Source organism: Pseudorasbora parva, chromosome 18 (assembly GCF_024679245.1).
Source record: "Pseudorasbora parva isolate DD20220531a chromosome 18, ASM2467924v1, whole genome shotgun sequence".
NCBI lineage: Eukaryota > Metazoa > Chordata > Actinopteri > Cypriniformes > Gobionidae > Pseudorasbora > Pseudorasbora parva.
Genome location: NC_090189.1, coordinates 33,153,162 through 33,225,250, shown reverse-complemented (window position 1 = coordinate 33,225,250; position 72,089 = coordinate 33,153,162). Strand labels below are relative to the sequence as shown.

General features: G+C 38.4%; 2 protein-coding genes across 2 annotated transcripts; one reads left to right on the top strand and one right to left on the bottom strand.

Moving 5' to 3' along the window:
- The first annotated feature begins 10,456 nt into the window (after positions 1 to 10,456).
- rbmx2 (RNA binding motif protein X-linked 2) lies at positions 10,457 to 14,397 on the top strand. The gene is made up of 6 exons (XM_067423210.1): positions 10,457 to 10,528; positions 11,032 to 11,147; positions 11,798 to 11,849; positions 11,970 to 12,099; positions 13,111 to 13,297; positions 13,429 to 14,397. Exons 1-6 carry the CDS (start codon positions 10,524 to 10,526, stop codon positions 13,911 to 13,913), a joined length of 975 nt encoding a protein of 324 aa, XP_067279311.1. The 5' UTR covers positions 10,457 to 10,523; the 3' UTR covers positions 13,914 to 14,397.
- An 11,885-nt stretch (positions 14,398 to 26,282) lies between these two features.
- siah2l (seven in absentia homolog 2 (Drosophila)-like) lies at positions 26,283 to 71,845 on the bottom strand. The gene is made up of 2 exons (XM_067422856.1): positions 71,253 to 71,845; positions 26,283 to 28,885 (listed from the first exon to the last, which is right to left on the bottom strand). The coding sequence occupies exons 1-2, from the start codon at positions 71,697 to 71,699 to the stop codon at positions 28,334 to 28,336; spliced, it is 999 nt and encodes a 332-aa protein (XP_067278957.1). The 5' UTR covers positions 71,700 to 71,845; the 3' UTR covers positions 26,283 to 28,333.
- Positions 71,846 to 72,089: the final 244 nt, after the last annotated feature.

Sequence of the window (72,089 nt, the reverse complement as noted above, 5' to 3'; positions counted from 1 at the left end):
CACCAGCCGAGAGGCTCTTCCTCGCGGTGCTATGCGATGGTGCTGGACGCCCGGTGGACGGCCCGATCCTCCTCCGCCCCCTGGCGGCCGGCGGTGGCTCCTCCTATTGAGGGCAGTCGGCAGCGAGCTCCGCGTTCCCTGCTCCTCCCCGTTCCGGCGGATGGCAGCAGGCTCCGGCCCACGGCGAACGCCGGCAACTCCTCCGCTCCCTCCAGGACGGCCGCCACCCCACCTCGACCCAGGGGCACGGCAGCGAGCTCTCCGTCCCACCGGTCTTCACTCGCTCCAGCACCATCGCCTCGGGCAGCCATTCGCGGTCTTTCATCATCCGCGCTGCCCGAACTCCTCAGCACCGCGATCCCCCTCAGCAGCGAGGGCTCTCCGACAGCGCGTCCCTCCTTCCTCCCGGGCTTCGGCACCAATGTAATACGGTTTGTAGATGGGAAGAAAGGAGGCGGGAACCGGCGAACGTTCAACAAACATTTATTTAAAGTAAAGAAACAAAACGAAAGTAAAACCGCGGACAGCCCCTCACGGACGACTGCCCGCAAACACACAAAATAAAACATAACAAACTCCAGGCCTGGTCCTCTCTCGTCTTCCGCTGTCCTTGCTCCTCCTTATATGCTCCCGTCACATGGCCGCGAGACGAGACCGGGGTGCCACGCAGCTGGCACTCGTGAACGTTAATCACCGGCTCGCTCTCGCGGTCCCTCGCCCCGCTGCTTGCCACACCACAATCACAATTCTGGCTTTATATCACACAATTCTGGCTTTATATATCACAATTCTGACTTTATATCACACAATTCTGACATTAAATTCACAATTCTGACTTTATATCACACAGTTCTGACTTTAAATTCTCAATTCTGACTTTATATCTCACAATTCTGACTTTATATCACACAATTCTGACTTTAAATTCACAATTCTGACTTTATATCCCACAGTTCTGACTTTATATCTCACAATTCTGACTTTATATCACACAATTCTGGCTTTATATCACACAATTCTGACTTTAAATTCACAATTCTGACTTTATATCTCACAATTTTGACTTTATATCACACAATTCTGACTTTAAATTCACAATTCTGACTTTATATCACACAATTCTGACTTTAAATTCACAATTCTGGCTTTATATCACACAATTCTGACTTTAAATTCACAATTCTGACTTTAAATTCACAATTCTGACTTTATATCACACAATTCTGACTTTATATCACACAATTCTGACTTTAAATTCACAATTCTGACTTTATATCACACAATTCTGACTTTATATCACAAAATTCTGACTTTATATCACACAATTCTTACTTTATATCACAAAATTTTGACCTTATATCTCACAATTCTGACTTTATATCTCACAATTCTGACTTTATATCTCACTATTTTGACTTTATATCCCACAATTCTGACTTTATATCCCACAATTCTGACTTTATATCTCACAATTCTGACTTTATATCTCACAATTCTGACTTTATATCCCACAATTCTGACTTTATATCACACAATTCTGACTTTATCTCAGAATTCTGACTTTATATCACAAAATTCTGGCTTTATATATCACAATACTGACTTTATATCACAAAATTCTGACCTTATATCCCACAGTTCTGACTTTATATCCCACAATTCTGACTTAAAATTCACAATTCTGACTTTATATCACACAATTCTGACTTTAAATTCACAATTCTGACTTTATATCCCACAGTTCTGACTTTAAATTCTCAATTCTGACATTATATCTCACAATTCTGACTTTACATCACACAATTCTGACTTTATATCACACAATTCTGACTTTAAATTCTCAATTCTGACTTTATATCTCACAATTCTGACTTTAAATTCACAATTCTGACTTTATATCTCACAATTTTGACTTTATATCCCACAATTCTGACTTTGTATCCCACAATTCTGACTTTATATCTCACAATTCTGACTTTATATCTCACAATTCTGACTTTATATCACAATTCTGACTTTATATCACACAATTCTGACTTTATATCACAAAATTTTGACCTTATATCTCACAATTCTGACTTTATATCACACAATTCTGACTTTATATCTCACAATTCTGACTTTATATCTCACAATTCTGACCTTATATCCCACAATTCTGACTTTATATCTCACAATTCTTACTTTATATCTCACAATTCTGACTTTATATCACAATTCTGACTTTATATCACACAATTCTGACTTTATATCACAATTCTGACTTTATATCACAATTCTGGCTTTATATATCACAATACTGACTTTATATCACAATTCTTGTTTTATATGTCACAATTCTGACTTTATATCACAATTGTGACTTTATATCACACAATTCTGACTTTATATCACAAAAATTCTGACTTTATATCACACAATTCTGACTTTATATCATAATTCTGGCTTTATATCACACAATTCTGGCTTTATATATCACAATTCTGACTTTATATCACACAATTCTGACTTTATATCACACAATTCTGACTTTATATCTCACAATTTTGACTTTATATCCCACAATTCTGACTTTATAGCTCACAATTCTGACTTTATAGCTCACAATTCTGACTTTATATCACACAATTCTGACCTTATATCTCACAATTCTGACCTTATATCTCACAATTCTGACTTTATATCCCACAATTCTGACCTTATATCACACAATTCTGACTTTATAGCTCACAATTCTGACTTTATAGCTCACAATTCTGACTTTATATCACACAATTCTGACCTTATATCTCACAATTCTGACTTTATATCACACAATTCTGACTTTATATCACAAAATTTTGACCTTATATCTCACAATTCTGACTTTATATCACACAATTCTGACTTTATATCTCACAATTCTGACTTTATATCTCACAATTCTGACCTTATATCCCACAATTCTGACTTTATATCTCACAATTCTTACTTTATATCTCACAATTCTGACTTTATATCACAATTCTGACTTTATATCACACAATTCTGACTTTATATCACAATTCTGACTTTATATCACAATTCTGGCTTTATATATCACAATACTGACTTTATATCACAATTCTTGTTTTATATGTCACAATTCTGACTTTATATCACAATTGTGACTTTATATCACACAATTCTGACTTTATATCACAAAAATTCTGACTTTATATCACACAATTCTGACTTTATATCATAATTCTGGCTTTATATCACACAATTCTGGGTTTATATATCACAATTCTGACTTTATATCACACAATTCTGACTTTATATCACACAATTCTGACTTTATATCACACAATTCTGACTTTATATCTCACAATTTTGACTTTATATCCCACAATTCTGACTTTATATCACACAATTCTGACCTTATATCTCACAATTCTGACTTTATAGCTCACAATTCTGACTTTATATCACAATTCTGACTATATCACACAATTCTGACTTTATATCACAAAATTTTGACCTTAAAACTCACAATTCTGACTTTATATCACACAATTCTGACTTTATATCTCACAATTCTGACTTTATATCTCACAATTCTGACCTTATATCCCACAGTTCTGACTTTATATCTCACAATTTTGACTTTATATCCTAAAATTCTGACTTTATATCCCACAATTCTGACTTTATATCTCACAATTCTGACTTTATATCACAATTCCGACTTTATATCACAAAATTCTGACTTTATCTCACAATTCTGACTTTATAGCACACAATTTTGACTTTATATCCTAAAATTCTGACTTTATATCCCACAATTCTGACTTTATATCTCACAATTCTGACTTTATATCACAATTCCGACTTTATATCACAAAATTCTGACTTTATCTCACAATTCTGACTTTATAGCACACAATTCTGACTTTATATCACAATTCTGGCTTTATATCACACAATTCTGGCTTTATATCCCACAATTCTGACTTTAAATTCACAATTCTGACTTTATATCACACAATTCTGACTTTAAATTCACAATTCTGACTTTATATCACACAATTCTGACTTTAAATTCACAATTCTGACTTTATATCCCACAGTTCTGACTTTAAATTCTCAATTCTGACTTTATATCTCACAATTCTGACTTTATATCACACAATTCTGGCTTTATATCACACAATTCTGACTTTAAATTCACAATTTTGACTTTATATCTCACAATTCTGACTTTATATCACACAATTCTGACTTTATATCACAGAATTCTGGCTTTATATCACACAATTCTGACTTTATATCTCACAATTCTGACCTTATATCCCACAGTTCTGACTTTATATCTCACAATTCTGACCTTATATCTCACAATTCTGACGTTATAGCTCACAATTCTGACTTTATAGCTCACAATTCTGACTTTATAGCACACAATTCTGACTTTATATCACTGTAATACGGTTTGTAGATGGGAAGGAAGGAGGCGGGAACCGGCGAACGTTCAACAAACATTTATTTAAAGTAAAGAAACAAAACGAAAGTAAAACCGCGGACAGCCCCTCACGGACGACTGCCCGCAAACACACAAAATAAAACATAAACTCCAGGCCTGGTCCTCTCTCGTCTTCCGCTGTCCTTGCTCCTCCTTATATGCTCCCGTCACATGGCCGCGAGACGAGACCGGTGTGCCACGCAGCTGGCACTCGTGAACGTTAATCACCGGCTCGCTCTCGCGGTCCCTCGCCCCGCTGCTTGCCACACCACATACCCCCATCGCCCCTCGCAGGCCGGGGGGCACTCCCGAGACGGCGCTCTACTCCCCCTCCCCCCCTCTCCCGGGGGGGGGGGCGATCACGGCGGACGAGGCACCTGGGGGTAAGGACAGAGAGGCGAGAGAAATGTAGACGGGAGCACGAGGAGCCCACGGAGCCCGCGGACGAGAGAGGGGAGAGAGGGAAAAAAAGAAAGAAAGAGAAAAAAAAATTCTGGTCCGGTTCCCCGACACACTGCCGCTCGGTCCTCACCAGCCGAGAGGCTCTTCCTCGCGGTGCTATGCGATGGTGCTGGACGCCCGGTGGACGGCCCGATCCTCCTCCGCCCCCTGGCGGCCGGCGGTGGCTCCTCCTATTGAGGGCAGTCGGCAGCGAGCTCCGCGTTCCCTGCTCCTCCCCGTTCCGGCGGATGGCAGCAGGCTCCGGCCCACGGCGAACGCCGGCAACTCCTCCGCTCCCTCCAGGACGGCCGCCACCCCACCTCGACCCAGGGGCACGGCAGCGAGCTCTCCGTCCCACCGGTCTTCACTCGCTCCAGCACCATCGCCTCGGGCAGCCATTCGCGGTCTTTCATCATCCGCGCTGCCCGAACTCCTCAGCACCGCGATCCCCCTCAGCAGCGAGGGCTCTCCGACAGCGCGTCCCTCCTTCCTCCCGGGCTTCGGCACCAATGTAATACGGTTTGTAGATGGGAAGAAAGGAGGCGGGAACCGGCGAACGTTCAACAAACATTTATTTAAAGTAAAGAAACAAAACGAAAGTAAAACCGCGGACAGCCCCTCACGGACGACTGCCCGCAAACACACAAAATAAAACATAACAAACTCCAGGCCTGGTCCTCTCTCGTCTTCCGCTGTCCTTGCTCCTCCTTATATGCTCCCGTCACATGGCCGCGAGACGAGACCGGGGTGCCACGCAGCTGGCACTCGTGAACGTTAATCACCGGCTCGCTCTCGCGGTCCCTCGCCCCGCTGCTTGCCACACCACAATCACAATTCTGGCTTTATATCACACAATTCTGGCTTTATATATCACAATTCTGACTTTATATCACACAATTCTGACATTAAATTCACAATTCTGACTTTATATCACACAGTTCTGACTTTAAATTCTCAATTCTGACTTTATATCTCACAATTCTGACTTTATATCACACAATTCTGACTTTAAATTCACAATTCTGACTTTATATCCCACAGTTCTGACTTTATATCTCACAATTCTGACTTTATATCACACAATTCTGGCTTTATATCACACAATTCTGACTTTAAATTCACAATTCTGACTTTATATCTCACAATTTTGACTTTATATCACACAATTCTGACTTTAAATTCACAATTCTGACTTTATATCACACAATTCTGACTTTAAATTCACAATTCTGGCTTTATATCACACAATTCTGACTTTAAATTCACAATTCTGACTTTAAATTCACAATTCTGACTTTATATCACACAATTCTGACTTTAAATTCACAATTCTGACTTTATATCCCACAATTCTGACTTTATATCACACAATTCTGACTTTAAATTCACAATTCTGACTTTATATCACACAATTCTGACTTTATATCACAAAATTCTGACTTTATATCACACAATTCTTACTTTATATCACAAAATTTTGACCTTATATCTCACAATTCTGACTTTATATCTCACAATTCTGACTTTATATCTCACTATTTTGACTTTATATCCCACAATTCTGACTTTATATCCCACAATTCTGACTTTATATCTCACAATTCTGACTTTATATCTCACAATTCTGACTTTATATCCCACAATTCTGACTTTATATCACACAATTCTGACTTTATCTCAGAATTCTGACTTTATATCACAAAATTCTGGCTTTATATATCACAATACTGACTTTATATCACAAAATTCTGACCTTATATCCCACAGTTCTGACTTTATATCCCACAATTCTGACTTTAAATTCACAATTCTGACTTTATATCACACAATTCTGACTTTAAATTCACAATTCTGACTTTATATCCCACAGTTCTGACTTTAAATTCTCAATTCTGACTTTATATCTCACAATTCTGACTTTACATCACACAATTCTGACTTTATATCACACAATTCTGACTTTAAATTCTCAATTCTGACTTTATATCTCACAATTCTGACTTTAAATTCACAATTCTGACTTTATATCTCACAATTCTGACTTTATATCACACAATTCTGACTTTATATCTCACAATTCTGACTTTATATCACACAATTCTGACTTTATATCTCACAATTCTGACTTTATATCTCACTATTTTGACTTTATATCCCACAATTCTGACTTTATATCCCACAATTCTGACTTTATATCTCACAATTCTGACTTTATATCTCACAATTCTGACTTTATCTCACAATTCTGACTTTATATCACACAATTCTGACTTTATATCAGAATTCTGACTTTATATCACACAATTCTGGCTTTATATATCACAAAATTCTGACTTTATATCACAAAATTCTAACCTTATATCCCACAGTTCTGACTTTATATCCCACAATTCTGACTTTAAATTCACAATTCTGACTTTAAATTCACAATTCTGACTTTATATCACACAATTCTGACTTTAAATTCACAATTCTGACTTTATATCCCACAGTTCTGACTTTAAATTCTCAATTCTGACTTTATATCTCACAATTCTGACTTTACATCACACAATTCTGACTTTATATCACACAATTCTGACTTTAAATTCTCAATTCTGACTTTATATCTCACAATTCTGACTTTACATCACACAATTCTGACTTTATATCACACAATTCTGACTTTAAATTCACAATTCTGGCTTTATATCACACAATTCTGACTTTAAATTCACAATTCTGACTTTAAATTCACAATTCTGACTTTATATCTCACAATTTTGACTTTATATCACACAATTCTGACTTTAAATTCACAATTCTGACTTTATATCACACAATTCTGACTTTAAATTCACAATTCTGGCTTTATATCACACAATTCTGACTTTAAATTCACAATTCTGACTTTAAATTCACAATTCTGACTTTATATCACACAATTCTGACTTTAAATTCACAATTCTGACTTTATATCCCACAATTCTGACTTTATATCACACAATTCTGACTTTAAATTCACAATTCTGACTTTATATCACACAATTCTGACTTTATATCACAAAATTCTGACTTTATATCACACAATTCTTACTTTATATCACAAAATTTTGACCTTATATCTCACAATTCTGACTTTATATCTCACAATTCTGACTTTATATCTCACTATTTTGACTTTATATCCCACAATTCTGACTTTATATCCCACAATTCTGACTTTATATCTCACAATTCTGACTTTATATCTCACAATTCTGACTTTATATCCCACAATTCTGACTTTATATCACACAATTCTGACTTTATCTCAGAATTCTGACTTTATATCACAAAATTCTGGCTTTATATATCACAATACTGACTTTATATCACAAAATTCTGACCTTATATCCCACAGTTCTGACTTTATATCCCACAATTCTGACTTTAAATTCACAATTCTGACTTTATATCACACAATTCTGACTTTAAATTCACAATTCTGACTTTATATCCCACAGTTCTGACTTTAAATTCTCAATTCTGACTTTATATCTCACAATTCTGACTTTACATCACACAATTCTGACTTTATATCACACAATTCTGACTTTAAATTCTCAATTCTGACTTTATATCTCACAATTCTGACTTTAAATTCACAATTCTGACTTTATATCTCACAATTCTGACTTTATATCACACAATTCTGACTTTATATCTCACAATTCTGACTTTATATCACACAATTCTGACTTTATATCTCACAATTCTGACTTTATATCTCACTATTTTGACTTTATATCCCACAATTCTGACTTTATATCCCACAATTCTGACTTTATATCTCACAATTCTGACTTTATATCTCACAATTCTGACTTTATCTCACAATTCTGACTTTATATCACACAATTCTGACTTTATATCAGAATTCTGACTTTATATCACACAATTCTGGCTTTATATATCACAAAATTCTGACTTTATATCACAAAATTCTAACCTTATATCCCACAGTTCTGACTTTATATCCCACAATTCTGACTTTAAATTCACAATTCTGACTTTAAATTCACAATTCTGACTTTATATCACACAATTCTGACTTTAAATTCACAATTCTGACTTTATATCCCACAGTTCTGACTTTAAATTCTCAATTCTGACTTTATATCTCACAATTCTGACTTTACATCACACAATTCTGACTTTATATCACACAATTCTGACTTTAAATTCTCAATTCTGACTTTATATCTCACAATTCTGACTTTACATCACACAATTCTGACTTTATATCACACAATTCTGACTTTAAATTCACAATTCTGACTTTATATCTCACAATTCTGACTTTATATCACACAATTCTGACTTTAAATTCACAATTCTGACTTTACATCACACAATTCTGACTTTATATCACACAATTCTGACTTTAAATTCACAATTCTGACTTTACATCACACAATTCTGACTTTATATCACACAATTCTGACTTTAAATTCACAATTCTGACTTTATATCTCACAATTCTGACTTTATATCACACAATTCTGACTTTAAATTCACAATTCTGACTTTATATCTTACAATTCTGACTTTATATCACACAATTCTGACTTTAAATTCACAATTCTGACTTTATATCTCACAATTCTGACTTTATATCACACAATTCTGACTTTAAATTCACAATTCTGACTTTATATCTCACAATTCTGACTTTATATCCCACAATTCTGACTTTATATCCCACAATTCTGACTTTATAACTCACAATTCAGACTTTATATTCGAGATTGACTTATTTTAGGGATCGACCTATATGGATTCTTTTGTGCCGGTGCCGATACCGATTTTTCATCATCAGCCTTAGCCAATGATCGATACGGGCTGCCGATTTTCTTGAGCCAATATTTGGAGCTGCTCTGGATGGATGCTGCTTTTACTCCCTCATTATACATCATAAAAATTACACAATGATCAATGATGATAACAATGTTACATCTCAATTTAAAAAAGGAACATTTATTGTACTAATTTATAAATATCTTAAACTTTAAAATAAATTAAATATATTTACCAGATGGTATTTTAATATTTGTTTTGGCTTTAATACAATGACAAAATTAAAGGAAATTATTTAATAATGACCAAAACACATTGTCTTTTTGATATCACACTTATTTTACAGTTATTTTACTCAGACAGTATATGGGGCTACATCTACATTCCACAAGAGGGTAATATTTGGGGGTTCTTGGCATCAAAAATTTTCAACGCCCCTGTGAAGTCTTGTTACGACAAAAGGTCAACCACAAACTGGAAGATGACTTTAAAACTCTGCAAAAAGAATTGCCAAGAAACATTCATGCAAGCTGTTAAAATATTATTTTATTACTCAAATGTTATTTCTACTTTTATTTAAATGTTATCATTACATAACAAGTTTGTACTACACGGAATTAATGCCAAAGGAGAAATCCATAGGAGAAATCTGAGTTTCGCAGTCAGTCAAATACATATCCCACAGTGCTTTTCATTAACCCGGACAAAGTAGTATCACGTGCAAAGTTCGAAACGCGACAGTGGAACTAAATCCTTCCGGAGTGAATGCAGCTTCATCACAATGAAGTAAGTGATGCGTTGACGTTTAGTTTTGAATTTCCATTACGTTTATTCTCATATTTAATTAGTCGAATACTTTTTTAGTCTAAGTACTAGACCCCTCAGTTATGGAAAAGGAAATGTCGCTAAAGGTGAAAGCTAAACAATTAGCTCCAGTTTTTGCAGCAGTTGCTAAAAGCTATATCCATCTGTTAAAACATGAAAGTAAACCACTTATTCAGTTAGTCTTTTTTAAAATAATTTATAGGACATTGATAAATAACAAGAAAACGATCACTCTTTCGGCATACAGCGTTAATTAAATGATGATGTATTACCATACATGGATATTTGCAATATAATGTTTGAATACAGTAGACATAACGTTACAGTTTGAAGAAGTAGTCCAAAGTGATTCTGATCTTAATGCAGACGCCACAACAGAATTAAACATATCATTAGAGACGATACATGTATACGATGTAAATATATGTTCATTTATCTGTCTGTAAATCTTTACTTCAATGTAGTCCGCTCACCAAAGTGAAACTCATCAATGAACTGAATGAAAAAGAGGCTGAACTGGGTGTCAAAGACAGTGTGTCCTGGCATACAGTCTATAAAGACAGCGCCTGGGTCTTCATCGGTGAGTGACTGGAAGCAAGTGTGACTGAAAGCAAGAGAACCAGTGTAAAGCTGCAAAATTTTAAAATTAAACGAATCGTAGTTTACTGAAAAGTAAAAAATAAATTTAAAAAAATTATCAAACTATCATACTACATAAATAATTTGAAAAATAAAACAATACATTGCTTTTAATAATTAAATATGAAATAAGTAACCTTTATTTTATATAACACCTATCACAGATACAATCACAATATCTAACAGTACATCTAATAGTACACTACTATAGTGAGTATAAACATTTTCTAAATAAAACAGGATGGCCATTTTGGGGTCTCCCAAAAACAGCCCGTTTTAGGGCAGTTAAAGGTTCCCTGGATAGACTAAATTTGCAGTCTTCCAGATGGTGGCAGCATTAACCTGTTTCACTAAACACTTCTGTAGACAATGGCATGAACGCAGTCTTTCTCTAGAAGACCCTGCTGGTACACTGTGTACAGTAATGCTATTTTGACCTTGTATAAAGTGATGAATATTAATTACTCAGTCTAAAGAGATCATTTTCAAGAGTTGCATTAATTATTTGTTTTATAAATTCCGTATTTATCGTTTATTTTAGGTAAATGCTGACATGTTCAGCTTTGTATGTTAATATGTTGTAATCTGCAGGTGGATTTCCATATGAGCTAACAGAAGGAGACATCATCTGTGTATTTTCTCAGTAAGTCCTCATTGCTCAAATTTAAATTTTTTATCTTCTTACAGCGCTTCTGTTTCCCCTCCCCCTCTTCTTAGTTTTTTTCTTGTTTTTTTAAGCTTAATCCTCCTCTGTGCATCTCAGGTACGGAGAGATTGCCAACATCAACTTGGTGCGAGATAAAAAGACGGGCAAATCCAAAGGATTCTGCTTCCTGTGCTATGAAGATCAAAGGAGCACCATTCTGGCCGTGGATAATTTTAATGGAATCAAGGTGAAGGGCTTTTCTAGGACTTTTTCAAGGGCTTTTGTTCAATTGTGTGTGTCCTAATGGAATACGCTATTTATTATATATATATATATATATATATATATATATATATATATATAAACATACATACATACATATTAGGGCCGGGACTTTACCCCATTAATTAATTACGGGACTTTAACGCGTTAATTAAGATTAATTACACAAAAAAATAAATAACATAATTTTAACCACACTTATTTTTGCACCGCGGAACCTTTTTTAATGAATGAGTTTCAAAGGACCGATTATACTGAAACACCATCTAGCGTTCACGAGTCACGACAACAACAAACCATAGTGAACATGAATGAAGAAGCTGATGAGACCACTTTGCTTGGCCCCGTGGATGGGAAATGTTGTTTTTAAAAAACGAAAGGATGGAAGCGTCGACAAGAGCAAGGTTGTGTGCAAGCTATACAACAAGGAATTTGCGTTTCACCGCAGCACATCGAGCCTCAAATATCACAAATATGCTTGTGCTACACTTAATGGCAAACATTGCACTGCTGGACTGAAATAAATAAACAATATTTTGTTGATTAAGCTTATGTATTCAGTCATTATTCAATGGTATACTAAAAATCCATGTGAAACATTTCTTCTCATTGTTCTCATATATATATAAAAACCACCTGAGAGCGACCCATTCTTTCACAAATGTTTGTAGAAGCGGCTGCATGCCTAGATGATTTAAAAATGTACTACATGTCATTTTTATTTACATTTGTTTTATTGCACTTCTACCCATTTTATAATTTTTTTATTATATAATTGAAAGAACTTAGACTTAAAACTAAAAGTTTTAATAAATAAAGTTATGCTTGATGTTACACACCTGTGGCCATGGAAGTGATTCAGTGGAACACCTGAATTCAATGATTCCTTATTTTCTATATTTATTCAAATACTTTGGATACTATATATATATATATATATATATATATATAATTAAATGTTTTTTCTGCTCTACAGATTAAGGGCCGAACCATACGTGTGGACCATGTTGCAAATTATCGACCACCAAAGGACACAGATGACATCGATGATATCACAAAACGTTTGCGAGAGGAGGGATGTGCTCCCAGCGTGCCCCAGCCTGTCTCCTCTGAGTCCGAGTCTGAGGAAGAGTATGCTGTACATGTGAAAAAGCCAAAAAAAGGTGAGAGGAGACTGTATGCGTTCAGCAAATGTAACTTCAGTAATTTCAAGAGGTGTGTTTTGTTGTTTCAATGGTTTTATTAATTTATTTAATAATTGATTGGCTCATTTTTTTATGTTGTTATACTTCAGATAAAAAGGAGAAAAAGAAAAAGAAGAAGGAAAAGAAAGAGAAGAAAAAATCAAAGGAAGAGAAACATGAGGCACGGACTGAGATGTTAGCGTCTTCCCCTGTCAGAGTGAAGAAGGAGAAGGAAGACACGGCATATGAGAAGTATGCTGGGAAGGGACTGGCAGGAAGCAGAAGGGACAGACCCGGACACGATTCCAGAAATACACAAGAGGTGGACAGATTCAGAGATAGGTATGGAGGCGAGCGCGACAGGGATAGAGAAGAAGACAAAAAGACAGATAGAAACAGAGAGGACAAGAGACACGAAGACACTCGACAGCGAGACAGGGAGGGGGACAGAGGAAGAGCGGGTGATCGAGAGAGAGAACGAGACAGAGAGCGTGATAGAAACAGGGAACGAGAGAGAGAGAGAGACAGAAGTAATGATCGAGGGTTTGCCAAACACAAAGATCACAATCGTGAAAGAGAAAACAGGCGCTATTGAGCAGAGATAGTCATTTCGCTGTTTTAAATACAATTTTTGTGCTTTTTTTGTGTGTGTACATTAAGAAATGTAAATACATCTTTAGAATTTTTATTAAACATCTGTCTGGAATAATTAACTGTATAATGACCATCTTGTATTACATTACACAATACACTCATTTGCAGTGTCGGGAGAAGTCTCTTAAAAGTAAAGATACAATATTGCATTAGTCCTTAAAAAAGTAAATAATTAGGTTACTTTTTATGGAAAGAAATGTGTTGTGGTACTTTTACATAACTTTTTCGTTCGGCTGGCCTGGGCTTGCTTGTTTTTAATGATGAAAAAGAAGTTCGATTTTTGGCAAATGTAAAGGCGCTTTCACACCAAAAGTGAAACAAATAAGCCTCAGGCTGAGGGAAATGAAAGTCAATTCTCGTACAGTATAAGGCGCCGCTCAAACAACTTTTTAAGCTGTGCTGCTATTCTGGATCGGAGAAGAAAGTTAAACACTCTAACTTCAGAAATGATAATACTAATAAAAAAGAAACTGCGATGATGAAATGCGATGTGATATGAAGTCATTTTTGCTTATTGGTATCGTTGGATCATCGAAGGTCAGCAGCATAAATAAATTTAATACAGCATAAATAATTTAAATACATGAAGCATAAATGTTATTTAAAATAATTATTGCTGTTTTGCATAAAATTTTGTGCCTGTGATGAGTAAATGCTCACATTAGTCTAGAACTACAATGCCCATCATGTTCACACACAGCGCACACAACGCCTCTGCATTTATTCTTGGTGTCTCTCAACATGAGGACAGGAGAGCTGTCAGTCAATACATGGGAAAGCTTTACACGTCAGTTTACATGATGTCTGAAAAAGATGTAAGTTTTTGAAAATGAGACCATTGAAAAAAAAAAATTCAAACCAATGTATCGCTGACATTTGTGGCTTAATGCTATAGAAAAGCATACAAAGCTTTTTCAGGAAGAATGTTTTCAGCTTATTTTGTCATGAATTATAGCATGGTTGCTTCAAACAATGGTATAAAGCTATTAACAACATCATTCAATGTAAATAGTGATAATCGCACGCACAATTTGAAGGGGATAATCAACAGTTATGATTTTTGTCATAATTGACAAAAAGTTAAGACGTTAAACCAAGGTCCTGACTCTGTGTGGTCATAAATCCCAGGATGTTGTTTGTAAAAAGAGTAGGGGTGTAACCCCGGCATCCCGGCCATATTTGCCCATTGTCCTCTGTCCTTCACGACTCTCTGTGGTCATTAAAAATCCCATAACACTTCTCGTAAAAGAGTAGGGGTGTAACCCTGGTGTCCTGGACAAATTCCCTTGATTGGCCCTTACCAATCATGGACTCCTAATAATCCCCATCCACTGAATTGGCTCTATCACCCTCTCTCCTCATGCCTCATTCATTCATAAATTGCTATATAAATGTAACAAATCAACTTATTTTTGTCATAATTGTGCAGCCCTAACTGAGGTATAGAAAAGCACAATTCATTCCTCAGAATTAACAGTGTTTATCAATATTAAGTGACATTACTGGGCAGGTCTGTCATGTATAATAAAGCGTTTTGGTAACACTTTACAATAACAGGACATGGATAATCATGTATTAATACATTAATTAATAGTTAATTCAACATTAACTCATGATTAGTTAAGATATGAACTTATCATGAACAAATGAGGAGCCATCCCTAATTAAGACATGAGTCATAATGATTCATGCATGAATACAGCAGCATTAATACATGTTAGTACATGTTTGCATTAATTTAAATAACATGTATGGGTAAACTAAATCAAACAGGTTCCTTAAAATAAATAAGAAGTACTCTGACTTTTAATTAAAAGTCAGGATTGTTCCTGATCGATTGCTCCTGTCTGTCTGCCTGCTGCTGCTGCCACCACAGTGTTTGTAGCTCTGTATAGCTGTGTTTGAATCTCTATTTGATATATTTTCTTTGTAAATTACACTGCTAAATATAACTTACTCATCACCATATAGTGCTTAATATAGCCTATCAATTTAAATTTGACATTACTAGCTTTTAATCTAAATCACTACCACACGTTAGCTTTTCGCTAGCCTGGTAGCTTTCCATCCCAGCATCCAGGTCTCCTGTTTTCTGAGTTCTATAGACAACTGTGGTGAGTTGGATTATTAAAAAGACTCCATCAGACAACTGTGGTAAGTTTTGGATTCATCAACAAATACGGTAAGCCATGTCTTCTTCTCCTGTCATTGTCACTTGCACTGCATGCTACATGTTTAGCATATCTATCTCCGTTGGCGAACAGGGCTTCACATGTGATAAATGTAAGGAATTAATCAGGCTGACGGAGAAGATTTCAGATTTAGAGACACGCATCCAAGCTTTATGTGAGAGTAGTGAGAATGTAACAGCTTTAGATACTGCTTTGGATGCGACTAGCTTAGTGAACACTCATTGTTTGGTTCCGGCTGAGCCCGCGCAGCAGGGCTGGGTGACGATGAGAAAGCATAGTCGTGGATCAAAAAACCACTCTTCCGTTCCGATTAGAACATCAAACAGGTTCTCCCCACTCAGTGACGCACCCACTGAGGATCCTGTTGAAAGTGCCCTAGTTATTGGCGATTCTATTACACGGAATGTGAAAATAGAGACACCAGCCACCATAGTCACATGTTTACCGGGAGCCAGAGCGCCTGACATCAAAGCAAATTTAAAAGTGCTGGCTAAAGCTAATCGTAAATTCTCTAAGATTATTATTCACGTTGGCACTAATGATGTTCGACTTCGCCAGTCGGAGATCACCAAAATTAACATTAAAGAGGTGTGTAAACTCGCAAGTACGATGTCAAAAGCCGTATATTTCTCTGGTCCTCTCCCCGCGAAAAGGAGTGGTGAAATAGTTAGCAGATTATCATCACTCAATGGCTGGTTGTCTAAGTGGTGTCTGCAAAATAACATAGGGTTCATAGACAATTGGAAAAGTTTTTGGGGCAGACCTGACCTGTTGAAGATGGACGGCATTCATCCCTCCTGGGCTGGTGCTGCTCTTCTCTCTAGTAATTTGGCACATAGTCTTAGAGCTAAACCTTGACTCACTGGGGCCCAGGTCAGGAAGCAGACAAACTGGCTAAACCAACCGTCTGCTAGCTGTCTCACGTCACCAAAGTCAGCTAAATCCCAGCACATAGAGACTCTTTCACCTAGATATTATCACATAGAGACTGTGTCTGTTCCCCGAATTAGTAAATACAAAAAACCATCAAAACCATTCAACAGTAAAAATTTAATTGATGTCCAACAAATAAACAACAGATATAATACGGACGAACAATTGATAAAGCTTGGGTTGCTGAATATTCGATCCCTTTCGCCAAAAACGCTTGTTGTCAATGATATGATTATAGATCATAACTTAGATGTGCTGTGTTTGACAGAAACCTGGCTAAAACCTGATGATTACATTACTTTAAATGAGTGCACCCCCCGAGATTATTGTTACAAACATGAGCCACGTCTGAAAGGTAAAGGGGGAGGTGTGGCTGTAATTTATAATAATATTTTCAGTATTACTCAGAAGTCTAGTTTCAAATATAATTCCTTTGAAGTTTTGGTGCTTTATGTAACACTGTGTAGTGTAAATGATAAATCCCTTCTGACATTTGTGTTGGCTACTGTATACAGGCCACCAGGGCACAATCCAGACTTTATCAAAGAATTTGCTGGTTTTGTATCGGAGTTAGTATTAGCTGTAGATAAAGTACTAATTGTTGGGGATTTTAATATCCATGTAGACAATGAAAAAGACGCATTGGGATTGGCATTTAGAGACATTCTAAACTCTATTGGAGTTAGACAACACGTATCAGGACCCACTCATCGCCTTAATCATACTTTAGATCTAATAATGTCACATGGAATAAATGTTGATACTGTTAAAATTCTGCAGCAGAGCGATGACATCTCAGATCATTACCTAATATCATGTATACTTAATTTACCTAAGGCTGCAAAGCCATCCCCTCGCTTCAAATATGGCAGGACGATAACCGCTGCGACTAAAGATTGCTTTGTACATAATCTTCCTCATCAGTTCCATCTCCTCAGCATTACAGATAGCCATGATGAACTTGATGCTGCAACCGAAACTATTGACTCTCTCCTTACTAGCACTTTAGACATAGTTGCTCCCCGGCGCTTAAAGAAGATTAAAGCAAATAATCCAACGCCGTGGTACAACGAGCACACTCGGGCCCTTAAAACAGCAGCCAGAAAAATGGAGCGCAGCTGGAAGAAAACAAAACTAGAGGTTTTTCGCAATTTGTGGAAAGAGAGCATGATTGCATACAGAAAGGCCATAAAAACTGCTAGATCTGCTTATTTCTCATCTCTTTTAGAAGAAAACAAACACAACCCTAAGTATTTATTCGATACAGTGGCTAAATTATCAAAAAATAAAGCTTCAGCTTCTGATGTTTGTAAACAACACAGCAGTAATGACTTTATGAACTTCTTTACTAGTAAGATTGATAATATTAGGAATAAAATTATAACCATGCAGCCGTCTATTACAGTATCACTTCAGACAGAGCACTGCAGGGTCACTGAGGAAAAATTACACTCATTCACTGCTATAGGAGGAGAAGAACTGGCTAAACTTGTAAAATCATCAAAATCAACAACATGTATGCTTGACCCTATACCGACTAGGCTATTAAAAGAGATACTTCCAGAGGTCATAGATCCTCTGCTTAATATCATTAATTCATCTTTGACATTAGGATATGTACCGAAAACTTTTAAGTTGGCTATAATTAAACCACTTATTAAAAAAACGCAACTTGATCCTAAAGAATTAGTCAATTACAGGCCAATCTCGAATCTACCGTTTCTATCAAAAATACTAGAAAAGGCCGTGTCTTCACAATTATGTTCTTTTTTAGAAAGAAATGGTATATGTGAGGATTTCCAGTCAGGATTTAGACCGTATCATAGCACTGAGACTGCTCTAATTAGAGTTACAAATGATTTACTCTTATCATCTGATCGTGGTTGTATCTTTCTATTAGTGTTACTCGATCTTAGCGCTGCATTTGATACTATCGATCACAATATTCTTCTGAATAGAATCGAAAATTATGTTGGCGTTAGTGGAACTGCTTTGGCATGGTTTAAATCGTACTTATCTGACCGTTATCAGTTTGTAGCAGTAAATGAAGAGATGTCACACCGATCACAAGTTCAGTATGGGGTACCGCAAGGCTCAGTGTTAGGACCGTTGCTTTTCACCCTGTATATGCTACCACTGGGAGATATCATTAGGAAACATGGCGTTAGTTTTCATTGTTATGCTGACGATACTCAGCTCTATATTTCCTCACGCCCGGATGAAACCTACCAATTCACAAGATTAACAGAATGCATAGCTGATATAAAAAATTGGATGAATAGTAATTTTCTGCAACTTAATTCAGATAAAACTGAATTTTTAATTATTGGACAGAAAAGCTCCACAAGTAGTAACCGAGAATACTGTCTAACACTTGATGACTGCTCTGTCAAGCCCTCGTCGTCAGTGAGGAACCTGGGTGTGCTCTTTGATACCAATCTTTCATTTGAAAGCCACGTTTCTAGCATCTGTAAAACCGCATTCTATCATCTTAAAAATATATCTAAATTACGGCACATGCTTTCAATGCAAAATGCTGAACAGTTAGTACATGCGTTCATGAGCTCAAGGCTAGATTATTGTAATGCTCTACTGGGTGGTTGCCCTGCTCGCTTAATAAACAAACTCCAGCTAGTCCAAAATGCAGCAGCTAGAGTTCTTACTAGAACCAGGAAGTTTGATCATATTAGTCCAGTTCTGTCAACACTGCACTGGCTCCCTATTAAACATCGCATACATTTTAAAATCTTGCTTATTACTTACAAAGCACTAAATAGTTTAGCTCCCCGGTACTTAAGCGAGCTCTTAACGCATTATACCCCATCACGTCGATTGCGGTCTCAAAACTCTGGCCAGTTGATAATACCTAGAATATCTAAATCAACTGCAGGCGGTCGATCATTTTCCTATTTAGCTCCTAAATTGTGGAATAGTCTTCCTAGCATTGTTCGGGAAGCAGACACACTCTGTCAGTTTAAATCTAGACTAAAAACACATCTCTTTACTATGGCATACACATAGAACATTTTTAACTTTCATTATTCAATTCAATTGACTGATTGTTAGGCTGCATTAACTAGGTCAGCCGGAACCGGGAACACTTCCCATAACACCTGATGTACTCGTTACATCATAAAAAGAGTGACATCTACGCTAATGTTAGTCTCTCTGTTTATCCCGAGGTTTATCCCGGATCTGGGCCCTGTCCGGATCGGATGGTGGACCTGCCTGGACATGACCAACGCATCCTGGAGTGTCTGCTGAGCCGTGTCAAATGGTGTCTCCTCCGAATTTGCCTCACTGGCACGACATGCTCAAAACCCGTCTTCGGCGCAATAATTCCGATCTTTCATGTATTCATACTCTTGTGTAATTGACGCCCCATCCTAAATAAATCTGTCTCTTCCGTGATACCCTGAAAATTTTGAATAATCCGATCTAATATGATTTCCGACCTGTAAGGTTGCCAGAATAATAATCTTACACGGTGTGTTAATAGGCCAGAGGAGAACTGGCACCCCGACTGAGTCTGGTTTCTCCCAAGGTTTATTTTTCTCCATCATGCCCCGATGGAGTTTTGGTTCCTTGCCACTGTCGCCTTTGGCTTGGCTTGCTCAGTTGGGGACACTAAAAATATGATTAAAGTTATTCAGCTTATTATACAAATAAAATATATGAATTAGGTCTTATTTAATTCTATAAACTATAATACTGATCTGCCAACATTGTCGCTATATGATAAATTAAAATAAGCTGATAACATCACTGTTTTCTCCAGTACGGCTGTACAGCCAAATCTAATTTTGTCGCAATATTACCCTGTTTGACACTGTGAAGCTGCTTTGACACAATCGTGATTGTAAAAGCGCTATATAAATAAAGGTGATTGATTGATTGATTGATTAAACATGATTGATTTAATACTTTCATAATTTAAACTGTATTGAAATCGTCCATCTGCAGCTTTGTGACAAATAACATGATTATTTAGCCATCAATTTCACAGATTTGTCTAATCAAACGTGGAAAATAGACTAATAACTACCACTAATAATTTTCATTTGATATAAACCGTTTTCTGCTTTTTATAGTTCAATTACATTTAGTCATAGTTATAGTTTTCATCCCGGAACTACAGTATGTTTGGTTTGTTTCTGGTGGGACATTGATTAGTGGCGCTCTCAGTGCTCCTAGCGTGTTAGTTGTGTTCCTTCAGTAATGCTGGCATTTTATCAAATAATAATGTAGACTGCTTTGGTTAACCGAAATAATATTTTTTTAATTGTTTAAATGTATATGATTCGATTAGCATTAGCCGGTGGATGTGCTCTACTTTATATGTAAACGTGCCTTGTGTGTGTCTTTACAGTTATGCTTGGGCTTTATTTTAAGTCCATATAAGTTTAATTATATAAATAAAATAACTAGCCTACAAATACTTTGTATATTTTATTTTATTTGTCCCAGGATTAAGGACTAAGGATTCTTTGTGTATATGTTAATTCATTTTGTAATTAATGAATTGTTAGTGCATCATAGTGTCTAAACTCTTGGTTAAAGGGAGGGTGAAACACTCAGTTTCAGTCAATATCATGTCAATCTTGAGTACCTATAGAGTAGTATTACATCCTTCATATCTCCGAGAAGTCTTTAGTTTTATTATATTTATAAAAGAAATATGGGCTGTACTGAGTCTTTCCCGAAAAAAACCGAGCGCCTGGAGGCGTATCGTGTGGGCGGAGCTAAAGAATGACGAGCGCATAGCGGTGACGTTCTCAAGCGTAGAGAACCCCATGGCTATCGATCTCAGCTTATAGATACATGATCCAGAATCATTCGGAGGCTGAAATAAATTGAACAGGAGAAACAGCAACAGCAGGACGTCCGTCTCTGTGGTATGTACTGTATTTAGTGGCCTGTCAACATTTGTGTGTGTTTACTCGCAGTTTATGAGGACATGATTCGGTTTATGGACTATTGTATGCGACTAAACCTTAGCAGTAGCAAGCAAAACGGTTTTGCACGTCAGACTAGTGTAACGTTATACATAGAACAACAATGGAGTCCGTTAGCGCATTTGAATGACGAAGCACGCGATCATGACGTTTACTGATGTTTACTCACGCGACGATAGCCAACAGCATAGACATTTGAAGCAGTTTTACTCACCGGCTGCTTCCAAAGCAGGACCGAACCTTTATCGCTGGGACCGCTCCGTCAAAAACACACTTTTTTGGTATGATTTGGAAAAGTCCTGACAGCAGTGAACTGTGGAGATCCACTTTGCGACGCGACTGAAGCGATGTTGTGAAGCTGCTTCCCGTCATTTCTGCGTTCAAATCGGTTCAAATGCAGCGCTGCCTTCCCGGAATGCTGTGCTGAAGCGTTGAAGTCGCTTAATGTCACCCATAGGAATAAAGTGGAGTGCGGCGCAACCATAGGGCGTGTTCACGGATGACTGGATCTGCACCCGAGAGAGTGTTTACGGGCGTGCATTTCCTTAATTTTGTGCATTTCCTCTCTCGCTCTAGTCACGCGCGCGCACCCTACCAGGAGAAGAGCCCGTACGGCCCATACAAGGACCTTCCGTTCTATTAACGTCAAGCCGACCCATACTCGAAAAAAACTCTCCGAAACTTGTGAGAAACCGGAAGGAGTATTTTTAACACAGAAATACTCCATCAAACGTCCAACATTCGTTTTTGAAACTTTGTCTATGTTTAGGATGGGAATCCAAGTCTTTAACAGTGTAAAAAGCTCAGTATGCATGACACAGCATTTCACCCCCCCTTTAACTAACCATGCATTAACATCAACTCATGGCTTGTTAGTGTATGACTATGTCATGACTTAACTTGAGAGGGCACATCATGGTTAATTCATTATTAACTAACCATGCATTAACATCAACTCATAGCTTGTTAATGCATCACTGTGTCATGACTTCATGATTAATTCACTATTAACTACATACCAAATTCAGCTCATGATTTATCATAAACTTAGTATACAATTTACATGTAACTAGTATAACTAGTATTCAGCCCAGTTAAGAGAACGGAGGTACCGTATCATCATGGCCTATGTCTGGGTGGAGAGAGAATTGTACGGATCCCAGCAGACGTTCCATCACTTCCGGACTTAACTGCTTGTTTCCTGTTTGGTTATTTTTTGGGGACTGATTCCTCAGAAACCGTTATAAGTCACAGTATGTTTAGTTTAATGGGAAAGAGATCACAAAACAGACTGAGACCTTTTGTGATCAAATAGATTACTTTTTAAAGTAACTAGAAAAGCATTACTTTTATGGTATGTTTACATGACAACAATGTTGTACAAATGGGGAAGAAAAAAAAATGTAGATGATAATGTTATCACACCGATGGTAAACATACCATAAAAGTAATGCTTTTCTAGTTACTTTAAAAAGTAATCTGATTACATAATGCTTTACTTATAAGGTTACTACCCCCAACACAGTCATTTGACAAATAAATAAACTTTATTTGTGTTTAAATGGTACAAAAACCAAAGATGTCTGATGAACAGTGTCAACTGAATACTCCAACATCAAGATGATGCAAAGTACACCAATCATTATGGATTCAGTTGTAAAACTACTAAAAGACATTAAGTTAAAGGCATGGAGTAAAAAAAAAAAAATCTGACCAAACTGATTTGCACATTACCCACTTATACCTGTTCAACAGGAAACAGCATTTCATCGGTAATGATCACTATAGCCACATCAACATATTCAATAACCCAGCAAGAGAGGATAAACCAGAACTACACAAATATACTCTGAAAAGATAAACACATAATTTAGTAATAAAGACTGATTTGTTGTGGTGAATTTATCTGGCTTGTCTAATAATAAAAATTAGCCAAATAAATCAAACATATTTTTGTCCTATTCATGCCCCAAATAATTGCTTTTGATAGCACAGTTAGCAAAGCTTTTGTAAATTAAGTAAATCACCCTTATATGTAATATCCTTGTTACCAGATAAATTCAAGTCAAATATGAATGTCCATAATTGGCCAATCAGGAGTATTACAGATGTGACTCCATTAGTCTTGTTTGGTCAAAGACACTAAACATTCAAGTCAATACTCAAGGTTAAAGGTCAAATGTTTGTTTGCACTGAACTCCCATCACTCCCGTGAGATGTCCCTCTTTTCAGTGCTCACTCACTCACAGTTGTAGAAGTTATCAAAATAGAAAGAAAAAATAAGTGCTTAAAAAATAAACAGCTGCCGCACGTCAGGTCTTTGGATGTAGCCCTCTTGTGTAGATGTAAGTGGCCTCGTGTTTTTTTTTTTAAGCCAGTCTCACAGTATTTCCCAAACTAAATCATGTGAATTATTTCCCTTAAGAATGTTCATATTTAATTCATTACTTTATCAATGTAACATAATTGGTTTCTGCGGTGATACTATTCATTATTGTAAATTACATTTGAAAAAAAAAGTGAATTTGGTGACAGTGAGTCTAATGTATTACAGTAACAGTAATACATTACTGAAATGGTCATGGGTGTAGGCTACAGTACCGGTCAAAAGTATGGAAACATTAATATTTCCTTAAATTTCCATTAATAAGTCATTTATGATTATCATTTTATTTAAAACAAACAAACAGAAAAAACATTATTTTAATTTTATAAAAATTATTTTATTAATAAAAAAATCAACAAAAATATTATTTTAATATATTTTAAAATGTAATTTATTTCTGTGATGCAAAGCTTAATTTTCAGCATAATTACTCCAGTCTTCAGTGTCACCTTCAAAAATCACTCTAATATGATGATTTATTATCAATGTTGGAAACATTGGAAACAAATGTTCTGCTACTGAACCTGTGATACTTTTATCAGGATTTCATTGACGAATAAAAAGTAAAAAAAAAAAAAAACATTTATTCAAAATATACATATTTAATATCACTTAACTCAATTTAACATTCTTGCTTGTGTAAATACTGTTCTTTTCTAACTTTTTATTAATCAAAGAATCCACAGGTTCTAGAGAAATATTAAGAAGTACAACCGTTTCCAACATTAATAATAATTCAGAAGGATCATGTGACACTGAAGACTGGAGTAATGATGCTGAAAATTCAATAATATAAATTATATTTTAAAGTATATTTAAATGGAAAACAATTGTTTAAAAGTGAAAAATAGTAATATTGTATTTCCTAGTATAATGCATTTGAAATAATGAGATATGTAAACTCACACATGCTAGTATCTGTATCACTGGGTTGGCACAGAAAAGAGGAAAAAGCTCATAATTTCATGGCCATGCATTTGAAGTATTCTAGTGCTTGATGGGAACTTGTTTATTCACAAGTTCATTAGGATGCTCAATATTGATCATGATGGCTTGATTGCGAGGCATGGCACACAGCTCGGGAAACCACCTGGTCGCTTCATTAAAATGTATTTATTCAGTTTTGAGTTCACTTCGGTGTAGGGGAGTCTGAAATGCCGTGGGAGATAGACAGATGGCTGGTGGTCTATTTTGACATGGTATGTTTCGTTTCTGTCTTGGAGAAAGTTACAACTGGTAGGTGGCCAGAATTAAGAGAACTGAATATATCACTGAATAGATTTGGCCAAATGTGTTAAGTTTTCTTTCATTACAAATTTTTTTTTCTGCACTCAGCCAAACACCGGAGCCACCCAGACTCAGGGCTCTGAGCTTCCTTTAGGGCTTGCCATCTACATGCAGGTACACCATCCTGTTCGAAACATATTTGCTATTTTATGCAAAACTTAAAATGATATAAGTGCTACAGCCACCATCCATTTGGTTCAACAGCTTCATTTTTATAGTTCTTTATGAGGAATGATCCGTATCCTGTAAATACATTGACTAATCACTGATTTTGATCTCGGTCACCTACAAAATGTGTCAAAATAGGATTTCAGACTAATCAAGATAAATTTTTTTTTTTCAAGAATTTTCTACTAGGCATGAATGAGTTTCTCATTAGCATATTTAGTTGCCATGACAACTGCAAGTAGAGAGCACACTCATGGAGGGGGGGGGGGGTCGTCTATCCACATGTCTGAGGAGCGAAGACACTGACCACATGAGCACACTCTCCATCTCCTTCTATGCGATCTGTGTATAAATACTTCAACAAAACAGAATAAATTTGCTCTACAACAGATTTATAAAACATTTAATTTACATTTTTAAATATTTTTTTTTTCAGAGAGAATGAAATAGAGGACAGATAAAGAGCTGAAGGTGTGAAGTTGTGCATCAAACTTGGGATCTCTTCTTCACAGAACCACCTACATTCTGGGATATCAGTGTTCTTCTTGCACAGACATCTCCACAAGTCATCAGAGGTATTTGATAAGAGGCTGGGTTCCAACAGTGTAAGTGAAATGGTTACTGCAGCAGGTTTTGGGGGCAAAGTAGGACGACCTGTGAACGTGCCATGTCCTTCCCACTCGTAATGCCACTTTGTAAATTTAAGTCTTTCAAGACACTGGAGGTTTGGAGCATAGTGACCTGAACCTGACACGCTTGAGTCCTTGAAGAAAGCAGACTCTAAAAGACTTAAGTTTGTATACAAGTAAGGCATTGTGGGTTCACTGACCAAAGGGGAGAGAGGAATTGCTCAGATCTTACTGGGTTTTTAAAAGAGTCTAGACTAAACAATCATTTTAAGAGACTTAACAATAACAACAAATATCAACAAAACTAAAGTTGTTTATATATTTACAAAAGCTTTCCTTAATCTTACAGATCACCTTGACTCTAAAGAAAAAAGTACAAAGACAACAAAACCAGTCTAATGCAGACACTTAATCAACGTGAAATTAACAGATTGTTGTTTGTGCGCAGGCTTAATCTTTTACATACAGTCATTGGTGACAAGACAATGTACACAAAGGTGGAACACCCATATTAAAAAGAGTAGCTTCTGTCATCATTTTCTCATCATTTTAAATCCATATGATTTTCTTAACCTCATGAAACACAAAAGGAGTCGTTTAGCTAAATGTGCAAGCTGCTCTTTTTCATACAGTGAAAGTGAAAGGCACATCTTAGTAAACATATTAGGTTTAGTAATTCCTCACACAAAGCATATGGCTTGAGGGGACTAATGCACAAGTCGTATGGACTACATGTATGGTGCCTTTTTTGTCATTTCTGGAGCTTGACAACCCTTGGTCCACATCCACATACACTGTATTGAAAGAGAACAGCTGAGATACTCTTCTAAACTTCTGCTTTGGTGTTCCACAAAACGACATGAGGGCGAGTAAATGTTGACAGATTTATCATTGGTATGTCAACTATCCATTTCATAATCAAGCATCATGTACAAATATATCTAAGAATATTACGTGGCATTTGATCATGGGTGACAGAAAATTTGAAAAGGTTGGCTGTAGTTCTGTCATTTCATTTGGTGATGTTGAATCTGCTTTGATCACAAACCAGGACCACAAAATAACAAACTTTCAGAATTGTCCTCATCTACGTCTTGCAACATCGAAGACAGATATAGTAGAAAGAAAAGAAAGGTAAGAAAAGGGAAAAAAAACAGAGGTTAGATTTTTGCCTTACAAACATGGTGGCTCTGTAGTCATTTCTGCAAGTGAATTTTATTTCCACCATGCACTTATCTCCACCATGGGTGTTGTTTTATCAAGCCATTATACAACCATGAAATTCATACGATCAACATTTACATTGCCATGGTTCCACTTGATATCCCAAGAGGAGAACCAAAGTAGTCAGTGCAGTTTTTGTACGCAGTTTTTTTTTTCTGAGGCAAATGTCACACATTCATGCCTAGACTCTTCCCAATGTAGTATTTTGATTCACTTGTCAAGTTCCTGTGGATTTTGAGCCGGACCTCCCAGACAATAAATGTTGTCATCCACACCTGAAATTTACCGTAGGTGTAATGGAAGGTTTTGAAGGTGTTTGAATCCTTGGGGCGTACAAGAGAAAATCTCATTTGCACTTCAACTGACTGCCAACACCTGCACCTCCCTTCTTTATCTCAAGGTGAACACCTACCATACTAACCTACAAGTGAATCTGGAAAGTATGCACCGTTTTTGCAGATGACTCTTGAACAGAAATATACACAAATGTATACATCTCACAACCGTTGCCTTCAGAATCTGCAGCCTGATTAGGAGCAGAGGTTGTCCAAGGTTCGGATCACTGGAAAAAGCCTAACGCTGCCACCTCAGCACATGGAGATGGTCACGTTGATACCTAAATTGCCGTTGTCTGCAAACAGGTGAGCGATAGAGGTATCAAACACAAGACAGTCACTGTTCATGATGGCTGCCGCTACACCATCATGGATCGAGCGTGGCGTGGCCTCCCACGTGAGCCGCCTACGGTTGCCGTTCAACTCGAGGCGGTAGGCAAAGTTCTCCGCTTGCTTTCGTGTGCCGATGAGCAGCACGATTGCAAAGAACTGCTGGTGTCCCTCGTATTTCTCCTGCTTCTCTAGAACCAGCATGAAGTGGTGGCCGAAGCATGACTGCATCATGACCCAGTCCACAGCCCCGGGTAGGTTGATATCCGTGGCTAGAAAAACAATGTCCTCACCCTGTAAGGTGGTAATGGATTTGTGGGCATGCATGAGATGTGGCATGACGGCCTCCAGGGAGCCCTGCCATTTACAGGAGGCCCCCGGGCATGGGCAGGTGTAGGGGCGAAACTCGCACACTTCTTCGTGTTCTGGCTTCTCGCTGTGGTGAAGGGACAGCAGACATCCAGCCGAGGCATACTGCGGGGAACAAAAGAAAAGAAAAAGAGACATTAATAAAAGGCTGGCCTGAGCACTGTACAGAGCTGAGAGTGGAGAGAGTTTGGATCGGAAAAGTAATGGGAAAACACTGACAGAGTAACAGGAAGGGGCTGAGAAATGGTGAGAGAACAAAGAAAAAGTAGGATAAGGGGATTTCAGGAGGACAGGTGAAGGACACTGGAGATAGGGAATTATATATAGGTTGAGCAAAGGAGGAACTAGGCCATGTGTCAAGATATGTCAGCATCATTTGAAGCAAATCCATAAATTACATAGAGTGATGCGTCTGTTCATGTGTGCACTTGCCATAAAGGCGACGTTGCTACTAATCATGTGTCAAGCTGTGACAACCCTCTCTTTTTTTTATGCATGTGTCCACACAGTTTGGGAAAATGAGTGGGACGAATTGTGTTGCTTAAAGATGAATAGCACAGCAAGGCTCTCTCTTTGATTATCTCTGGAAGGGAATATCAATGAAGGTCAAATATGAATGTTCCCTCAATCTGCTCACTTTATTAGAAATGTGCACACTCTGTGACTTTCATTGCACACTCTCAAACCATTTATCTCATTGACTGGCCTACTGGATTGGACTTGAATCAACAAAAGGTGAAATCCCACAATAACCTGATGGCCTTTTCATGGAATTTCATCATCTTAGCAGAGCTCCCCTGAAGATCAAGGTATTAAACTCAAATTATAGGTTTAGAATTTGCCTAAAAATAGTCTATAGATAAAGCAAGAAAGAAAGATAATCCTTGCATAACGGGACAGGAAAAAGGAGTAAACATACTGGGTTTTCTGACAAAAACGCAAGCTCAATTAGGTCTAGAAAGTAAAGAACTAAGACCAGGTCAAAATTAGATAATTGTTTTTCTTTCTTTCAAAATAATTTTTAAAGCATTCCTTGATTCTTTCTTCTCAAAATCCATGTAAACTTGACTAATCACTTTTAAATCCTTGCACCACAGAACAATCTGTTTCTATCAAGTTAGTGCAAGGCTGGAGGTGTGGGCGTTCAGCCCACACAACGCCCCCCAAGGGTGTGCTTCAATATCTACCAAATTAATTATTAATCTGAGTGGTAAGTCACTGGCTGCCTAGCAAAAATCAATGAGTGACAGCCGTTATCCAGTGGTCCAGAAGGACCCAGAGGCCATGACTGCCTTAAAACACTGACATTTATTGTCAAAAGCCGTTAAGAAGCAACAGGGAGAATCATTATATCTCCTTCACGTTACACTGGGTTTTCCAAACTGTCTTTCATTAGGACATGGCCTGTGTCCAAATACCCTCGAATTCATTGAGTTAATCCTTCCTCATTTCCCATCCTTTCTTTTATGAATCAAACAATCTGACTTCTGGAGGTGTTGAAGGTTTACGTGTCCCATCTCTTCCCTCCCAACAGACGGTTATCCTCTTATCCACATTTTTAATGAGAGAATGACAGGATTTTGAGCAGTAATCCTAGGGCCGTACGGTGGAGATAAAGCCATTTGTGGAGCCATTTTGGAGCTGATGGCATATCCGGTAGGAAGATACTGTCAAGTGTTGTTTTTTTTTTTTTTATGGGGGGTGTTGAGTGTGTGTGGTTTATAGCATGTGTGTATTTAGGACCCCCAGTCATTAATATACCTGATTCCAGCTGTTAACTTCTCAAAAACAACCCAGTATATCACTTACCTTGCATTGATTAGTCCCTAGAGCAAAAAATTAACCATGCATGCATTTCAACAACACATCTGAACACCAAGTACCAATATGCCCACAAAAAAAAGTAGGACCAACATACAAACAAATTTGCCACAGGCTTCAAATTAAAAATGTCACCTTTCTACCTTCATTCACTTTAATTAAAACTTTGAATCTATCACCAGCGTAAATTGCTCTAGAGACCTGATCAAATAATAAACGAAGTACTCTCTTTCTGGTAAACCCTTGACACTGTGCCAATTTAGCCCTGTGGAGACGCACAGACCCTGGGCTGGGAGCTTAGCCACTGAATTATTTACACATTTCCACATTTAAGTTGCAAATTATATCTTGCCACTTTAGCTAAAATGGGAAGTCATTGGAATGAATATGTTCATTTTTATAAATTACATTGAATTGACAATCTTTCTTTTGTTTTGTTGAAAATTAATGGCAGATCAGAACACAAAATGGTCAGTGTCATACTGTATTTTTTTTTTTTTTTTTTGGTATTTTCAATTTTACCCTAGGCTAAAATGCTAATTTTTCCAAAACAATTTAAGCACATTGAGCTATAAGTACTGTTTAAGGGAAAGGCCACCCAAAGTAGTTCACTCTTTGTTCTGCCAAACACAAAATATATTTTAAAGAATGTCTATAACCAAATGATGAGCACCATTGACTTCCATGGTATTTCCATGGCTTGGTTACCTATTTTCTTCAAAATATTTTATTTTGTGTTCAGTAGAAGACAGACACTCATACAGGCTTGGGACTTGATTGTGAGTAAATGATGACAGAATTCAATTTTTTGGGTGAACTATGCCTTTAAGCTCAAGGGGACCTTTCCTTTTACCAAATAACTGATGCATCTGTCTACAATGTTGACAGATGAGAAGCGCTGGGTAGCCTCATTTCAAGAAACTATTGATGTTCCCATACACCTATTCAGAGCAAATGAATGAGAGGCAGGCTTATCTCTCCTCCATTAACAAGCCAGAGGACCTTGCGTTGCCATCACCGAAGTGTCAGTTAAAAACGATGGCGCCTCCGCATTCAGATCCCCAGAGACCGAACCCAGGACAGACAAGATGGCATCATTACTGTCTCTTTTCCCTTCTCCCTCAAGGACAGGGTGAACGCATATGATATGGCAAAAGAAAACGCTCTTGAGACCGAGAAAGGCCACCATCATCTCGGCCCCCCTCTTATAAGACACCATGTCTAAACATGACCTCATCACTGCTGGGAATCCGCCAGGCCCAGCTCATAATTAGAATCATCTCTGTGGGGGCCTTCAAATAGCCCAATCGAAAGGCCTGTGCATCAGGCACAGAGAAATCGGATTTCTCCTGATCAGCGGCAAGCCGTCGCACCCACTTTAACCACTGCAATGGAAGCCTAGACACTCGCTTTCCCACTCTAGAATCGATAGCAATTTAGTTAAAAGTTTCAAAGCTGAAATCGGCCCAGCGAAAGCCAGAGTAATTGGGTTAAAGGGGGGAGGGGACTTCTTGCTTGCAGTCTTCTCGCTCGGTTCTTCAATTACATTTAATGTTTTTACGGAGCAATTAGTGTAATGTGTCTGTATGAACACAGTATGATCGGCATTGAGATGGAAAGACATGGAACCTGAGCCTTCTGTACTTCAGGATATTTTAGTTCGATAATCAAAATGAATGCTTTGAGAATAATTTCATAAAAGGCCCTTTCCAAAAAATTCAGTTGAGGTTATGGTTTTAGTAAATTAATCATTTTACTTGTTTTTTATGTCTTTTTTCGGGCTATTTTTTGTGATGGTCAAAAAATTATGAATTATTATTTTTTCTTTTTTTTTTAAATGATACTATATTCTTAAATCATGATTTTATTCTTGTAAACGGTCTAACTATATTCCCATTAAAGGCACAACTTCTACCCCTACACACATTCCCATAACATTCATATTTTTCTGAAATTGTCCCGAAATTTGAAGTTAGAAGTAAGTGCATGGGCTTAATGCCAACTAAAACATATGAAAAAAGAAGTTAAATGGGGGAGAGAAAAAAAAAACTATATTCCTGCAGCAAAAATTAAACGAACAAGTATAATACATAAAAACGATATACTGAACTATGATCTTCACATGCAAAACTCACCTTGCTCCCTGGAAGTGGCTTGGTATGACAAACTGGTCGATTTGTGCCTGTGACACAAACACCTCGTTGTCGTGGCCAACCGAGCAGGCAACGCAACTGGGACAAATCCCTCAGGAGAGGGAAACAGGAGGCCGGGCACAACATCTCAATACAATAATACCCCAGTCAAAATGTTTTGAGACCGTTTGCTCTGTCAGACAAAATTAGGCTAGCCTAATTATAGCTTCGGTACCCAAAAATCAACCTAGAGTAATGCACAACAAACAAGAAAACTGTTCACATTCACATGAAGATAGTATAAAATCTAAAGAGTCTTACTATTAAATGCCCAAAAAATGACTTTAAAATTGTGTGGAATGAACCTACTGACCCCACTAAGAGTCACGGAGGCAAACTGAACACGCTGTACTCTCTCACTCGAGCGAAAACAACGTTCCCATGAGTGCAATTGAACGGCAGTGTGTACAGCAGCACAGAGCGATTATATTGAATGTCTCTCCGATTCTGACAAGGATGCTTGTGTGTCCTGAAGGACACAAGTCTCGCAGACCCGTTAGATCGACGCAGCCCACTCGTCTGCTGGCAAACACATGCACATAACAACAGTAAAACCAAACAAACAATCTATTGATTCAAAAGATACACCACGAACTGCATTGTCCCCTCACAGGACCGGAAAGAGACCCACGCTGTGATTCAATAGCCGTACAGAAACTGTCATTGTCAGAACACCTCAATCCCAATTTAAATTCTGTTCTCATTCGCAGACGCAAAAGACACGGTTCTCTCTTGGTTCCCAATTCTGGATTTTCGGCAAACGCAGGTCAGATCAGTGGAGGTACGTTTAGTTCTTTGAAAAAAGCTCTCAGGATAAGCCACACGAACCGCAGCGTCCTGTTCAAAACGATCGGCCTCAATAAAAAGCTTTTAAACGCAGTCAGTGATCGCAGGTAAGATGTTGAACCCCCAGGAAAGCATCAACCTCTTCTCGTATTATGCAAGATCCTACAAATATAGCTGGCCAAATGACTGATCTCTGCAAAATAATCTTTTCTCCTTCCTTCCTTCCTTTCTTTCTTCTCTCCTCTGTTGTTGCTGCGCTCCGGAGGGTGACAACTCAGCAGAGCTGCGGACGCGGAAAAACATTCTGGACTGCAGCACTGGCAGCACGCTTGCACACGACGGGAGGGGGTGGGGGAGGAGGAGGAGGAGGTGTGTGTGTGTGTGTGTGGAGGGGGGTTCTCACCTCCCCATTCCTCTGCTCGTGTTTTTTTCTTTCTCTCTCATGCCTGTAGCACAGCCATTTGGGGACTTCAAGCAGAACGTAATCTACAGGTCTTTCATGTTAGATTTGGGCTCGTTTATTCCCCTGCGGCACTTTGAAGGGCAGAAATAAAAACATGCATACACACTCAGCGAGTGAGCCATAGGGGAAAAAGATGATTATGCATGGTTTGTGATTATCAAACTGTTTTCCAAAATTTTTTTATATAGGCTATGTTACGAAGAAAAAGTCTCTTTTACTCACCCAGGCTACATTTATAATCAAAAATACTGTAAAATGTTATATTGTGAAATATTATTACAACTTATATATTTAATACTGTAATTTACTCCTGCGATGGCAAAGCTACATTTTCAGCATCATTTCAGCAGTCTTCAGGTCACACACGATCCTTGTTCATGAAAAAGCGTTTGACGGATCAAAAAACTCAAGGTTCGGATCATATTACGGTTAAGTTACTGATTGGATCATTTTTCAGATCAGAAAGAAAAGCAAAAAAAATACCGTATCTGTGCCAAATACAAGACAACCCTGCTTATGAGACTCCTTTTTAAAGATGTACCTTTTAGGAAAAGGCTCTCAGAAGAACCAACCTTGTAGCCTGATGTCGTCATACTCAATTCTAGTCAGAATATGAGTCCGATACTGCTCCATTGGGCTGTAATTATGGGGCGTGTTTCAACCGAACCAGGAAAGACATGAATTGGATAGACCTACAACCAATCAGAGCAACGGAGCAACGCATAACATTAGTTGTCAAATGTCAACAGAACTCAACTGTACTGTGTTGCCAAGTATGCGGTTTTCACGAGGGTTGTTTTCCATGTCCGTGGATTGAAGCAACCTCAATTATGTGATATATAGACCCAGGAATGTGAATTTTAGCAGGCAAACATGCCAAAATAACACACATTTTACCCCCAAACGCCATTTTTTTCTGGAGACTTTGTTTTTACACTCGTGATCTCCTAAGGCCCTGTACCAAATGGCAGTCTAAACCCTCACGGTCATCCTCAGAGTCCACACTTTCACAATGTAATGTCGCTTTGACAGCCGGGAAGAAGTACACTGCGTAACCTGCATCGAGGGTGCATATTGACCCTAAAAGGTGCGCTCGCGAGCACCCTTCTGAGACCGAAAATGACAAATGGGACACCCTGCAGACCGTGGACTTAACAGACACGCAGAAGCCATTGTAAGTCCACAAGACCGAAAGTGCACATGAAGTGAGCCATTTGGGACAGGGCATAACATTACACTCTGACCTACCGTATTTCCTGGCACACTCGTTTTACGCATATTTGCTGCAACCTATTGTTGCGGTTGTATTATTGACGTAAACGTCTAGACCCTGGATATACGACAACACAGCTTTTTTCATATGTATTTCTAAGAAATTTCTTATATTCAGAGCAGTATGATAAAATGGGTGGGAGGGATAGGATTGGGTCAGTAAAAAAAGTAAGAACAAATACACAAATTAAATGCATAGTTTACTTGCAACTTTGTATTTATCTAACTCAGATACAGAAATGTAATTAGTCCTAAATGTAAAATAACATTATAGCATAAAATATATAAATTAAACATTAAAGCTGTGTTATGTTGTTAGATTAACATTAATGACATAGAGGGCAGCAGGTATTTATAGGATGCCATCACTTTAAGATGCACGGATCCAATGATACACATTTGATTTCTTTCTCAACTGTTTACGTTCACTTAAGACATAACCAACTGGGTTTATGAGAATCCTTGCCAAGACATATAAATTGTAATATATAAATTGTATGTTAACAATTTTGCGTGTGTCCATTCAAGTGGAAGGCAATATAAAGAGGAATCAATTTGTTGTTCATGGCTGTAGTTTTTTGTGGAAACGGATGCATTTTTCTTCGCTATTCTATTTTTCACTCACTATGGAAAGTTAAAAAGTACAGCATTAATTTAAAACATTTATAAATGTCAATATAAATGTCTTTACTGTCAATTACAATTTAATTTATCTATCTGAATACAAGTATTCAGATAGATTTAAAATATTTTAAAGTAGAATTTTTTTTCTTCAAATTATAAATGGTACATGTTCCAGTCCCTAAACGAGTACAAGATTTATATTAAATTAAATATAATATAATTAATTCCTGTTATAATTCTGAAATCATTCTTAATAATGAAAAAAAAAAAACCCTACTTTTATGGTCTTTAAACTTAGCATGAAAGAAATCACCTAATTGATTGTATAAATGAAAACTATTGATTAAAAATTATTCATTGATTCATTCATGTAGTAAATACATCTTTTAATATGTATTTTCATGATTTTTAATCAAAATATGTTACAACTCTGCCATGCGGGAAAACGACAGACTTCTCTCTAATGATGTACACCAGACTTCTCTAAATCACTTCTGCTCCTTTTTTACAATCGACTTCAAGCTCGCGTTCAGACCTCCTTCCATACAATCCACAACCGATGTAAAAAAAGGTTTATGAAATATACTGCAAATCAATGTACAATTCCTGTATATTCCATGCATTGGATTTTCTTTACTTAATCACAGCTGGCTTGCTGAGTATGATGACTTCTCACTGCTCCAGCATTTCATATTTTTTCACCATAGCCCATTTCCCTTTACATCATTCTCTTCCCTTCACGGCTCTTCGTTGACCTCCTTCAGTAGTGTTTCAGATGAACATCTGTGTGCCTGGATGTCTGTGGATCTAGCCGTCACTACCACAGGTTTTATTTACATTCATGCACAAGGAAAGAGACAATCTGTCTGACTATATTTGACTCATCTTTACCCCATTTCACTTTTTGGGTGAGCGCCCTCACACACGCACACTCGCACAAACACAAGGCTCATACCGCTTCTGGCCACCTATTTTTAGCCTGACGATGACTGGCAGCACAATCAGGAGGTTACAATTAGAAGGCTACACGAGACGGAGGCTGACACTCGCATTCGTATTTCATTACAATGACATGCATGAGTGGGACAACATCACAGTTAGAGTCATTTCATTTCACAGTAACTGTATCATGATGCAGTTTTGCTAGAAATTTACACTAAAATGTGTTTTACACACACACACACAAATATATAAACATGCACAAATATTGTGTTTTGGATCATTTTAATTAACTCACCTAAAAGATTAGGAACACCAATACTGTGTTGGACCCCCTTTCATCTTCAGAACTGCCTTAATTCTACGTGGCATTGATTCAACAAGGTGTTGAAAGCATTCTTTAGAAATGTTGGCCCATATTGATAGGATAGCATATTGCAGTTAATGGAGATTTATGGGATGCACATCCAGCACACGAAGCTCCCATTCCACCACATCCCAAAGATGCTCTATTGGGTTGAGATCTGGTGACTGTGGGGGTCATTTTAGTTCAGTGAACTCATTGTCTTGTTCAAGAAACCAATTTAAAATGATTCGAGCTTTGTGACATGGTGCATTATCCTGCTGGAAGTAGCCATTAGAGGATGGATACATGGTTGTCATAAAGGGATGAACATGGTCAGAAACAATGCTCAGGTAAGCAGTGGGATTTAAACAATGACCAATTGATACTAAGGGGCCTAAAGTGTGCCAAGAAAACATCCCCCACACCATTACACCACCACAAGCAGCCAGCACAGTGGTAACAAGGCATGATGGATCCATTTTCTCATTCTGTTTACACCAAATTTAACAAAAATCGAGACTCATCAGACCAGGCAACATTTTTCCAGTCTTCAACTGTCCAATTTTGGCGTGTTGTGGCTTCACAAATGCTTTGCTGCATACCTCGGTTGCAACGTGTGGTTATTTCAGTAAAACTTGCTCATCTATCAGCTTGAATCAGTCGGCCCATGCTCCTCTGACCTCTAGCATCAACAAGGTATTTTATATTGTGAAGAGAAAGTTGAGAGACGCAAGACCCAACACTCTGGATGAGCTTAAGGCCGCTATCGAAGCATCCTGGGCCTCCATAACACCTCAGCAGTGCCACAGGCTGATCGCCTCCATGCCACGCCGCATTGAAGCAGTCATTTCTGCAAAAGGATTCCCGACCAAGTATTGAGTGCATAACTGAACATAACTATTTGAAGGTTGACTTTTTTTGTATTAAAAACACTTCTCTTTTATTGGTCGGATGAAATATGCTAATTTTTTGAGATCGTAATTTTGGGTTTTCATGAGCTGTATGCCAAAATCATCAGTATTAAAACAATAAAAGACCTGAAATATTTCAGTTGGTGTGCAATGAATCTAAAAATATATGAAAGTTTAATTTTTATCATTACATTATGGAAAATAATGAACTTTATCACAATATGCTAATTTTTTGAGAAGGACCTGTATGTATGTATGTATGTATGTATGTATGTATGTATGTATGTATGTATGTATGTATGTATGTATGTATGTATATATATATATATATATATATATATATACACACACACACACACACACACACACACACACACACACACACACACACACACACACACACACACACCTAAAATAAATAAATAAATAAAATGGTCTCTTAATTTTCTCATCATCTCAATCAACATTTTGAGAAACAGCATAGAATTTTTTGCTCTGTGGTGTCAGATTTTTAAAAATCATGCCGAGGAGTGAGGATATAATGACAGACAGCAGGATTGGATATTTGTTGATATTTCTACTGATGCACGTTATACACAGTCACACCACATAATGATGGGTAGCATAGCACAGCATATGGGTATAAAAAAAAAACATATGGGCCACTAGATTTTCTATCCTGGTGGGGACTTCAACCTGAATGCACACAAACTCATGGGGGCTTGTGTCGCTGTGGGGACCTAAATTTACTTCCCCATGAGGAAACTAGCTTATAAATCATACAAAATATAAAAATGCACAACGTTTTGTGTGATGAGTAGGTTAAGGGGTATAGAGTTTGTGTAGGAGGAGAGAAGACACAGTTTGTGCAGTATAAAAAACATTACATCTATGAAGAGTCCACACAAAGGAGCGTGCTTGTGGTGTGTGTTTGTGTTGGACAAGGTGAACATCTCCAGCTAAAAACTGGTGTGTTTCCATTTGGACCCCATGATGAGAGATAAAGGATACAGAGAGATCTAGACTTGCCCTGGGTTCTCAAAACCAGGCAATTCAATTAACCGATGGTGCTCATGGATTTATGGGGCATGAGAGATTGACCCGTGATTGCAGTTTAAATTTAATGTCTGCTGAGCAGGGACAGAGACAGATCGTATTGATACTGGTTCAGCACAACAACATAAGGCTTTTCATTTCACATGAGTCAGTAATGTGTTTTCACAGTAAGGCAATGTCATGTGTAATTCCAGGAACTGTTCTTCAGGTAATCTCATCTATTCAAAGTAGCTTGAATACAAATATCTCTCTTAAACACCTTTTTAACAACACCAGTGATATGAAATAAATATTGAGGTTGTACTAAATTTTAGCACTCGTATGACTGCCCCTTAAGTTCACGATCTAAGGGTGTGTTCACACTAGCATGTTTGGTTCGATTAAAATTATTGCATGTGGTTCATTTGAATAAGTGTGAACTCTGCCATCTTAACCCTGGTGGGCAACAAAACAAGCAGAAAAGATGGGTCTCGGTCCACTTCCAAACAAACTCTGGTGCGGTTCGAATTAAATATGAACTTAACATGGACAAAAGACATGTAAACAAACCAAAAACTCCCCAAAAAGGACAGAATACTGAAGCATGCATGTTTTATATGTCGTCATAGGAGCTACGTTGTCCATTACGGTTCGATACAGGTGTCAAAAACTCCATCTCTGTGCAGCAGATCTTCATTTGTGTGTGCAACAGAGAAATTCCTGCCGAGGTTACTTTTGACCCCTTTATACATTTGATAAGGTCCTCACGAGTTCCCAGCTGGTCAAAATACCATCATATGTAGACGAGAGCATTTATCCAAAACCCCAGCATTGTATTTGACTGTTCATTACTTTCGCTGTAAAATGGCCAAAAAGTTTGGTCTTAAAAGTGTGAACGCCAAGCGAACCAGGACTAAATGTGTTATTTTCCTTTCAGAAGAATCAAGAGAACCAAATTACAAGTGTGAACACACCCAAAGTTTAAACACTTTGCTTTATACTTTCAAACTAAATCATAAATCTAAATGCGCTTGAGACTCATTTTCCTCAGCGAACAACTTGCATACAGCCTGAGACACATCAAGCCGACGATCGGCCGCCAGGCAATGTCGGGCCATTTCTGAGCACCGGCCGACTTTGTTTTTCACACTGACTTCTGTGTTTTTCACACCGTTGGCTGTCGGTGAGAGAAAGACTCTGATTGGCTGTTCAGCTTAGCGAATGAGTCAGTGCACGAGAATAACAGCAAAACAGTGAGCAAAGACGTCAAATGGTACAGGCAGAAGGCTGTTCTAATTTTACGCCATTTTAGTTTGAGTTTTCCTGGGCGAATATTTAAATATTAACATGAGCGAATTTGAATAAAGAAAGTGATCAGCAGGACTGATATTCAAAACAGTAATCATGTGCTGCTTTGTTTATGTTTTGTGTATTTGCAGCGTAAGTTTCCCTTTTAGAATGAAGAATACAGACAAATATATCTGCAGAAACAGACAGTTGTCTCATTTACATGAAGGAACAGAACATGCATGCAAGTTGACATTTGGCTGTAGTGTGTTCAAGTGCAGCTTTTTTTTCCCCGACTCACGCGAGGTGACAACACAATAGGCTTTCATCAGTGCTAGTTCTTTGGCGTTGGGTTGGTGTGTCCCTATGGGATATATATACGACATGAATACACTCCGCAGAGGCCTTCCACTTTGCGATGGGTGCTTCTTTGCCTCTACGTGGTGCATTAAAATAATTTAATGCCGCTAGCCGTGGATTATCCCGCTTATACCATGGTTAATTGTGAAGGATTCATAACTCAAGCCACGTACAAGTTTATCCTGAAAGAAAACAAGCTTCCTTCAAGCAAGACAATTCTCCAATCCACACAGTCAGGCCAATCAAGGTGTGGATTGAGGACCACCAGATCAAGACCCTGTCATGGCCATCAGAATCTCTAGACCTGAACCCACTGAAAACATTATTTCCAAAAATGTCATCTTTTTTCGTTATTTTAACCAGTTGTAATTTTCTGCAAATAAATGCTCTAAATTACAATATTTGTATTTGAAATTGGGAATGAATGCTTTCCAGAGCTGTAGATTTAAGCATTGGGATACGTATAGTATTACAAACCTATCCGAAACGAGGGACAGGCTAGACTGCAGTAGTTATCGTCACTCGCCTTCCAACAGGCACCAATTTCTGCCAAAGCTGTGCCCCGAAGAGCTCAACAGAGACGACCACCTGTCACTCAAACAACTGCAGCCCCCAACACCAAGTGCACATAGAGCCAAGCGAGACAGTGACGGGATGAGATTGGCAGCCAGCCAGTATGTGCACACTCCAAAAACATTCCCATTACCATTTCCTGCACACGCACACACAAACGCTAGAGAGAATACCAGCTCTTAAGCAGACATGAGCAGAATGTATATATGAGGGACGCGGAAATTTTAGGGTCGATGGGGTGTGAAATGTAAATGATGGAGAGACTATGAAGGCAATGAAGAGAGAGAATAAATTAGGAGAAATGTCTTTCCTCCCTGATTGGAAGCAGCAATAAACGACTTGGATACTTCCATGTGGAAATGTCTGCCATTATACACATTTACATTATGCCATAAATCACTTAGCGTAAACACTACTCATTGCGCCGCCTTGCATGGCATATATGCCTGGCTATATTATAAACCACTGATGTGATATCACAGCGCAATGAAACATTCATCCACAGGAGAACTAAAGGCCATGTTAAACTGCCTACATGTACACATGGGCTGTGCTCTAAATCACCCCCTATACCCTCATTCCCTTTTCCCTACATTACTCCACTAATATGGTCCACTTGAGGGAGTGAATGAAAACTAGTGTGTGAAGTCGGACACTGAGTGCGTCGGAAGTGCTGCCACTTTTGCATAGTTTGTGCTTGCTGTTTAATAATAATTTAAAACTTAGAAAACTAGCAGCTCCAGTAATGAAGTGATTTATAACACTTAAACAACTTAATAATCAAGTAAAAAGGATTTTTTACCTTTACGATATTAAGCTGTAGCCACATTGGACCAGCAATTTAGAAAATAGTTGGATGGATGATCCCGTTGAGCATACATGGTAGTACACTCGTTATTGCGGTATATTAGTCTAGAAATCTAGACACACCCTAGCGGCAGCAAATATAATCTGCCGTGAGTGTCGTCTAGCAACTCTCAATACACTTCTGAGCTGTAAACGCCAAACTCTGGTCAGGCCAATCACATTGTGTGTAGAGTCGGTGGGAGGGGCTTAACATAATGACAGCAGAGTTGCGCTTGTGTGCTTCTAGTAAACACAGAAACTGGCGAACGGCTGTCTTTCGAATCAGCTTTGACCGCGACTCTGGAAGACTTTGAGTTAAGCTTTTCTCAGAGAAAAGACCAAAGAACGACACTGAAGTCATTCTTAAGAAGGGAAGATGTGACGGATACGGCGGAAGTTTAATCTTTCAACGAGCTCTGCTTCACCTTTGTTGCTCTGGTTGGTTGTAGCGCTATCCAATTGTGTGCACGCCGTGCAGAGGGAGTTTGAAAGACAACCGTTTATCCGCCCATCGGATTGAGCCCTGTGAGTTTCCAGACCAAACATCTTGATGTAGGTCTGGCTTGTCCAGCTAGCGGTATATAGCAGGATTATATAAAAATACATCACTAAAAATAGATGTTCCCTCAAAATTAAGGGTAAGGGCGAGTTCAGACACTGTTATGGTGTAACAACAACATTTTACAAATAACAACTTATATCAAAATATCATTATATGTAAAAAGAGATGTTTAATTTCCAGGGTTGGAAATGTCATCCAATAAATAAATAAAACACACACACACCCCAAAACATTTTGATCTAATATGTAAAACAGTGCCAATCTGTCAAGGCATTAAGCACACTAGGCAAAAGACATTAGCTGCAGATACAGTTCTGTAGAGATTTCTTTATGTTCCTCAAACCATTCCTGAACAATGTGTCCAACGTGGTAGGGTGCTTTATACTGCTAAAAGAGGCCATTTCAACCAGGGAACACTATTGTCATGGAGGAGTTCACCTGGTCTGCCACAATGTAGGTAGCACATGTCAAATTTACGAATACATTAATGGCAGGACCCAGGATTTCTCAGCAGAACACTGCCCAGAGCATCACACTGCCTCCCATAGTGCATCCTGAATCCCGGTGCCATTACTTCCCCAGGTAAACGGTGCATGTACACAGCCATCTATGTGATGCACAAGAAAACAGGATTCGCATCAGGAGACCTTCTTCCATTGCTCCAAGGTCCACTTCCGATGCCCGCATGTCATTTTGACAGTGGACAGGGGTCACCACTTTGACTGGTTTGCCACTGCACAGCCAAATGTGATGCACTGCGTGACACATTCCTTCCATAACCATCATTAAAATTGTGACTTTTGACACAGTAGAATTTTTTTGGCTCAGACCAGACGGGATAGCCTTCGCTGCCCTTGTGCATCAATGAGCCTTGGACGGCCAACCATTGTGGATTGTTCCTTCTCTGACCACTGTTGATTTGCCTCTGCTGACCGGGAGCAACACACATGCCTTGTTGTTTCAGAGATAATCTGACCCAGTCACCTTGCCATAACAATTTGGCCCTCGTCAAAGTCACTTAGATCTTCATTCGTGCCCATTTCTCCTTCATCAAACATAGTGTTGTCAAAAGAACTTCTTACAGCACTCAAAGCGTCGTGTTTTTCATTTTCAGTACCGACTTGGTACTGAAATTTAAAAACATGACGCTTTGAGTGCTGTTGAGTGGAATCGTAGACACCTCTGATTGCCCACTGTGCTCATCAAACATATCTGTGATTGGCTACAATGATCAGCACTTCAAAAACATAATTATACATCAATGACGCTCCTCACCGCTGATAGATACCTGCTTGTGCTTTCAGAGCTCCTCTTTCAAACACTTCTGTGCGCTTTCAAATGCTTCGTGTGTTGATCATTGTTGCCAATCATAGACATACATTTTTGTTTTGTCAAAAGTCATACTTTTGACAACACTAATCAACATATTGCGAGAACTGATTATTTGCTTACCATCAAATCTACCCAGACCTTAACAACGACATTCGCTTAACCTTAGCCTGACCAAATATTACATGCATGACAGGAAACCTACAAATCGCTGGTTTGAAAATCTGTCTAGCGGCATGTCCTACCATCAATATCTTCTATTCCTCAAATCCTAATTGGGTAAAACAAGGTTAAATTGCACTTTCATTCAATTTGAGCACCATTGTATGACAAACTGCAGTGTCCCCGCCAGTTCAGCCTCCTGGGAGTCATTCAGTTCAGGCACAATAGTCCAAGCTGCCCGTCTCTCAGAGCTCTCGCTGCTCCAAATGGCCCCTGATTAAAAGGCTCTGTTAAGTGAATGGCCAAGTTATAAGAAAGCAGCTGGATGGGGACAGGGACAGGCTGTGGAAGAAGGGCTACAAAGAGAAGATGATTGAAATAGAGACTATTGAGCCATCCCATTAATCTCGCCTGACTTCCTTTTACCATATTCTGGTATTCTGGAACCTAACGACATTAAGCTATATATCCACAGAGAGGATTGGTGGGCCCTCACTTAGCTTATTTAACTCATCCATGGATTTAAAAGAAGTGCTCACTGGTTTAATGGGATGAGGAAAGGTCACCCAGTAAGGGATTGATTACGGCTGGCTAAAGAGCTCATTGACTGTGCTATAATGGACATTAAACAAAGCTTAAGCGATGAGGGCCGAAGGTTAAACTCAATAAAATTCAGCAAAACGTCCAGATGCATATTTAACTCTATATGGTTTAGAAGCTTTGTTACAAAAACAAAAAAAACATTTCCAAATGACAAAAATGATCTCAATAACAATGTTCAACTTAAAGAGAAAATGTAGCCTTTTTTTACTCACCCTCATGTTGTTCCAAACCCATATGACTACATTTTTCTGCTATTGTGAATTTTTTTAATTTATTAAATAAATACATATTTCCACATTTATTTTTGTGTTTTTTTCCCCACAGAGGAAAGAACTTGGTTTGGAAGAACAGGTTGAGTAAATAACAATTGTCATTTTTGGGTAACTGTCCATTGTGAAAAAGAAGGGCGCTTGATTGAAATAAATGTGCATTTGTAAAATACTTCAAATGTCATTTAAAATTATTAATAATAATCTAATGTTTGTATGTCTGGTGATGGTATTTAGCATATCAATAACCATTCTCTGAAGAAGTGGTTTCTCAAAAGAAGCCAGATTATCAGGTACATTTTTCTATTGATATGGAAAATTGGATACATTTAACTACATAAGTGTTTATGATGTAAATTATGATGTCAAGATGAGCGATACCCTTGTGCAATGTTTACTACAGTAACTTGGGTAAAGTTGAGTGAGTGGATCTCTGAGGTGGTGCAGTTGAATGGAGGCGGGGCTCATTTGCATATTCATTGTTCTGCATACTAAATAAAGCACAGGTGTTTTAACATTTAAATACCATTTTGGTGATCAAAGACGCGTTTTAAGGGGATACAATTATTGACTACAGCGGGACTAAGTACACAATTCAACATTTCAAATAACTTAAATCATTACGTTTTAATAACCTTGTCATAATTTAAAGTAGTACATTTCTTTTAAAGTGTTGACTAACTAATACTAATACTAAATACTAAGACTAATACTAAGACTAATACTAAAGCACACGTAAAGTAATAGATTATAATTTTGACAAGGGCATAATTAGCATCACATTTAAAGTCAATATATTCTAAATTGCTACTTTATCATTGCAAATTTATAACATACATATACGTACATACGTATATTACGACAATTGATTATATTTTTGTTTACCGTAAATTGTACATTCAGCACGAAACCGTATTTCAACAGATAATAGAAGTAATTATGAAATTACCCATACTTAAGTTGGTCAAAAAACACACTTCGGTTCAACTTATTGCATTTAATATACATCTAAGCCAGGTGTCTGAAAACATTACAGACTGCACTTTAGTATATTCTTATTTCTATAAGAAGTATCTTTTTTCTTCCTCTAAAGTTGCCTCAAAGAGCTTAATAAACCCATTAACTTTTAAATGATTAATTGCTTTTTCTGTGGATCATTGTATCCCATTGCCCTGTCTGGATTCCACAATGGGCCATTTTCCTTGTGACCAGTGAGCCATGATCGGTGGAGAGCCACTGGAAGGTTGTGCGCTTCGGGCAGAATCGTACACGAGGCAGATGTCGCATCATTAAACAGGCTGAGCAGAATGTGGTCAAGGATCGCTGCGTCCATCATTACTGTTCAGGAGAAGCCAAGAGTGAAGCATCAGTGCGCCCACGGGGCAGATACAAAATGCTGCTGACATGGCACCAGAGGTCAATACTGTTTTCCATAGCCGTCCTCACATTGTACAGTGAGAGAGCGGGAAGAAGACGCCTGGGCGCACTGCATTCCTGTGCATCAGGTAATCCAATTTAAAGATGGAGCTGAGGACGATATTGCTCAGCGCGTGATGAAAAGCAATTCCGTTCCTATAATAAACAGCTGCACAGGAAATGTAACTACTGTGCTTACGGGAATGGGCTATTACTTTGTGCTTCCTAATAAAGTGGAGGAGTAAATGCTTGAAAAAACAAAACAAAAACACAAGCTATCTACTGTATAATATCTTTAAGATTACCATTGCTGGTTTGGGAAGACAGAAAAAAAAAGGATGAAATTATAATTCACTCATGTTTGCATATTTTGTTCCATAGAAATGCACAATTGATAGCTTAAAAAAATGTAGTGTGGGCTGCAGATGAAAATATACTGATAACATCATCGAAAAAGTATATTATATAACACCAGGGGTTTACAGTAAAGTATTTTTACTTGCATTTTTTTGTTGTTGCTTGGATTGTATTACACATTTGCGCATAATTTTACTCATTCCCGCAGGTTTCGCGTCACCGCGAAACCTCTGATCTATATAAATGACTCACATAAAGCCACCTCTCAAACAGCTCGAGAGTATCAAACCAGGGTTTTTCCTGCATTGAAATTTGTTTTGCCTGCCGCCAAAACAAACGTTTGTCTTGCCAAAGCCTTATTTGATCAGTTACTGTGATTTTGAATGATGTAGAATAGATGACTGCTGCACTTGTGATAGGGTGTAGGTCTATTGAATGACATAGACGATCAGAGATCCCCTTACCCTTGCGCGTACCTCTCTGTCTTTAAAATAAGCACCATATAAGCTCTCTCATATTTAACATATTAATCCTAAATTAAAAGTTTGGAAGACCGAATCCATGTTGCACATAGCACATTTGGACATTTTTACCATGAACTACCGCTGGGTGTGAAGCTCAAAAAACGTTGACTCTTCTCTGACCAGTTCACATAAACCATATTTTCAATAAATGGGAAACAAATTCTATCCAGTTATGAAGTAATTTCTGTATTTTGACAAATCGTTTGCGATGTTCACAGATGGGATTCACACACAACACGTCTGCTAATGTCTGATTTGTGACCTAATGACTCGAATGAACCGAATAATTTTAACGACAGGTTAAAACAACTGATCTGGCCAACACTGAACTCAAAACAAATCCCTTTTTTAAATATTTTACTCAGAACACCTCTGAAATGAGAACACAAGTGTGCTTACCCAATTTAGCAAGAGTGGATAGTAAGAATTAGCATATTTCAGCTTATTTATATTGACAATGTGCAGTAACATAAAATTGTACAATTAAACAATTAAAATTGCCTATTCTACTTAATGTCATTTGCTTTTCAGTTGTTCTTTTTTATTTACTCATTTATATTCTTATATATATATTTACTGTTTTTTAAATGTATTATTGTATCTTTGTAAGGTGTCCTTGAGTGCCGAGAAAGGCGCCTTTAAATAAAATGTATTATTATTAATAAAATAAATTGCCTAAAATCATTTAGTTTAGACTAGAGTGAGGTGAAAACACAAAGTTGTTCTTAGCTAGCTGATAATTTTATTAAACTGTATATGGCAGAAAATTAAGACTATTTGTGTATATATATATATATATATATATATATATATATATATATATATATATATATATATATATACACCCTTTTCCCTTTTAATATTGATTTGATTATAACAAAACAATTATCTGTAAATAGTGTAAAAAATTAGGAACAAAAGAAACAAGCATCAAGGTACGAGATCCTACATAACACAATATCAAAAGATGAGCAAAAATTACAATTGTTTCTTTGCATTTATTTAAAATTTATTGTCAGTATTGCACTCGCAGATCACATGGGTAGGGTACTTTTAAGTTTTTACAGTGTGTGTGTGTGTGTGGATGACCATGTGTGTCAGAAGACTATTTTTGACTGAGGAAAAACCCTGCAAACTGACTTATTTTTCATGGCTTTTTGCGCTTAGGGTTAAAAACATACAAAATTGTGTCAAAATGCCTGTCTTGCTGAGTATTCGGTTAAACAGTCAGTTTTGGAAAGTAAATAGTTGAGAGAAAACACATGTTGTGTGACAGTATTGAACCGTGTACAGTATATGCTCTAACGTGACAGACAGCAGCAGGTATATTAGGCTGCTGTCACTTTAAATCAAAGAACAAAAGACAAGATAAATCACGCTTTGCTCTCGACTGAAAAACTTTTGTAGCTTTAATTGTAAGCATTAATCTGTATTAATTTTTTTACAATGAAAGCTATAGTGTGTTATTTTACATTTTACTATTTTAATTCTTTAGTATTTCTTACTTGAATACTACTGTATTCCCACTTGAAAAACTTAAAGCAGTGTTTATTTCATGTGTCTCTTTATTCTGTTGTATTTGTGCTATAGTTTGCAATTTGTTTATTATTTGACTGAATGTTTACTTGTCTTTTTATTTAGTAAATGTAGTTAAATGATTCAAATACAGCTTCCATGTAACAAAATTACCTAAATGATCAAAACATAATGAGATAAATTATCTGTATGGTGGTATATATATGGTTCTCCCTGCGGTATCGAAAATGGTATCGAATATCAGTATTTTTCAAGGTATATTATTTTAGTTGGAAATTCCAGTATCAATACAACACTAGTTCACGGAAACGAGATAAGACAATATTTAACACTATTTATAATGAATATATTAAATGATAACATATATACAAGTAGAAATGTTTTTATTTTACTCGACTGAAAGTCACAAAATGCAATGCAGGCATATTTTGAAATGTTTAACTAATCTAAAAGGTTAAAAATGTGACAGTGATGAGCACTGAGTTTTATTTTTAAAAAAATCATGAAATTCAACTTTTTTGTTTCTATTCTTCAACTCTCGGCGACCGGTAAAAAATAAAACGCAGAACGTTCAGTGTTTGAGCGTGAAATAGACGTTCAGGGACTCGTTACGCTCATGGCGTTCTAAAAACTTTGAAACCTAACTGCATTGAAAACAATTTAACAAAAAAAGCTTTTAAAATGACCTAAAACACATATAATTACAATCAGACAATAATAATTGGTTCAAATAAAGTATTCAAAGCAAGTAATCATTTATCGCATGGAGAGTAATTTACTTAGCCTGACAAGCCAGACCCACATCAAGATGTTTGGTCTGGAAACTCACCATAGACAGGGCTCAATCCGAGGGGCGGGATAAACGGTTGTCTTTCAAACTCCCTCTGCACGCGATAGGATAGCGCTACACCAACCAGAGCAACGAAGGTGAAACAGAGCTTGTTGATAGATTAAACATTCCCCGTATCCGGCCGGCAAAACTCCGAACACATCTTCCCTTTTTAAGAATGACTTCAGTGCGGTTCTTTGTTCGTTTCTCAGAGAAAAGCTTAACTCCAAGTCTTCCAGAGTCGCGGTCAAAGCTGATTCGAAAGACCGCCGTTCGCCGGTTTCTGTGTTTCCTACAAGCACGCAAACGCAACTTGGCCATCGTCATTATGGCCCCGCCCACTGACTCTATACACGATGTGATTGGCCCGGCAAGAGTGAGGGGAATACAGCTCAGAAGGGTATTGAGAGTTGCTAGACAACACTCGCGGGCAGATGAGATTTGCTGCCGCTAGGGTGCGTCTAGATTTCTAGGCTATGATTTACTGAGAACAGGGCCACTCTGAGACAGAAGAAATATCGTAACCTGCAAGCATGTAAATAATTTAAGCATCACTCTTTACTATTAAACCCGCAGCACATTTATATTTATTTATACCATGGTCTGTCTGAATACTTGATTCTGATTGGCTGGAAGGTGTGTAATAAAACCATTTAATTCACAGGTAGTTCCAAGTCATTTGAATCACTGTTCTATATTAATGCGCTTTTTTCACTGTACGCACACACATACCTCTTTAAAGGGATAGATCTCTTTGAAATTAAATTTTGATATGTTTTAGCTTACCTCATGGGCATCTGAGATGTAGGAGTATTTGTTTCCCCAGTAGTTTCAATTTTGATCATTTTAGGTCAAACCGTTCTTGTCTGTGCCTCACATAATGCAGTCTATGGTCACCACCTCAAAGAGCATACACAGAGAAGTCCAAATTAAACAATCCCCCATCGTAAGTACACACTGATGGCCTAAGACACTAAACGAGCGGTTTGTGTGAGAAAACGAACAGTATTTATATCGTTTTTACCGCTTGTACACCACAGGAAACACGCACGCGCGCCCTCGGATCAGTCGGACGTAGTGGTGTACAAGAGGTAAAAACGATATAAATGCTGTTCGTTTTCTCACATAAACTGCTCGTTTCGTGTCTTAGGCCATCAATGTGTACTTGCAATGGGGGATTGTTTAATTTGGACTTCTCTGTGTATGCTCTTTGAGGTGGTGACCATAGACCTGCATTATGTGAGTAGGAGTTATTATTATATCTCAATAACTTTTATTTGGAAGGAGATATCAAGAAAATTATTTTCCCCCTGTTTAGTGCCAATTTATAGCATCAACAGAAACTTCCAAAAAGCTTGGAGACCAAAATCATAAAAAAAAAATATAGATTTTTAAATAAATGAATTAAAAATAAATCGAAATATTTATTTTTTTATATATGTTTATCATACGATTGTAAATAGATACAATAGAATATATGCAATAGTCCACCACTGTGTTAAAATGTATAGTTTTTTCTGTAAAATGAGACCATTTTTATCAATTTACTCCAATGTATGTGGGTAGGGCGCTCTTAAATTCAGATATTCCTAATTCTCAAAAAAATGCAAAATGTGCTGCAGACCTGAAAATACTGTTTGGTTTCTTGCACAAACCGATCGTTTCGTGTCTCAAGACATCAATGTGTTGTCACAAGACGCAGGGTTTAATATGGATTTGTCTGTGTATTTTTAAAAAAAATTATTCTCATACATTTTGTTACCATTCAAATGCATTATACAAAAGACTATATGTGTTCTACTGAAGAAACAAAATCACCTACATCTTGGATGCCCTGGGGGTAAGCAGATAAACATCACATTTTCATTTTTGGGTGAACTATACCTTTAATACTTTTATTTGAGTATTTGATTTGATTAGACTCTCTGTACTTTTACTCAAGTACTTAATTTGTGTACTAACCACTGGGTAAACCTTATTGACATACTTAAGAGCTGCAAGGTCCAAAATATTTTTTACATAGCTTAATGTGACCGCAACCAAAAGAAACCACTGAATAATCCATTCTAATAGCTTTTTCTTCTTCACAATTTCAGTTGTGACTATGTAATATGACTAATGGATATAATAATCCAGAGACTGTGTGCACTTCGGTGGTGCTGAGGTGTTTTATATTGTAGCATTCCAGCTCATCCGATATGACAAGTGACAGTGTGGAGAAAATATCCACTGAATCAGCAGTAAGAAAGAATTACTATTAGTTTGCTCATTACCATGCATTCTTTAAAAAAATCCAAAACAGCTAACTGTGCATTCTTTCTGCTCTTTTCATTAATAATTGCTGTACTGATTTTGTTCTGAAAAAGAAACAAATCATAATTGCGTTATTTACACCCATATATTTAATTATAACATGGCAAATAATCCCATAAAATTAAAAGAATAAATGCATATAATTTATGCCATTTATCATGATCTAACTCCCCCAACCCCCACCCCCCAAAATAAATGCAATTCCATCATAGTAAAGAGTTGTCATATGTTATTTTTAATATTATTCATATTTTCTCAATGTTCAGTAAAAATATTTTAAGACAGATAGAGATGACCAATGTTATTGCAGTTATGCTGTAGTTATTTCAGAGAAGTAAAAATATTATGTAGGATATTTTTTCATTTTCGATTTTCTCTGCATCCCACATACTGTATATAAAAACTGCCAAAGGATATGCAATAGGGCAGCACATAAAGCATTATTTATTGTCTCTCCAAAGCAATCTTAACCTATATTTACTTGATAGCACTGAGCCCATTAATGCTCATTATTCAAATTTGTGCTAGGACTTCCTGTGAAGAAGCAGGGGGTATTATGGTGCATGAATTGTCCACAAACAACAACAATTTCTCTTTATCGACCATATACAGATCCTTGAAGTATAAATATGATGGTGTCCTACATTACCTCTCTTGAAAATACTGATGTCATTAAAAGCACTCTGTATTAACCTTGTATCGTATTAGCCTTTGGCCTTCAGAAATACACAAAGTCACTCTTTCATTTCTGTCATTCTTTGCCCTCTGAAGTTCATATGTCAATATGCTGACCAGGTCCTTTCTCAACATACCTGCAAACACACACATGCGTAAGCTTGTGTGTATGCAGCTGCAGAGGGGCAGGGGAGTCACCCTGTGAGCAACTCATCTGTGAAATTAATTATGGGCAGCTCACATTCATTCCTCCAGTGATATGATGAAGGGTCCGCAGCTATTACAGTAGGGGGAGGAAAGGCTGTGCGCTAAAATGGTCTTTTGATCCACCTCTCAGCACAGCTCATGTGTGAAAACTGCCGATTTCTCATTAATCCTTCCATTTCTTTACTTAATTGACAATGAGTGCCTGGAGATCTGTCTGTGTATTTGTATAATAATGCATGAGATATATGTCTATACGTGCACATTTTTGAATAGCGGCATGCCTGAGTTTGTGTGCCTATATTTTATAAAAAATAAAAATAAAATAAAGAGAGTAAGAAGAAAGAGTTTTTTAAAGTTTACACAATACATGTATAAAAAAGCGCTGGACTATATATTACATATTGGCATTGTACAAATATGGTACTCTAAGTTTCTTAAAAGAAAATATCTAAATATCTGAAGAGAACATTTAAAAATTGCAGTGGCCTCATATATATAAAAATTAAGAGACCACTGCAATTTTTTTCCGGGGGGGGGGGGGGGGGGGGGGTGAAATCCTGTTTCATGCATACTGAGCTTTTTACACTGTTAAAGACTTGGATTCCCATCCTAAACATAGACAAAGTTTTAAAAACAAATGTTGGATGTTTGATGGAGTATTTCTGTGTCAAAAATCCTCCTTCCGGTTTCTCACAAGTTTCAGAGTTTTTTTCGAGTATGGGTCGGCTTGACGTTAATAGAGCGGAAGGTCCTTGTACGGGCTCTTCTCCTGGTAGGGTGCGCGCGCATGACTAGAGCGAGAGCGGAAATGCACACCCATAAACACTCTCTCAGCTGCAGATCCAGTCGTCCGTGAACACTTATGACGCGCTGCGCTCCACTTTATTCCTATGGGTGACATCAAGCGACTTCAACGCTTCAGCACAGCATTCCGGGAAGGCAGCGCTGCATTTGAACCGATTTGAACACAGAAATGACGGGAAGCTTCACAACATCGCTTCAGTCGCGTCGCAAAGTGGATTTCCACGGTCACTGCTGTCACAGAACTTCAAATCATACCAAAGAAGTGTGTTTTTGACGGAGCGGTCCCAGCGATAAAGGTTCAGACCTGCTTTGGAAGCAGCCGGTGAGTAAAACTGCTTCAAATGTCTATGCTGTTGGCTATCGTCGCGTGAGTAAACATCAGCAAACGACAGGATCGCGTAGTTCTTCATTCAAATGCGCTAACGGACTCCATTGTTGTTCTATAACGTTACACTAGTCTGACGTGCAAAACCGTTTTGATTGCTACTGCTAAGGTTTAGTTGCATACAATAGTCTATAATCCGAATCATGTCCTCATAAACTGCAAGTAAAGACACACAAATGTTGACAGGCCACTAAATACAGTACATACCACAGAGACGGACGTCCTGCTGTTGATCCTGTTCAATTTATTTCAGCCTCCGAATGTGATTCTGGATCATATATCTATTAGCTGAGATCGATAGCCATGGGTTTCTCCACGCTTGAGGACGTCACTGCTTTGCGCATTCGTCATTCTTTAGCTCCGCCCACACGATACGCCTCCAGGCACTCGTTTTTTTCCAGAAAGACTCGGTACAGCCTATATTTCTTTTATAAATATAATAAAACTAAAGACTTTTCAGAGATATGAGGGATGCAATACTACTCTATAGGTAATCAAGATTGACATGAGATGGACTGAAACTGAGTGTCCCCCCTCCCCTTTAAATCAGTATATCATTGTTTTATTTTTATTTAAGTGTTCTCTTCAGATATTTTCTTTTAAGAAAAAAAAAAAAAATCACAATCCTCGATCTCATTCTATCCTCATTCTACTGAATGAGGTGGTGATAAGGTGATCACCTGCACCAAATCTTATTTAATAAGGAAACACACTACTGTGGTCATCACTATTATCTTGCAGTAGGACCAGCTGGATGGCAAACACAGTGCTAGTAGTACTTCAAAAGTAATTGGAATCAAAAAATAGCTATTGACCATGCCAAAAAAAAGTTGAAAAGGAAAGTTTTGAGTGAGGAAAAGAAGGGTTAAATTCTGGTTTTACTGGCAGAGGGATACAGTGAGCCTCAGGTTGCTTCCATCCTTAACATTTCAAGACAGCGGTTCATAAGAACAAAGTCAAGCAGCAGATATTGGGGACAACAAAGCTACAGAGTGGCAGAGGGCAAAAACGACTCTCCACCTGACCAGAATGACCGCCAACTCATTTGAATGTCAATAAACAACCGTAGGATGAAATCAAGTGGCCTACAAAAAGAATGGCAAAAGGCAGCTGGGGTGAAGTGCAAGGCGAGGACGGTTCGAAACAGGCTCCTATGGGCAGGACTTAAATCATGCTAAGCTAGAAAAAAGCCCTTCATCAATGATAAGAAAAGAAGAGCTAGGCTGAGGTTTTCAAGAGACCATAAGGATTGGACTGTAGAGGACTGGAGTAAGGTCATCTTTTCTGATGAGTCCAATTTTCAGCTTTGTCCAACAAAGGTCTAATGGTTAGACAGAGGCCTACAAACCACAGTGTCACGCACCCACTGTGAAATTTGGTGGAGGATCGGTGAGGATCTGGGGGTGCTTCAGCAAGACTGGAATCAGGCAGATTTGTCTTTGTGAAGGACGCATGAATCAAACCATGTACAAGGTTGTCCTGGTAGAAAACTTGCGTCCTTCTGCTCTGACAATGTTCCCCAACTCTGAGGACTGGTTTTTCCAGCAGGTCAATGCTCCATGCCACACAGCCAGGTCAATAAAGGTGTGGATGCAGGATCACCAGATCAAGACCCTGTCATGGCCATCCCAATCTCCAGACCTGAACCGCATTGAAAAGCTCTGGAATGTGATCAAGAGGAAGATGGATGGTCACAAGCCATCAAACAAATCCAAACTGTGTAATTTTTTTGCACCAGGAGTGGCATAAAGTCACCCAACATCAATGTGAAAACTGGTGGAGAGCATGCCAAGACACATGAAAGCCAAAACTGAAACTCTTCTGGGTGTTCCTGGTCTGCAGTGGTCAGGAACCGGAGAAATGAAAGAAGGTGGCCTGGTCTGACGAATCACTCTTTTACATCACGTGGATGGTCGGGTGCATGTGCGTCACTTATCTGGGGAACACATGGCACCAGGATACACAATGGAAAGAAGGCAAGCCGGCGGAGGCAGTGTGATGCGTTGGGCAATGTTCTGCTGGGAAACATTGGGTCCTGCCATCCATGTGGATGTTACTTAGACACGTACCACCTACCGAAGCATTGTTGCAGACCATGTATGGCCTTTCATGGAAACGATATTCCCTGGTGGCTGTGGCCTCTTTCAACAGGATAATGAGCCCTTTCACAAAGCAAAAATGGTTCAGGAATGATTTGAGGAGCACGAGTTTGATGTGTTGACTTGGCCTCCAAATTCCCCAGATCAAGCATCTGTGGGATGAGCTGAACAAGTCTAATCGATTGAAGGCCCCACCTCATAACTTAAGGATCTGCTGCTAACATCTTGGTGTTAGATACCACAGCACACCTTCAGGGGTCTAGTGGAGTCCATGTCCTGATGGGTCAGGGCTGTTTTGGCAGCAAAAGGGGGACCAACACAATACATAATGTTACACATGATACAAAAAGTCCTGGCTGAAAATTCCTCCCTCACATTTCCCCCTCCCTCTCTCATTTTTGTCAGTAGGGGGAGGGGGAGATGTGAGGGAGGATGTTTCAGCTGGGATTTTTTACTGCGGAGAGTCGAAGTACTCTCAGAAGTCTTATTCCGCCATACATAGTTCTCCTTTTTAATCCGCTAAGAAAAACGCCACGTTTTATTTTATGGCATCATACTTGATCGTTCAACTATTTGTGTAAACTGTATTTAAAAAGGGAAACCGTGGAGGTGTTTGGTCACTTCTAACTTGATCTCTGTTTGGTACCATAGTGAATGAACTGGGCTTATTGGGCTAAGCTAAATGCTATCTGATCGTCACCACGCTTCAGAGCGATTAAGTGCACGCACTCAGACGAGAGAGGTAGGTATCAACTCGTTTTAGTTAAGGGAATGACATAGTTTGATATGAAAATGCGGTGAAGTATCCCTTTAAACCAGGGGTGTCCAATCCTGCTCCTGGAGGGCCACTGTCCTGCAGAGTTTAACTTCAACCCCAATTAAACACACCTGTACCAGCTAATTAAGGTCTTATTAAGCATACTAGAAACTTTAGCAGGTGTGTTTAGGCAAGCTGGAGCTAAACTCTGCAGGGACAGTGGCCTCCAGGACTGACTTTGGACACCCCTGCTTTAAACAGACAGCAGTAAAGGCTACTGCCCCTTTAAGACCTAATGCAGGAATGTTTGTCATCTTTCTCTACTGTATAAAATTCACTTAAAGGGTCATGAAACCCCAAAACACTTTTTTTGAGATGTAAACAGATATGTATAGGCTGCACATCATTGAAAACCCTAAGGGTACTCATTAGTGATGGGAAGTTCGGTTCTTTTCCGCGAACCGGTTCTTTCGGACAGTTCGTTTCAGTGATCCGGTTCAAAAAACCGGATCACCGGTTCTTTTACGTCTTTACGTAATGACGTCATTTCTATCATCCCGGCGGATGAAAATACATTCAAACACATCCATATAAAGTATTTGTAATCAAAACTTAGTATAGTAATAATTATAATTGACATCATCATCATCTTGGAAACATTTTTTCATTTATGTTTTGCAACAGCACTCAATACAGTTCACCAAATCGAACTGAATCGATTGTTACAACATCTACTTCAAGATATTAGTTTTATTTCTAGTTTGAGAGACTGTCACTGTCACTGTCGTGCAAACACTGATGTTTTACACGGATTAAATAAACATACATTGACATAATAGGCCTACTTACACAAATCATCAGTGTTCACCCGTGCTCATGTATTATCAGCATCAGCTGTCCCAGTCCGAGAGAAACAGTTCGGTTACGACGCTCTCACGCATGCTCAGTATCTCAGCTCACCGGTTCTCAGAATCGAACATGTCTGAAAGATCGAACGTGTCCGATAGAAACGGTTCTCGATTCTGTACCGGTGATCAGTTGCAACCGGTCGATCTGACTCGAGAACCGCTGTATCAGTGTGTGTGTGTGTGTGTGTGTGTGTGTGTGTGTGTGTGCTGAGCACAGGGTGCTGAGCTGCGAACTGCTGCAAGCTGAATATCAAACCTACTGTTTTGATTACATCTATTTTAAAATCTTTATCGACTTAGAAATTAAATAAGATAAAAGCTGTTCCTGAAAATATCATGCACTATTGATAAAACAAAAAATGTTTAATTTGACCGTTTTACAATCTATTGTTTCCAAAACTTTAAAATAATACAGTGACAGCTTTGTTATAATGTTTCCAAACGTGATTAGTTTTAAATACACTTAAACTGCATTTCGTTCCTCTGAACAAATAACACGCATGCGCAGCTCATCGGCTCATCGGTTCTCAGTATCGAACGTGTCCGATAGAAACGGTTTTGATTCTGTACTGCTGATCCGAGGATCCGACAACCGGTACGTTCGGTTACACGCGCATGCTCAGTATCAGCTGCTCGTGGGTTCATCAGATCTCTCAGCAAAACATGCCTCACTTCAGCTAACGATTGGAGTTACAGCATCTACTTCAAGATATTCGTTTTATTTCTAGTTTGAGAGACTGTCACTGATGGCAGAAAGTTAATATCTACAGTATTTGTGGGATCAGCCCTGATTTGAGACGCGAACCGTTTAGAACGATTCAGTTCGATTTTGTGAACTGGTTCGACCGGTTCACTATAAAGATCCGGTTAAAAAGAACGATTCGTTCGCGAACCGGACATCACTAGTACTCATTAATGGTATTCATATGTCGAAAATAGTTATTTTTGCATTTTTCAGAGCGATTTCTGTCTTCCGGTTTGAAAAGCTTAGTCGGAGCAACGTCACAAATGCTGACGTCGGCGCGGCCTTTTCGGTCCATGTATGGGCTGGTGGGCACATGCTGACGTCGACCGCTCCAAGCGATTCTCGATATATATTCATGACATAAAGCTCATTCAGTCCAATCCCTGCGCTGTAGTATGCATAAAAGATAATTCAGTTACTATGCATGAGACAGTCACTTCGGTCAGGCTCGTCTTCCATCATTATTGTAGAGATGTTAGGGAAGTTTTGGAAGCAGCGTGCGGAAAAGTCACGGAGGAAAGCTAGGCGTTGTGCTGATACGAAGTAACGTAAAGGGTGCCAAGCGAGCTGTAACCGGTGCCGTCTGTGGAAGCCTTTGCGAACCTGCAAGCGTTGACTATCTAATTTTTGTCAGGAGTGCAAAATAACCAATCTGTAATCTGTTGGATAATGAACAAAAGCCACGTCCTCTCCGTTTTATTTGTGGTCACAGCCATGCACTAAACCGCATGTGTTCGGGCTCTTAGTGAAACAGTGTGCTGCATATTTGGACAAATATAGATTTAGCTGCTGAGTGATAGACAGCGCGGATCGTCACAGCAAACCCATCGCGCGTCGCTCTGCTTCAGATGCGCGCCGCGGTCGAGACTAGCCTCAAACCCCTTCGCTTTTACCCCGATCTACAATTACACATCTCTATCACATCGCATGTTGGGTGGTTCACGTTCTCTTATCACGTCGGCACGTTGTTCATCTTGCCAAACAGCGTGCATATTTGGACAAATATAGTTATCACGTTTGCAAAATATTTCGTCATGCAGAATAACATTTATTTTCATTTCTCACTGAATTATGCTGGTTTGAAGAGCTGAATGATTTGCGATCTCTGCTGCACGCCACTCATAGCTCTCTCATTCGCTGTATTCATCCCTCATTTAATCTGTGGTAAACTATGCCAACGTGAACCAAGAACATGTCTCAGAACCGCTGTAACTGCTGCTATTGGTATCTTTAATCTTAATGCACCTACTGACACTCCCCTGTTTATGCAAACCATTCCCTCTTTCCACACAATACCATCCCACCTTTTCACAGTCGACCACTCCCCTTTTAACAAGCCTTTTCAAATCGAAGGTGTGAAAAAACACCGCTGCAGCAGGGGGGTTTCATGACCCTTTAAGGCATATTCACAGACTATGTCCGCTTGGATACTCATCAAGATGTACATGTTGACATACTTTTTCTATGAGTTTGTCCGTTCAAGCGCAAGGCTTGAAAGAGAACTCAATATTTGCGCACTGTGAGACGTGCGCGCTCTCGGATGAGTGCACAGATATAAAGATCTCACAGCGCGTGTATCCATCGACAGAAACATACATAAAGCATTATTTTCAAGTTACAACCCATATTAAAGATGAACCGCGGTGCAAGTGCGTACCAGCATCTTTTGCACGGCACCCCTGCCCACCACATATACATACACACATATATATATATATATATATATATATATATATATATATATATATATATATATATATATATATATATATATATATATATATATATATATATATATATATACACACATACCATTCATATAATTTATACATTGTAAAATCAAGATTAAGTTGGAACTATATATCTTATGTAAAATGTACACAATTTATTAATGTAATAAATTAACTGAGAAGAAAGAGTACATTTTACCATATATTTACAAATAGTACTTAATGTTTTATAGTCACAGCACATTCACCTAAAAATACTAAGTAAATTTTAATCTGAAAAGCAAAGTGTGTTTGAATCTGCCCGCCCGTTTTTGTTGTTGCTCAAAAAGATCCCGGTTCAGTGGCAGAGACGGTCGGTTTGGGATGTCGCTTTTACATGGCTGACTTTTTCTTGGTAAGTTCTGACTTTTCTATTTTAGATTTGTGATAACGATGTACTTCGTTTTGATGGTTTGATTATTGCATTGACGTTACAGTTTAAAATTGACTAAAAGTGAGTTTTAATCACAATAACGGTAGCTAAAGCTAAAGCATTATCCACTTCTATAAAGTTGACACTGGTGTTTAGTCAAAGATAGAGGGAATTAAATGTAGTTAGCCACGTTCTTGTAGAAAAAGTCACCCTGTCTGGTTAACTTCAAAATAATTTAATGTTAGCTGGCCGTGATTAAGTGCTGGCTGTGTCCTCTAGCTAATGTTAACATTTTTTAAAAGTGTCTAAGTTAGTTGTTTTTATATCCACTGAAAATTTCACAGCAATTATTTTATCAAAGCATAATTAGTCTGCACTCTGCACTAAAGAAGGAAAGTTTGGATGGCAGGTGAACTCTGATACCAAATAAGCTTTGATGTATAACGTTAGCAACAAGTGCATGAATGTCAGCAATTCTATTTTAGTGAGCTAACGACATGAAGGCCCTGTCACCTTTTTAATGAAAATAAAATGTAATGTTATAAATGTAATTCTATTTCTTAAATGGAATTGTGTTCTTTCTTTCTTACAAACTGTATGCAGGAGGACAGTCGCAGTGTTGCCGCTGAACATATCCTTAAGATGGTCGTCCATGGAGCTGATCGAGAGGATCCAGTCGATGAATGAGCATTAAGGAAAAGTGACCATTCTGTTTCAGCTGGACTATGCATGTGCTCATCATTAAAGGGTTAAGTTATTTTAGTTCAGTCAAAAATGAAATGTCTGTCATTAACTCCTCTCCCTAATGTCGCTCCACACCCGTAAGACCTCCGTTCATCTTCACACACAGTTTAAGAAATTTTATATTTAGTCCGATAGCGTATGCAAGTGTATGCACACTATACTGTCCATGTCCAGAAAGGGAATAAAAACATCATCAAAGTAGTCCATATGAGACATCAGTGGGTTAATTAGAGTCTCTTGAAGCATCCAAAATACATTTGGGTCCAAAAATAACAAAAACTACGACTTTATTCAGCATTGGCTTCTCTTCACCGTTTGAATCTTTATTTGAGGATTGAACACAAACACGGAAGAGAAGACAATGCTGAATAAAGTCGTAGTTTTTGTTATTTTTGGACTCAAATGTGATACATTTCATATTTGGCTGAACTAACCCTTTAATGTTAGTTATGCCACTGTTGGCTGCTGATGTTTTGTTGAACCATACATGGTTAATTCTACAGTTATTGTAAATTATAATGAATGTACCTTAACTACTTAATCAGTTGATGTGAACATTACTGATTTAATGGTTAATTGTAAATTTTGACATAATAAACTGTTCAACTTTATTGTATTTATGTGTGATTTGTGATAAATGTATTTGATGCAGAGAAAATTATTACATTTATTTGGTTTAAAATAGCAACATTTACATAATAATAGTGAGTAATATAAATTAATTCAACTAAGTAATTCAAAATGTCAAATGGACAAACATTATAAAATCTACTTAATTACTTCATAAGAGTAAATAATACAGATTTATAAAATTTTCACAATAGTTATGCTCCTTTTAAAATTAAATTTACTTGATTACTTTTAATAAATACAACATGCTAAGTTAAATATAATTAAGTAACATTTACTTAATGTCTTTGCAAATGTTACATTTATAGTTAAGTACATTTTACTTGATATTGGCAAGTAAGTTGTACTTGATATCACAGCAGTAAATTTTACTTAGAAAAACTGAGTGCAAATTGTTACAAAGATTTTATCAAGTAAATCTTACAAGTTGTTTTTATCAGTGTATATATATATATATATATATATATATATATATATATATATATATATATATATATATATATATATATATATATGATTAAACTTCAGCCTGACTGATATTGTCTATGGCCTCTATGGTAAACTATGATAATGCTAATGACAAAGATTTTTGAATTAGAATTATGTAAGAATAAATCTTGTAAACAAGAATATAAGAAAGCAAAATCATGCACATAATGATTTTCAAGGGCAGCAGAGCATTATGTGTCGTGTAAGAGTATTACACTCAGTGCTGCAATCATTGAGACACATGCGCAGTGGCCAGGTGTCACCAGTGTTCGCCACACTGAGGTGCTCTCCTCTTTAAACAGGGTATAATGGGGGTCATTACAAATCTCTAATTTGCTTCGCTCTAGCCACCATTCATAGTGACAGCAGCTTGTGTCCTAACAAACCCGAAGAACAGGCTGAAAATAGACTCACATGGGAAAATAAATGCCCAAGCCTGAGGGGACTAAGTGTATCCATGTCTAATCTGGTTACATATGCCAGCCGGACACAGCCGTCCGCTGCCAGAGCCTGGCGTGTGAGGAAAGCAGCTCAGTGACAGCTCTGAGGAACTGCTCTCTTCCTGCCAGACTCTCTGGGCCATGCTCCAAACGGACATCCTACATGAGGTGTGCTACTAAGACATCTTACGAGACAGTGCGACTGAGATCCAAGTCTTCAATTTCCTTTTCCACTTCTCCCAAAGAGATTCTTATAAACCGAATAAATCATTTTTAGGAATGTGGAACCTGTTTCAGGTTCAACTCGTGTATATTATGTCAAACAGCTGTCCAGTGCTAATAAATATCTCAGGGTATCTGCAGTGTTATAGATATTAAATAGGTCTTTTTTTCAGACATGCACAAATACAATGAATGGGTTAATCGCCCAAAAATAAAAAGTCATCAATTATTCACCCTCACGTTGTTCCAAACCTGGTGCTGGACGGTATACGACCAGAAATTTATATCACAGTATTTTTCTAATTTATACTGGTTTCATGGTAAATGATGGTATTTTCCCCCTATGCATGACAGGGTGTTGACCACTTTTTCTACTGATTGGGAGATGATATACTGCAGTAAATTGACTAGAAAGATATATTTTACTGTCATGATGAGTAAATATTGCAGCAAAAAAAAAATCCACACTAGAATTAATAGAGGTTTGGAAAGCCTCACAAAATGATGTAGGGAGACAACAACCAATAAAACACAGACCTGCAACAAACTCATTACAGACGCATGAATATTAAAATATGACCATTGTGAGAAGAGAGTTGAGGGCACCTTAAGCAATTTAAAAATTGAACCCAATAAAACAACAAACTGCCAAAACGAGGGTGAAACGCAGAGGAACGTTTAAAAGTTCTATGAATATTTTCAATACATTTAAGAGCACTATAGTCTGAACAAATGACAAGTCAGTTTAACACAGAAAGAATAACGCAGTTAATTTTTTGCCCATTCTTCTTTGAATTGTCAGTCTTACTTACATTATTGTCTTTGTTGTAGCAGAATACTCGTCTTGATCGGCTGTAGTACCAGTGTCCTTGTTTGCACATATATTTAATTTTGAGACGGCATGATGAAATATGTGCAGATACACGCTGCTGGTTCATGATTAGAGCACTAAAGTACATGAAATATGTCCATAAACAAACACGCTCGCTCCGGTCTGTATCTGATTTATGTGATCCATGCAGTGAGCATCGTTAATCTCATCGCCACGTGTTGTTTGAATTCTCCTCCGTAATCATATACTGTAATGTGATCTCAGCTGTGTTCTCCCTACACAGTGAAACAGGACCCCTCTCAAACAGTCAAACAGCCGCGCTTCCATTCTTCTTCGAAACACAAATTAAGTTTTTTTAAAAATGAAAACAGATTTCTCAGTCTATTGACAGTCTGCGAAACTACCACTTCAAAAAGAAAATTGTAAAATGAACTCGTATGAATTGAGCAGTTTAGACCAAATTTTCTAAAGAGACATTATCGCTTTATATGACAAAGAAGATTCATTTTAAATTTTATTCACATATAAACATTCAACAGGAAACAAATGGAAGCTTAACCCATCTTACTTGATGCATGAGAAGGAACCACATTGGTTCTTGCTGAAGCTCAAATATGCTGCGTAACACAAGAACAAACCTCATTGGTTCTTGCTGAAACTCAAACCTGCTGCATAACGAGATTGAACCAGTGAGGTTCATTCTTATTAGAACAGCAATTTTTTCCAGAAAACTTAGTTTTCATTTAGAACAACAAGCATCAATGCAACGATAGCCAAGGAATCATTAGCCTAGAAATCTAGAAGCACCCTAGTGGCAGCAAATCTAATCTGTCGGGAGTGTCGTCTAGCAAATCTCAATACACTTCTGAGCTGTAAAAGCCAATCTCTGGTCGGGCCAATCCCAGAGGGAATGCACGTGACGTCATCGTCAGCTGGAGTGACTGTGATTACGCCCCACTGAGTGGCAAAAAGACTGAAAGGCAGCACTGGTTTACAGCGCAAATGCAGCGAAAACACACAAAACCAGGCCCGGCGCCAGAAGGGGGGTTGGGGGAGGCTTGTCCACGGACCGTATGGACATCGCTGTTCTGGACTGGAGATGGACTTGATAATAGCGTGTAATTTTCTCACTCAAACCACTTCCACCTGCTGCTGCTTATTGCTTTTAGAGTGAAAAGCTACCCATAACTGCTTGTCTGTGATCTGTAATCCTCTGTAAGAATTCGTAATAATTGCATATTATCAGTGAAAAGGAGCTGGCAAAAGATCCAGTGTGTATCTGTATTTGCACTCGTCAAATGTCACATTTCCAACCTGTTTTCGCCTCGGTGAGTAATGTAGCCAATCACAGACATATTTGTAGACTTCTACAATGCAGTTGGCCAATCACAGGTGTTGAATTTGGAATTACTCACCGCTTGAGTGTTTGTCCAGGCGCTGAGTTTAGTTAAACACGCGCGTCAATCCTAAGTGCAGACATTGTGAAAATAAGAGATTCATTGTATACCAACGTCACTGCGGAACTTTGTGAGATTGCGTTTATTGAATGAGTGACAGCTTTTAGTGAATATAAAGTATATTACCACCACTACACGCTTCAAAACACGGACCCATCCACATATAAATGCGGGATTCACTCGAAAAATGTGATGAATGACAGTTTTGATCATGCATCTCGCAATGAGGCTCCTAAAAATGTCAGCAAATCACGTGTCCTGGCTTGCATGTCATTATCCATGGATCACTGAATCTTTGGTAAGTTTTTAGGATTTGCTCTACTCGTGTTTTCCTCCATTTAACTCCAGTCACGCAGCAGCTCTTCTGCCACTCAGCCCCGGCTAAGGGGGCGTGTTACGGTGGGAAAGTGATGGTGAGGCATTCCCTCTATAGAGTCGGTGGGCGGGGCTTAACATTATGACGGCCGAGTTGCGCTTGCGTGCTACTACTAAACATAGAAACTGGCGAACGGCGGCCTTTCGAATAAGCTTTGACCGCGTCTCTGGAAGACTTGGAGTTAAGCTGTTTTCTAAAAAAAAAAACGGCACTGAAGTCATTCTTAAGAAGGGAAGATGTGTTCAGAGTTTTGCCGAACGGATACGGCGAAAATTTAATCTGTCAACTAGCTCTGCTTAAGCTTTGTTGCTCTGGTTGGTTGTAGCACTATCCAATTGCGTGCACGCCGTGCAGAGGGAGTTTGAAAGACAACCATTTATCCCACCCCTCAGATTGAGCCCTGTCAATGGTGAGTTTCCAGACCAAACATCTTGATGTGGGTCTGGCTTGTCAGGCTAGGAAAGCATATTAAAAATAGTAAATACTGAACAACTTATTGAACCCAAAGTGCAAAAATAATATTTTTGTATGTATTCCAAGGGTGTATAAGTGAGTGAGTGAATGAGTGAGTGAGTGAGTTTTTAACTCTGATAAAATTATTAGATTGGAATTAAAACATGGCATGTGTTTGCATCTGTTGAGTACAGCACATGGCACAAGCCCAGAGCAATTGTTTTCACAATCACAACATCCCTCCACAAAAACCTGAGGTCCCATATATGTGTTAATGCTGTTAGAACAGAGCATCGGAAATCTCACTGACAAAGCCCTTTGCTGAAACGACAGGAGCAAGCTTTACTTTCACTATAGTCGTTGAGGGTTACTTTCCTTTACAGATGGCTTGGATCCCTCTAGACTTCACTACACCACATACCAGTTGCCATGTCCTGATTACAGCCACTGTAAGAAGGAAACATTACCCCAGGGAACAAGAGCAGTGATCAACTTTCACCAGTGATAACACAGATAGAGAATACAACTTTAATGTACTGATGATGCAATCAAGGCGTTTTAGGCCAGTCAAAAGAAAACTTTAAACTCTAACTGCTGTAAAAGCTACAACAGTGCTTTTAGAGGACAAATGTGAACTCAACTTAGTGTTTAATATGCAGTAATCAAAGATAACTAATTCAGATCTTTCTGGAGCAGTTTGATCATCATATAACGATAAAACTGAGTTAAGTATAAGGTTAATAAGACTCATGACTAATTAAAGTAATGGGTTGGGAAATTAAATGACTTATCCTTGCCTGACAATGTAAATTCTAATTATCCCTGATAATTTTTCAGTAATCACTGTGCGTTTCTATCAACGATTTAGAATTAGAACTAGATACGGAATCGCTAGAATCACTTTGTTTTGATCTAATTCAGGCCCTCCAGTTTTTCAAAAATAAAAATCGTCAATCGTTAATTGCAATCGTCTATAATTTGCCATTATCTTATTAAAAAGATTAAATTATTGTTTTGTTTTGGCCTGTATGACTATTGTACAAATAGTATCATACATATGGTAAATGTGGTGGTCTCCTTATTAAACAGCAACATTTTGGGGAAGTTATGCCACAAAATCAGTTATCATATGTGCGTGTGTGTGTGTGCGCGTGTGTAATCTTGCAGGGACTGCTAATTAGGTTATTTGCAAAAGAGTATTTAAAAGATTTTGTGGTTCATTTGGGCACTTCAAGCAGTGAATAGTTTGCAGCATTTTCTCACAACTAAATAATAACAAAACTTTATAAGACGAAAAGACAAAGCACTGGATGAGGTGAATATTTATCTACAAGCTAAACAAAACCTGAAAATGTTTTTAACCGTATGGGATGAGGCAGCTCTTTATTGTGCACACAGCTTGTGAAAGGCACGACTGCAAGTAAAGACAATCTATATACTTATATCCATAACAATATTTTTTTAACAAGTGACGCAAATAATGAGGGGCCTGTTGAATAGGGAGACAGCCATTTGTAATGGGGTCCAATAGCCTGACAACCAGCCAGACCCACATCAAGATGTTTGGTCTGGAAACGCACCATTGACAGGGCTCAATCCGAGGGGCGGGATAAACGGTTGTCTTTCAAACTCCCTCTGCACGCGATAGGATAGCGCTACAACCAACCAGAGCAACGTGAAGCGGAGCTCGTTGACATATTAAACTTTTGCTGTATCCGGTCTGCAAAACTATAAACACATCTCCCCTTTTTAAGAATGATTTCAGTTAGCCTAGAAATCTAGACGCACCCTAGCGGCAGCAAATCTAATCTGTCTGCGAGTGTTGTCTAGCAACTCTCAATACCCTTCTGAGCTGTAATCGCCAAACTCTTGCCGGGCCAATCCCATCGTGTATAGAGTCGGTGGGCGGGGCTATAATGACGACGGCCGAGTCGCGTTTAACCAAGACTCTGGAAGACTTGGAGTTAAAGGGGTACTTCAGCGCTGGGAAGATGAATCTGTATTTAAACTGGGTCATCAATGCAGTAGAAATGTGAAATTATTTTTGAATTTGGTGCCTTCTAGACTGAGAAAAGACAGAAAATGTATTTCTGTCCCATGGGGATGAAAGACTACAATTCCCAGAATGCTTCGCTGCCCTGTGAGGCCATTCCCAACACCACCAACTTCATTACTGTGACTGAGTTAGAGAAGACACTACAATTAAAAACTGAACGTGTCTGTTCAATATAATGAGTGAGTCACCGCGCGAGTATCACAGCACTGAGCACTAACTGCACGAGTGATGAGAGCTGAGGTAATCACGACTACATTCGCGGCATACATTCACACAGGAGTTCAGTCTGGCACGTGTTTCAGTTCATGCCTTTGCAAGCTTAAATTTCATAGAAATGAATTTGAGAAGTACGACCAGATACGGCGAATGTTTAATCTATCAAGCTCTGTTTCACCTTCGTTGCTCTGGTTGGTTGTAGCGCTATCCTATCGCATGCAGAGGGAGTTTGAAAGACAACCGTTTATCCCGCCCCTCGGATTGAGCCCTGTCTATGGTGAGTTTCCAGACCAAACATCTTGATGTGGGTCTGGCTGGTTGTCAGGCTATTGGACCCCATTACAAATGGCTGTCTCCCTATTCAACAGGCCCCTCATTATTTGCGTCACTTGTTAAAAAAATATTGTTATGGATATAAGTATATACATTGTCTTTACTTGCAGTCATGCCTTTCACAAGCTGTGTGCACAATAAAGAGGTGCCTCATCCCATACGGTTAAAAACATTTTCAGGTTTTGTTTCAAACATCTTGATGTGGGTCTGGCTTGTCAGGCTAGATTTCAGTACCGTTCTTTTCTCAGAGAAAAGCTTAACTCCAAGTCTTCCAGAGTCGCGGTCAAAGCTGATTCGAAAGACCGCCGTTCGCCAGCTTCTATATTTACTAGAAGCACGCAAGCGCAACTCTGCCATCATTATGTAAAGCCCTGCTCACCGATTCTATACACAATGTGATTGGCCAGACCAGAGTTTGTTTTTTACAGCTCAGACGTGTATTGAGAGTTGCTAGACGACACTCGCGGCAGATTAGATTTGCTGCTGCTAAGGTGCGATTTTTAGGCCAGGGGTCCAAACCATAGACTGTAAAAAAATATGGATGTAGTGTCCATGATGTCACCCATAGGATTCTGATAAGCCGTTCTGAAGCGTAGAGACGAGGCAATTAACATCTTGGCAACACGTCATCACGCATCACTCACGGATAACAGAAAATGGACAAAGAGGCGGGATGTGGGTGGAGCTTGGGATGTGGGTGGAGCTTAAGTGACACCATGACTATAGACGGCAGATAAATAGCTATCCTAAGAAACAATTTCTAGGGTTGTAAATGGATCTGTATGTAGATGGACCTGTTTGGCCTTAAATAAGCCACATACCCTCCTTGTAGATATCAGAAAACAATTTAACATCTTTAACATGGGGCTCAATGAGATTCTGCTCCCTTCTCGAGGTATTGCAGTTTAAGTCACTCCCCTGGCTTCAAGAGAGACCACGGGAGGTTGCCAATTGGGTCCAAACCCATAGCGAATGCTATCGAGTGCACTCATTCAATCCCACAATGCACCACCATAACAAGTGTACAACCGATGTATGCTCAACAGCTAGAGAAACCCCATAATGCACTGTAAGAGTCATGCGCCAAATTAATTCCCACATCTGACCAGAAGATGGAGCCCATAGTGGAATCATCCATGCATCCACAGGTGCACTTTAGGGCTTGTCCGAATCCCCTTTTACTAGTTTAACGATGGTAAAAAAAAGGGTCAGCTTGCTAGGCACATGGTCCAAAAGGGTTGTATCTAGTCTACTAATAAGTCATGGGTGTGTTTTGGGCATAACGTGCAAAAAACAGAACAAAAAAAACAATCAGTCAAATCTCCCATTTCCTGTAAAAGCCACTTGTGCTTGCACAATGGTGGATTCTCTGTTTACATGGCGGAATTTGCGAGCAGAAAGACTGAAACGGTTCTCCAGTGAGGAATCTTTTTATTTGTTATATTTAAAAATGTTGTGCTGCTGCGCATCCCTATGTGTGTAATAAACAGTGTTACTATGACTAACGCACCCTTTAAATAACACAAAAATACTGCACTATTGACTTTAGACCAGGTTTTTGTTGGTCAATGGTGCAGTCAAAATAGCAACATGCCAACAATGCGCCTGAACACATCTCATTTTCAGACCAGCGGCCGAGTTATTTTTTATAGTTATTTTATTGCCGTCCGTCTCCTAACACCCGTGTAAAAATCACCCAGCCAACTCCTTCACCACTATCAGAGCGAGCTGGAAAATTAAACCTTTCCCTAATTTACCCTGTTGGTTGATACAATGTTGATCTTCGGTCGAGATGTTCAAAATATACTTTTACATTTTAGTGTCATCCATCTACGATACACTGAATGTTGAGCTATTAAAATAGAAAAATAGCTAAAGTATTAAAACACGAAAAGATAAACACTTCAACTGGATGTGTGTGTCACTGCAATAATAAGAGACTGAAAAAATGAATGAAGCACAAGTGCTGCATCTTCTTGGCTTGATACACATACACCTGTGGCATCTGAGCTTTAGTTAGAGGATATATCCACACTTCCCACTGCTGCCTGTGTACCATAATACATACTGAATTAATCAACCTTGCAAGCAACTTTGTTATGACAGGCTGTGAATGCATTTCACCAGTGTTACGGGGTTGTGCTTACCTTACACGGAAACGGCAGAGTAGATGCAACTTTTTCCATAGCCAAGTTCCTTATGCTCGGCGTAAGAGGGCCGCGACAGGTTGGACAACAGCTGAGCTTTTGCCGACACTGGTTACACACCAGATGCCCAGCCTGGCACTGCAAGATCGGAGGCAACACATAGTCGAAACACACCGGGCATTCAAACAACGCTGTCAGTTCGGCTGACTGTCCCGGCAGGGCAGCAACTGGAAGAGTTACAGAGGCCGTGGGCACAGTACCAGAGCCCGGGACAGAGCCAGATACCCCGGCGGCGGCTGCTGCTGCTGCTGCGGCCGCAGCGGCAGCAGCTGCAGCGGCGGCGGCAGCAGAGGCGGTTGTTCCTCCAGAACCTCCATGCTTACTTCCTCCTGCTTTACCAGCTCCGAGTCCCCCGGCCGCACCACCCGTAGAGGACGGACGGCTCATGGCGAGGAGTGTAGATCTCTGATGGTGTAAAACCCAGACGAGTTCAAGCCCGAGAGCCTCACCATATACTCCCGACTGAAGACAGACTCGGTTCCGAGCAGCCTGAACCTCCAATCCCCCGCGGATACAACATGGCCGCCATAGTTTGAGAGCGAGTAACGAGTCTATTGGATGAAGGAGATTTGATTGACACTCTCCTCAGCCAATTACAGAGGTGCATCGTAACTGGCTAGTGAAGTAAACGAGATACCCCTCGCTGCAGACTGTAGCGCGCTGACGTCACGAATATACGTCACGAATATTACGTATCGCATATCTTTAAAACGCATGCGCAATAACGTGGTGACAGCGCATGTGTGTACTATTTGCGTTATGCGGTGATGTCACATG

Excerpts from the sequence above, each read along its gene's own strand:
- rbmx2 (XM_067423210.1), top strand. Across the intron at positions 11,850-11,969 it reads ATCATCTGTGTATTTTCTCA|GTACGGAGAGATTGCCAACA; the intron begins GTAAGTCCTCAT and ends TGTGCATCTCAG. Across the intron at positions 13,298-13,428 it reads TGTGAAAAAGCCAAAAAAAG|ATAAAAAGGAGAAAAAGAAA; the intron begins GTGAGAGGAGAC and ends GTTATACTTCAG.
- siah2l (XM_067422856.1), bottom strand. The coding sequence starts at position 71,699 with ATGAGCCGTCCGTCCTCTACGGGTGGTGCGGCCGGGGGACTCGGAGCT. Across the intron at positions 28,886-71,252 it reads CTCTGCCGTTTCCGTGTAAG|TATGCCTCGGCTGGATGTCT; the intron begins GTAAGCACAACC and ends TGTTCCCCGCAG.